The sequence below is a fragment of the Oncorhynchus tshawytscha genome, linkage group LG08, assembly GCF_018296145.1.
Source record: "Oncorhynchus tshawytscha isolate Ot180627B linkage group LG08, Otsh_v2.0, whole genome shotgun sequence".
Lineage (NCBI taxonomy): Eukaryota > Metazoa > Chordata > Actinopteri > Salmoniformes > Salmonidae > Oncorhynchus > Oncorhynchus tshawytscha.
In genome coordinates, this window is record NC_056436.1 from 26,028,451 (window position 1) to 26,100,539 (window position 72,089).

General features: G+C 43.7%; 1 protein-coding gene across 3 annotated transcripts; it reads left to right on the plus strand.

Moving 5' to 3' along the window:
• The first annotated feature begins 10,878 nt into the window (after positions 1 to 10,878).
• Positions 10,879 to 43,569, plus strand: LOC112246785 (protein jagged-2-like). 3 transcript variants are annotated; one of them, XM_024415324.2, is made up of 25 exons: positions 10,879 to 11,174; positions 11,773 to 12,093; positions 20,713 to 20,773; positions 27,519 to 27,773; positions 27,912 to 27,972; positions 30,525 to 30,655; positions 31,038 to 31,157; positions 31,859 to 31,972; positions 32,064 to 32,177; positions 33,296 to 33,409; positions 33,821 to 33,867; positions 34,001 to 34,174; positions 34,289 to 34,439; positions 34,661 to 34,825; positions 35,013 to 35,126; positions 35,218 to 35,445; positions 35,600 to 35,716; positions 35,810 to 35,837; positions 36,544 to 36,629; positions 36,988 to 37,101; positions 37,261 to 37,376; positions 37,466 to 37,723; positions 37,878 to 38,009; positions 42,250 to 42,409; positions 42,527 to 43,568. In XM_024415324.2, the coding sequence occupies exons 1-25, from the start codon at positions 11,109 to 11,111 to the stop codon at positions 43,015 to 43,017; spliced, it is 3,738 nt and encodes a 1,245-aa protein (XP_024271092.1). In that variant the 5' UTR covers positions 10,879 to 11,108; the 3' UTR covers positions 43,018 to 43,568. The 3 variants fall into 3 exon arrangements, with proteins under 3 accessions (XP_024271092.1, XP_024271093.1, XP_024271094.1); XM_024415325.2 differs by lacking the exon at positions 33,296 to 33,409; XM_024415326.2 differs by lacking the exons at positions 10,879 to 11,174; positions 11,773 to 12,093; positions 20,713 to 20,773 and adding an exon at positions 21,780 to 22,567 and having other exon boundaries at positions 42,527 to 43,569.
• Positions 43,570 to 72,089: the final 28,520 nt, after the last annotated feature.

Below are 72,089 nucleotides of genomic sequence, written 5' to 3' on the forward strand. Positions count from 1 at the left end.
CCTATCTGTGCAGACTTTAGTGGACAGATATTTATGTTGCTTTGTCTTTGTTCCGCGTTAGAGCAGGCCAGAAATGTAAAGGGGACTTTATATTGTTATATATTTCTTGATCCCTCAGACATTCAGCTCCACAAAACAAGTTTTCAACAGTTGGTCATGAAGGGTAGGTTTTGAGGACACTCTCCCCAGGTTTCCTTAGCAACTTAGACAGATACTTGTCTGTATAACAAACAGCACTGCACATGGATTGTCAGGATAGCTGTAGTTGTGCATACCATAAGTGTTACTTAACGTTGTAATTTACCATAACTCACAAATCCTACAAGAGGAGTAAAGTTGTGTAACTTTGTCAAACAACAAGTTTATCAGGACCACCAGTGTTTCCCATGGTTCTTTATCATGTGTGATAAGAGCCATTATAAAGGGCTGAACAGGGGAGATCCAAGGAGAGGAGACGGGTGTAAGGGAAAGGAGAGGGGTATGGGGAGAGTATAGGGGTGTGGGAAGAAGAGAGGAGACACAAGGCAGCTGTCTGCACCTGCTTCCCTGGCCGGAAGGGAGGAAACATAAAGCATGGCGCTGGAGGAGATGGTTGCCGTTTTACCGGCTCCTAACCAATTGTGCTATTTTGTGTGTTTTTTCGCATTGTTTGTAACTTATTTTGTACATAATGTTTCTGCCACCGTCTCTTATGACCAAAATAGCTTCTGGATATCAGAACAGCGATTACTCACCTCCAACTTGACAAAGATCTTTTCTTTAACGAGTCGGAGGCGAAGGATTTACTCCAGATACCCGACCAGGCCCAAATCCCTGCCATTTGCATGAAGAGAAGACGTTGATACAGGGGACGCTGGTCCAGGTACCTTGTGAGAATTCATCGGCGAGTGGGTAACCCGCCTCTACCATCCATCCTATTGGCCAACCTGCAATCATTGGAGAATAAACTGGATGAGCTCCGATCAAGACTATCCTACCAACGGGACATTAAAAACTGTAATATTTTATGTTTCACTGAGTTGTGGCTGAACGACGACATGGATAATATACAGTTGTCTGTTTTTTCCGTGCATCAGCCAGATAGAACAGCTGCCTCCGTTAAGACAAGGAGTGTCGGTCTGTGTCTATTTGTCAAGAACTGCTGGTGCGCAAAATCAAATATTAATGAAGTCTCAAGGTTTTGCTCGCCTAAGGTAGAGTTTCTCATGATAAGCTGTAGATCACACTATTTACCAAGAGAGTTTCCATCTGTATTTTTCGTAGCTGCCTATTTACCACCACAAACCGATGCTGGCTGTCACACCCTAATCTGTTTCACCTGTCTTTGTGCTTGTCTCCACCCCCCAAGTGTCGCCCATCTGCCCCATTATCCCCAGTGCATTTATACCTGTGTTCTCTGTTTGTCTGTTGCCAGTTTGTCTTGTCTCGTCAAGCATACCAGCGGTTGTCCCTGTACTCCTGTTTCTTGTTAGTTCCTGTTTTCTAGTTCTCCCAGTTTTTGACCATTCTGCTTGCCCTGACCCTGAGTCTGCCTGCCGTTCTGTACCTCTTGACACTGCCCTGTATTACTGACCCTTGCCTGCCCTGATCCTGAGCCTGCCGTTCTGTACCTTGCGGACTCTGCCCTGGATTACTGATCTCTGCTTGCCCTTGACCTGTCGTTTGCCTGCCCCCTGTTTCGTGAATAAACATTTGTTATTTTGAACTGTCTTCATCTGGGTCTTATCCTGAGGTCTGATAGCTGGCACTAAGACCGCACACAACCAGCCGTATAGAGGTATAAGCAAACAAGAAAATGCTCATCCAGAGGCGGTGCTTCTAGTGGCAGGGGACTTTAATGCAGGGAAACTTAACTCTGTTTGACCTAATTTCAACCAGCATGTGCAACAAGAGGAAAAAACTCTAAACCACCTTTTCTCCACAAACAGAAATGCGTACAAAGCTCTCCCTCGACCTCCATTTGGCAAATCTGACCATTATTCTATACCCCTGATTCCTGCTTACAAGCAAAAACTAAAGCAGGAGGTACCAGTGACTCGCTCCGTATGGAAGTGGCCAGATGACTAACATGCTAAGATACAGGAATGTTTTGCTAGCACAGACTGGAATATGTTCCGGGACTCATCTGATGGAAATTAGGAGTATACCATATCAGGCACTGGCTTCATCAATAAGTGCATTTAAGACATTGTCCGCACAGTGACTGTATGTACTAGAGGTCGACAGATTATGATTTTTCAACGCAGATACCGATACCGATTATTGGAGGACCAAAAAAGCCGATACCGATTAATCGGACGATTTAAAAAAAAATGTTTTTTTATTTGTAATAATGACAATTACAACAATACTGAATTAACACTTATTTTAACTTAATATAATACATCAATAAAATCAATTTAGCCTCAAGTAGATAATGAAACATGTTCAATTTGATTTAAATAATGCAAAAACAAAGTGTTGGAGAAGAACGTAAAAGTGCAATATGAGCTATGTAAGAAAGCTAACGTTTCAGTTCCTTGCTCAGAACATGAGAACATATGAAAGCTGGTGGTTCCTTTTAACATGAGTCTTCAATATTCCCAGGTAAGAAGTTTTGGGTTGTAGTTAATATAGGACTATTTCCCTCTATACCGTTTGTATTTCATTAACCTTTGACTATTGGATGTTCTTATAGGCACTTTAGTATTGCCAGTGTAACAGTATAGCTTCCGTCCCTCTTCTCGCTCCTCCCTGGGCTCAAACCAGCAACACAATGACAACAGCCACCACATCGAAGCAGCATTTACCCATGCAGAGCAAGGGAAACAACCACCCCAAGGCTCAGAGCGAGTGAAGTTTGAAACGCTATTAGCGCGCGCTAACTAGCCAGCCATTTCACTTGGTCACACCAGCCGCATCTCGGGAGTTGATAGGTTTGAAGTTATAAACAGCGCAATGTTTGACGCACAACGAAGAGCTGTGCGTTTGCTGTTGGCAAAACGCACGAAAGTACTGTTTGAATTCATGTTTACGCGCCTGCCTGCCACCGCTCAGTCTGATACTTAGATACTTGTATGCTTGTATGCTCAGTCAGATTATATGCAACACAGGACACGCTAGATAATATCTAGTAATATCATCAACCATGTGTAGTTATCTAGTGATTATGATTGATTGTTTTTTATAAGATAAATGTAATGCTAGCTAGCAACTTACCTTGGCTTACTGCATTTGTGTAACAGGCAGTCTCCTTGTGGAGTGTAACGAGAGAGAGGCAGGTCGTTATTGCGTTGGACTAGTTAACTGTAAGGTTGCAAGTTTGTATCCCCCGTGCTGACAAGGTGAAAATCTGTCTTTCTGCCCCTGAATGAGGCAGTAAACCCACCGTCATTGAAAATAAGAATGTGTTCTTAACTGACTTGCCTAGTTAAATAAAGATTAAATAAAGGTGTAAAAAAAAATGGCAAATCGGCGCCCAAAAATAATTTCCGATTGTTATGAAAACTTGAAATCGGCTCTAATTAATCGTCCATTCTGATTAATCGGCCGACCTCTAGTATGTACATACCCCAACCAGAAGCCATGAATTACAGGCAACATCCGCACTAAGCTAAAGGGTAGAGCTACCGCTTTCAAGGAGTGGGACTGTAACCCGGACGCTTATAAAAAGTCCTGCTAGGCCCTCAGTCGAACCATCAAACAGGCAAAGAGCAAATACATGACTAAGATTGAATCATACTACACTGGCTCCGACGCTTGTCAAATGTGGCAGGGCTTGCAAACTATTATGGAATACAAAGGGAAGCCCAGCCGCGAGCTTCCCAGTGACACAAGCCTACAGGATGAGCAAAATTACTTCTATGCACGCTTTGAGGCAAGCAACACTGAAGCATGCATGAGAGCACCAGCTGTTCTGGACGACCGTGTGATCATGCTCGCCGTAGCTGATGTTAGTAAGACCTTGTAACAGGTCCAGAAGGCTGCAGGGCCAGACGGATTACCAGGACGTGTATTCCTAGCATGCGCTGACCAACTGGGAAGTGTCTTCACTGACATTTTCAACCTGTCCCTGGCAGAGTCTGTAATACTTATATGTTTGAAGCAGACTACCATAGTCCCTGTGCTCAAAAATCCCAACCTGCCTAATGACTACCGTCCCGTAGCAATCACGTGTTTATCCATGAAGTGCTTTGAAAGGCTGGTCATGGCTCACATCAACACCATTATCCCAGAAACCCTACACCCACTCCAATTTGCATACCGCCCCAACAAATCCACAGATGATGTAATCTCTATTGCACTCAACATTGCCTGACACACCGATCTCGACAAACCATTTCTGTATGGGCCTCGCTTTGTGCACAGGGGTATTGTCATGCTGAAACATGAAAGGGCAGGTAGCATTCACTTGGCATCCGCCAAACACAGATTAGTCCATCGGGCTGCCAGATGGTGAGGCAATATTCATCACTCCAGAGAGCGTGTTTCAACTGCTTCAGAGTCCAATGACGGCGGGATTTGCATCACTCCAGCCAATGTTTGGCATTACGTATGGTGATCTTAGACTTGTGTGCGGCTGCTCGGCCATGGAAACCCATTTCATGAAGTGGGTTTTTCCACCGAGGACAGACAATTTTTACGCGCTACACACTTCAGCACTCGGTGGTCCCACTCTGGTCATTTATGAACATTTGAACATCTTGGCCATGTTCTGTTATAATCTCCACCCGGCACAGCCAGAAGAGGACTGGCCACCCCACATAGCCTGGTTCCTCTCTAGGTTTCTTCCTAGGTTTTGGCCTTTCTAGGGAGTTTTTCCTAGCCACCGTGCTTCTACACCTGCATTGCTTGCTGTTTGGGGTTTTAGGCTGGGTTTCTGTACAGCACTTTGAGATATCAGCTGATGTACGAAGGGCTATATAAATAAATTTGATTTGATTTGATTTGATTTGATTTGTGAGCTTGTGTGGTCTGCCACTTCGCGGCTGAGCCGTTATTGCTCCTATACGTTTCCACTTCACAATAACAGCATTTACAGTTGACTGGGCAGCTCTAGCAGTGCAGACGTTTGATGCTGACACGTTGTAAAGGTGGCATCCTATGGCGGTGCCACACTGAAAGTCACTGAACTCTTCTGTATGGACCATTCTACTGTCAATGTTTGTCTATGGAGATTGCATGTCTGTGTGCTTGATTGTATACACCTGTCAGCAATGGGTGTGGCTGAAATAGACGAATCCACTAATTTGAAGATGTGTCCACTTACTTTTGGCCATGTAGTGCAAATGGAGTTCACTATGCTTTGGTCCTATTATTGCTCACACAATTTCTGTTTGGTGCAACATTTTAAAACATTGTAACTGGGAATCAAAATTGCATGCCCATACTCCAATATTTCACAATAATGCCTTGCAGTCTGGAGGGCAGCCTTTTGCATCCCCCCAATTGTCCAAATGTGGAATCTGTACCCTTAAAGATATCATGGGCAGTAATGGTTTGAGAACATTCCAAGATTTGAAAGACATACTGTACACATCCCCAGGCAACTCCTTTTTAAATATTTACAACAGCTACTCTGTATGCTGGCCTATGGAGTCCCTTGATGGGATTTATAAATACATTATCTGAGCTCCCAAAAGGACTGATCTCTATAATATAAAAACAACTTTTGGAAAGCTCATATTCTGAGCTAGCCATTAAACAAGTATGGTCCACAGATCTAAGTGAATCTGAACAACCCTTTAACTGGAACAGAATATGGAAAAATCTTACCTTGGCATCCTGTAATCCGATCCATCAATTAAAACATTTTAAGTTTGTTCACATGCTGTATTTAACACCAATACATTTTTTTATGATGAAACTGGCCCCAACTCCCAACTGTTCAGTGTCCCCTAAATCAGGTAGGCACATTCCATCATATGATGTGGGAGTGCCCTGCAATTAAATGCATGAAGGAAATATTGAATGCGTTGCATCTGCTATGTTACTTAACGATGATAGCTCCTTGAATCTCTCAAATACTACTGGCAGGCAGCGCTACTGCGAAAAGGATGTTGACTCTTAGGTTGAAATCACCCCACTCTCTCTCAATCCGCCAATGATTACAGTTACTATATGAAGTTATAACATTAGAATTATCAACAGCGAGAATGAATAGTGCTAGTCAAGGAACAATTGAGGCCTGGACAAATATACTCTCACCTAAAGCCCAACACATACATACAGTGGGGAGAACATGTATTTGATAGACTGACGATTTTACAGGTTTTCCTACTTACAAAGCATGTAGAGGTCTGTAATTTTTATCATAGGTACACTTCAACTGTGAGAGACGGAATCTAAAACAAAAATCCAGAAAATCACATTGTATGATTTTTAAGTAATTAATTTGCATTTTATTGCATGACATAAGTATTTCATACATCAGAAAAGCAGAACTTAATATTTGGTACAGAAACCTTTGTTTGCAATTACAGAAATCATACATTTCCTGTAGTTCTTGACCAGGTTTGCACACACTGCAGCAGGGATTTTGGCCCACTCCACCATACAGACCTTCTCCAGATCCTTCAGGTTTCGTGGCTGTTGCTGGGCAATACGGACTTTCAGCTCCCTCCAAAGATTTTCTATTGGGTTCAGGTCTGGAGACTGGCTAGGCCACTCCAGGACCTTGAGATGCTTCTTACGGAGCCACTCCTTAGTTGCCCTGGCTGTGTGTTTCGGGTCGTTGTCATGCTGGAGGACCCAGCCACGACCCATCTTCAATGCTCTTACTGAGGGAAGGAGGTTGTTGGCCAAGATATGGCGATACATGGCCCCATCCATCCTCCCCTCAATACGGTGCAGTTGTCCTGTCCCCTTTGCAGAAAAGCATCCCCAAAGAATGATGTTTCCATCACCATGCTTCACGGTTGGGATGGTGTTCTTGGGGTTGTACTCATCCTTCTTTTTCCTCCAAACACGGCGAGTGGAGTTTAGACCAAAAAGCTATATTTTTGTCTCATCAGACCACATGACCTTCTCCCATTCCTCCTCTGGATCATCCAGATGGTCATTGGCAAACTTCCGACGTGCCTGGACATGCGCTGGCTTGAGCAGGGGGACCTTGCGTGCGCTGCAGGATTTTAATCCATGACGGCGTAGTGTGTTACTAATGGTTTTCTTTGAGACTGTGGTCCCAGCTCTCTTCAGGTCATTGATCAGGTCCTGCCGTGTAGTTCTGGGCTGATCCCTCACCTTCCTCATGATCATTGATGCCCCACGAGGTGAGATCTTGCATGGAGCCCCAGACCGAGGGTGATTGACCGTCATCTTGAACTTCTTCCATTTTCTAATAATTGCACCAACAGTTGTTGCTTTCTCACCAAGCTGCTTATGGTGGAAAATAAGTATTTGGTCAATAACAAAAGTTTATCTCAATACTTTGTTATATACCCTTTGTTGGCAATGACAGAGGTCAAACGTTTTCTGTAAGTCTTCACAAGGTTTTCACACACTGTTGCTGGTATTTTGGCCCATTCCTCCATGCAGATCTCCTCTAGAGCAGTGATGTTTTGGGGCTGTTGCTGGGCAACACGGACTTTCAACTCCCTCCAAAGATTTTCTATGGGGTTGAGATCTGGAGACTGGCTAGGCCACTCCAGGACCTTGAAATGCTACTTACGAAGCCACTCCTTCGTTGCCCGGGCGGTGTGTTTGGGATCATTGTCATGCTGAAAGACCCAGCCATGTTTTATCTTCAATGCCCTTGCTGATGGAAGGAGGTTTACACTCAAAATCTCACGATACATGGCCCCATTCATTCTTTCCTTTACATGGATCAGTCGCCCTGGTCCCTTTGCAGAAAAACAGCCCCAAAGCATGATGTTTCCACCCCCATGCTTCACAGTAGGTATGGTGTTCTTTGGATGCAACTCAGCATTCTTTGTCCTCCAAACACGACGAGTTGAGTTTTTACCAAAAAGTTATATTCTGACCATATTACATCTGACCATATGACATTCTCCCAATCTTCTTCTGGATCATCCAAATGCTCTCTAGCAAACTTCAGACGGGCCTGGACATGTACTGGCTTAAGCAGGGGGACACGCCTGGCACTGCAGGATTTGAGTCCCTGGCGGCGTAGTGTGTTACTGATGGTAGGCTTTGTTACTTTGGTCCTAGCTCTCTGCAGGTCATTCACTAGGTCCCCCCGTGTGGTTCTGGGATTTTTGCTCACCGTTCTTGTGATCATTTTGACCCCACAGGGTGAGATCTTGCGTGGAGCCCCAGATCGAGGGAGATTATCAGTGGTCTTGTATGTCTTCCATTTCCTAATAATTGCTCCCACAGTTGATTTCTTCAAACCAAGCTGCTTACCTATTGCAGATTCAGTCTTCCCAGCCTGGTGCAGGTCTACAATTTTGTTTCTGGTGTCCTTTGACAGCTCTTTGGTCTTGGCCATAGTGGAGTTTGGAGTGTGACTGTTTGAAGTTGTAGACAGCTGTCTTTTATACTGATAACAAGTTCAAACAGGTGGCATTAATACAGGTAACGAGTGGAGGACAGAGGAGCCTCTTAAAGAAGAAGTTACAGGTCTGTGAGAGCGAGAAATCTTGCTTGTTTGTAGGTGACCAAATACTTATTTTCCACCATAATTTGCAAATAAATTCCTAAAAAATCCTACAATGTGATTTTCTGGATTTTTTCTCTCATTTTGTCTGTCATAGTTGAAGTGTACCTATGATGAAAGTTACAGGCCTCTCTCGTCTTTTGCACAATTGGTGGCTGACTAAATACTTTTTTGCCCCACTGTACATACATACATACATGCATGCATGCATGCATACATACATACATACATACATACATGCATACATACATACATACATACATGCATACATACATACATACATACATACATACATACATACATACATGCATGCATGCATGCATACATACATACATACATACATACATACATACATACATGCATGCATGCATACATACATACATACATACATACATACATACATGCATGCATGCATACATACATACATACATACATACATACATACATACATACATACATACATACATACATACATACATGCATGCATGCATGCATGCATACATACATACATACATACATACATACATGCATGCATGCATACATACATACATACATACATACATGCATGCATGCATGCATACATACATACATACATACATACATACATACATACATACATACATACATACATACATACATACATACATACATACATACATACATACATACATACATACATACATGCATGCATGCATGCATGCATACATACAAAAAATGACTTTTTCCACATTGTGTTACGTTTACAGCCTTATTCTAAAATGGATCAAATTGCCCCCCCTCCCCTAATTAATCTACATACAATAATGACAAAGCAAAAACAGGTTTTAAGACATTTTGCAAGACTCCAGCCACTCAAGTCATAGACTGTTCTCTCTGCTACCGCATGGCAAGCGGTACCGGAGCGCCAAGTATAGGTCCAAAAGGCTACTTAACAGCTTCTCCCCCCCAAGCCAAAAGACTGCTGAACAATGAATCAAATGGCTACCCGGACTATTTCCTATGTCCCCCCCTTTCTTTTTTACATTGCTGCTACTCGCTGTTTATTATCTATGCATAGTCACTACCCCTACCTACTGTACATGTGCATATCACTTTAATTACCTCGACTCACCTTTCCCCCACACATTGACTCAGTACCGGTACTCCCTGAATATAGCCTCGTTATTGTAATTTTATTGTGTTATTTTTTAACTTTCATTTATTTAGTAAATATTTTCTTAACTCTTAGTTTCTTAAAGATGCATTGTTGGTTAAGAGCTTGGAAGTAAGCATTTCACAGTAAGGTTGTATTTGGTGCATGTGCATTTGGTGCATGTGACAAATAAAATGTGATTTGATTTGAAAGGGGAGAAAGCAAATTAATCTTTGTTGCCTTTTATTTAAGTCATTGCACATCAAGAATGCATGCAGAGTATGTGCGAACGGGGGTCAAAAATGCTCTTCCTGGCTATTCTTTGGCAAGCTTGAACTATTTCATTAAGAGATAATTGAGAAATGTACCTAAGGCACATAATAGAGTTCATGGGTACCTAATGGAAATTTGAATGAGTAATATTTTTGGTGGGTTATTTCCAGTCTCTATTTTCAAGTGTGTACAGGATTTGTCATTAATTGTACAACAATACTATAAGTGTCTTCTGAGTCCCAAGTGTGTGTATGGTCTTACTCTTGACTTATCTTCAGTCTACTTAGTGTGTCCTAATAATAAGACATAATCAAGAATATTAATTCATTGTGGGTATAGAGCTAAACCCAGTGGTCCTGCAACATAAACAGTAGAGGGGGCTGATAGATATGTGTTTCTCTACTTACATGCAAGAGAAGATGCCTTCTCAGGTGTCCTGTATCTGTATCTTGGACCACTCTCCACATACTTTGGACATCAATGTCTTGTAATTGTAAATACTGACAATTGATTCAAGCCACATATCATGCCAGGCTATTTTTGCAACAATCATCCATTGCACCGTAACTTCAACCTTTATTCTGTAGTAACATAAGAAAGCATTGTTTGTAAGAAATAGTCAGGTATAAAACTGTGGACTGATCTTGAAAAGGAAAAACATACAAATATATGTTTAGACAAACTATGTTTTCTTATCAAAATCGTACCAAACTCAGGCGTAATTTGCATGGCATTCCGCCCCCCGCCTCTATGGTTGGCTCGTGGCTGTTCCTCAACTGTTTAAGCCAAGAGTTTGCAAATGGTTTGTTTAGCTGTCAATCAAAGAGGCATACCCGGGCTTGGCTTCAACAGTGAAACCAAGAGTGAAACCGACCGCTTGCCTTGCTGTCGAGTGATTCGACCGTGTTTCTGGTCTGGACCAGCAGTGCGCTGCCTCCGCTGTCCTTAGTAGTACGCATCTTATGTTTCTGCTTCATTCGGAGAGATAGTAGGGGGATAGATCACGCTTTCTCATTGTGCATGCCAGGAGAAGAGCATACAAAAACGGCAGATTCTTAGAAATAAAGACATTTTCCTAATGGTATCATACACTAATCAAACGGAGACATGTGGAATTGTATGGGGATTTCGAAGTGTCTGTCAATAGTGTGTCTTCTGATGGTGTGGACTGAGGTAAGAACTTTTTTCTTTTTATATTGACAGATCAAACGAATTGATCCGCAGTTGTGCGAGTGTATCATGCACACAACGAGGTCTCATTCAGTTTGTGAATTTAATTTTTAGAATTCCATTCCTAATGAAATTACGTAGTTAAATCATGTGATCTTGGAATTCTACTTTGGAGCTTCCCTATGGATGAATTCGTTTTGCATTCTTCTTGGATCAAGGCAATCAGCGCAATGTATAGACAGTGTGTTATTACATGCCTGTGTTATAGGCTAATCTAGGTATCTATTTCCGTGGGTAAAAATCGGATGTTTAAAAAAACATACATTTGTTGTATAAAGCAGCATTAATCATATCTAATAATTATAAATGAAAAACAAACAATTGCCCAAATCCTCTGTCATTACTATAAATATAATGTGCAAGTAGGTCTAACACCACTAGCATCACTTAAAATGATGTGTAGAAAAGCATTCAGACTGAAACATCTAAACATTTTGAAAAAAATAAAAGTTCAGGTGTAGAACATGCATAACCTTCTGTAGCCTACTTAAAAATGGTACGCGCTTCGTGTATTTATTTTATATTCAAATGCTATTCGTAGGTGTCCCAGTCTTCGGGCTCTTTTGAGCTGCAGTTGACTGCTGTACAGAACGCTAACGGTCAGTTGTCGGACGGGGACTGCTGCGACGGAGAAAGGAACGCGCAGGATCTCCACTGTAGCATGGATGAGTGTGATACGTACTTCAGAGTGTGTCTAAAGGAATACCAAACGGAGGTCACGACCTCAGGCTTGTGCATCTATGGAACTGGATCTACTAACGTTATCGGTGGGAATACTTTTCAATTTAAGAGCACCAAAAACAACCAAAACCGAATCAACGACAGTGGAAAGATTGTCATCCCATTCCAGTTCGCTTGGCCGGTAAGTTGACGACAAGTCATTATTACATCTGTTGATCCACTGCATATGTCCTGCTTTTATTCATTTACTTATTAATAGTCAAATATAGTCACTAGTCAAGTCCAAACCGGATGAGGTTGTAAGTGTGCCATCTTCATTGCCAGTGGCCACTTGGCAACTTTGGAGAACACCTCAGTTTATGAGACTTGTCTGTAAATAATAACGTATAAAACGTTTTCTCATGGCATACATGGTTTCTGGCTTAGTGCATTCCACAAAAACTCATTTTTTTGTGTGCCTATTTTACACAGCACAAATGTCAAGAACACATACAATTTTACTCATATCTTTTCAAATTACATCTATTATATTTGCTTTTGCTTTGATTCCATAAAACACTGGCTACTGTGCCTTTCTCCTAACGTCTGAAAATCGAAATTGCTGACAAAGTACAATTGTGCACATGGTGGTTGCAATCATTCATTTGTACATCATCATAGTAACATAGTACTAATCTGCAATTCCTATATTTGGCTGCTTCTACCAAACAAAGATAGGCCTACAGTCCAGCACATAGACATGGAAGCTCTCAAGTCATCAAGAGTGATATTGAACAAATACCTCTCCCCATGAACAACATCTCGCTGCACATTTTGGACCAGATATGTGAGGATTGTTGTGTGGTTGGTTGGCTGTGTGACCTATCCATTCATCAGTCCTTGTGGTCAGCTGTCAGGGGAGGGAAAGATGGAAGTAGTAACTGGGGCCCTGGGCAGATACGGTTACCACTAAGTTGTGTGTGACATAGGGAGTGGATATCGGTGTCACCACTATACTCAAATAAGTGAGATCCTAGAAGATCCCTATAGATCTGTGCTAGGGGATGCCTTTACTTCTGGCCTCTCAGGTTCACTGAGTCGGGTCAGTATTATCCTCAATGTAGACTGGACAAAAGAGAGGATTGTAGTGCCGAGATAACCCTTTCAAGTTTTCCATTGTTGTGATGGGCCAGTCAAGGGCATATTAGTGGATGTGCTTTTCAATGTCCAGACATTGATCTCGAAATTGTTTTTAAAAGTCCAGAAGATGGTAAATAATGTTTTCTCCCATTAATAACTGTAACTGTTGGTTTATTGTAGCAGCATGTCTAGTGTTGTGTACTTTTAGTGTTGGGCCTGAAACCATCAGGGTGTGCTAAGCTGGCCAGCAACCTCACACTCCTAACACTACATGACAGCTGCAGTTTAAATTTGATTTGAGGCTTGCTGTCAGTTGCTAGGAGACCCCTAATAGTCTTAGTATACCCCCTCTTTCCACATGTATTTTTACATGAAAAAGAAAAGCTACCCAGTTTGCTTTCAAAGCAAATTACAGACCTCTGTAGTAAACAACATATACAGCATACTGGTATGTTGTTGACTGATAACCCTAATAGAGTTCATATTATCAAGGCATGCCTTGTAGCCTATGACAGTATGGTCAGAATTTCTGGGCCACTAGCTCCTGACATGAATTAAAGAGAAAAATGTATTTTTTCTGCCACTCGATCATTTCCTCATGGTTAACCTCTCACCCTGTGTGTGTTTTTAGTGAAATCTTTCTCATGAAATGGAGGGGGGAGGGATGCCGGTAAAGAGAGAAAGGCTGCCTCTTCTCTTTCCTCTGTGAGAATTCAGTCACGACTCATGAGGGAGAGATATTTTTAGGATCCGGCTCAGTCACTTAAGACTCTGTGTTTGACTCCACAAGAAAAACATCAATTTAATTTGCTCCCTGCTCCTCCTAATTCTCTTATTTGTAGTATATTTAGAGGCAGTCTGTCCTTCCATCCCCCCATGGGAGTAAATCATAGGAATGAGGGGCAGTTACTCTCCATTTTTGTGGTTGTTTCCGTGCCCCTCTAACCCTGGCCATATTTTTCCACAACCGTTGGTTAAACGGTTATATGATACCAGCCCTGTCAACAAAGTCACTTCTTGTGATAGGGTTTAGTTTGAATGACCATGGTGGCTGAAACGAATCTCGTCAGAGGTCTGATGTCAGTCAGAGGCCATACAGTATTGGGGTGTTGTTGTTGGGTTGACGTGCTTCACAGCATCTAATCCTCTGTCCCTGCCTCCTACCCCTCCTCTCTGTCTCTAGGTCACTTTAATAAGCCTAAAAGCATTGGTAGCGCTTCTCTAGTTGGGAGAGGCAGGGCTACATTACGTGAGTGTGTGTGAGGTAAGGAAAGGTGAGGGATAGTGTTGTTTAAAGCCCTGTGCTCCTTTAATTGTGGTCAGGAAAGGTCTGCTCATCTTTCTGCTGCCGCCATGACCCGACTCGAGTGACTTCCTCTGGTTCCACTTTAGATGACCTGATTTTGCCTGTAGCCCAGCCGTGTAAAATGTCTGATTACTGGCTGCATGTTTAATGTTTTGGAGACACTGTTATGAGGTTGGGATGAGGGATAGCACATTGATGAATTTCTTATTTGTTTGTGTGTTTTATTCTGTGGATAGGTGTGCATGCGTGCCTGTTTTCATGTGTGTGTGTGCGTGCGTGCTTGTATGGATGCTTGGGTGTGTGTGCTTGCTTCCCCTTCCGCGTGTTTGTGTGTTTGCACTTTTGCACCCATTTGCGTGTGCATGTGTGTGATAAATGCTAATGGAATGCATGTATTGCAGCCAGGTGCTGCTGAGCTCAGTGCAGCTGTGATTAAAGCATGTTATTTCACAGCCAGTAAGTTTCATTTCCACTTGCCCTCAGTACCTGTTCACATGGCTGTTGGAGCTCTGCTGGAGCCAGCCAGCCCACCAGGCCAGGAGGACTACAGCAAAGCCTCCTTCCCTCCCTCTGCTGCTTTGTGTTCAGGGCTAATTAAATCCTAGACTTTATGTATATCATTAGCTGAGACCTCCCTTTACACACCACATCTCTCTATCCCAATACCTCAGCAGATGCCCACTGTAACAGCATTGTATTGGCATTTTGTATGCATGTCTGTCTTATACTTTGGTGGTGAAATATTCTGATAATTTGTCATCAGGTTGTATTTTTGATCGTGAAATGGTTAGGTCATAATTGACTATAGTGGGGTCTTTTCAAGAAATGAGTACCTTTTGCATCCCTTTGATATTTTAAGTACAAATTGTGCACCAATATTGCATTTTAAAAGCCTGTCATATTAAATGAAGTGCCCTTTAATTTAGACCATATTGAGAATTCAATAAATCAGATTTTTCATAGGATTAAAGACTTAGTGCTAAATGCTGAAATTCAGCATGTTGACTTATCCCTCCATCAACCCTGGGTCACCTCTAGGAAGATTTTAACCCCCTTAACCCCAACATTTCTCCAAGTTTCACCATCATTGTAAAGCCCTGGTTATTTTGTTGCTTTGATAAAGTTATTTCTGAAGATTATTATTTATTTAATTTGATAAGTTATCAATTTATATCTGTCCCTCATTTTAAGGTCAACCCTGTTACCTGAACTGAATTCTCATTTTAATATGGTGAAACTATTCCTTTTTATGTTTTTTTTATTTTTACAAAAGAAACATTGAACATCTAATAGTCAAATCATAGTGTTAAAGCAAGTGAGCTGCTTCTACTCTTTTTGGCCATTTTCTGGTGTTTTGTGGTGGAAAACTGAGTGGGTCTGGCATAACACGTCAACACTCTTACCCATAGACAGACAGGATAGAAATGTTTGAACAATGTCACTCCCTGTTGCACACAAGCTTCCATTCCTCCTGTCACAAGGGGATTTATGGCTGATTTAAGATGAAATTGTCAACCATGTTACTTGATTTGGCACTTGATAGGCACTTACTACTTTGTATGTAAAAACATTTATGAAATGGGAAAACATGTTTTTTTTAATGAAGTTGAACATGTGCTCTTTATGACAGAATGTAAAAACTTTACAAAGTTCCACTTCTCAAAAGGCATCGAATTGGTGGAATTACCCAGTTGAGTGGTTCAGTGAGCTTGTCTGTGTGTCACAGGAACTCAGGAATGCTGTTGTAACTCTGCTCTCTCCTCTGGGGTGAAGGGGGTGAGGGTTCATCCACATTAGGGTTTCTCAATTGTTGGTAGCCTAGTTAGTTACTCAATCCTTGTTGTTGCAGGGAACCTCTGTAAAGTCAGGATCTAACTCCAATTTATCATCCAGCAGTTATCAGGCTGTTTGTGTGTGTGTGTGTGTGTGTGCTTATTTTCTACAGATTTTATATTGTGTTATTGACTGTACGTTTGCTTATTATGTGTAACTCTGTGTTGTTGTTTTTGTCACACTGCTTTGCCTTATCTTGGGCAGGTCGCAGTTGTAAATGAGAACTTGTTCTCAAATGGCCTACCTGGTTAAATAAAGGTTAAATATATATATATTTTTTAATTGCTTGAGAGCCTCACAGTTTGCCAGTCTAGTGGGTGCACATTAATACATGTGTAAGAATACATGGTTTGATAGTGATTCCAATGTGATTGGGGTCTTAAACCCAGCTGAGTTTGCTCTGCTGTGCTGAGTGATTGGGGTTTTCCCAACCTGGGTTATCAGTTTTCCAAGCCCTTGGAGAACAGGAGGCTTCCCTTTTGTCACTGAGCCTTTCAGGCCAAACAATGAGTTTATACCTATGTTTTTATCTGCATTTATGGTGTTATAAAAACAACTGGAGGGATGGAGAAAGAAGATGGTGTTGGGTTTCCTGTCTGAAGTGATGGGCTGTTGGCAGAGGAGGCTGATTTATGGCTGCATTGATGTCCTGGGAAAACTAAAGACAATGCTGCTCTATAGAGAGGGATGGCAGAGGGTGTGTCAGGCTGTCTTTATCAGGATATCATCAAGGGCACTCACTACTTGGTGCATATATGTAGAATTTGAGCATGCTGCCATTCTCCAAAAGTTGTCATTGCTTGTAATCTTGGTGTCAGAATAATCTGAGATGTTAATCATGAAAAGTGTTAACCACTGAGGATAAAAAAATGTTTTGTTTTTCTTGTTACTAAATTGGAAAAGATGATGCAAGACCTACTGTACCATGTGGAAAGCTCAATTATGTGACTGAAGGAAACCCTGAGAAATAGAGTTTCAACAGCTTGGCTAATAAAAATATACTGGGTCATTTAGCATATTTTTATTTGATTTGTTTTGATGTAATTTGTAGAATGAGGATCCTGTGTAGGAGATGCCTTATTTAGAGTGGGGCTTTTTTGTTAATAACGTGCTAAATTAGCCAGCCTCACTGTACCCTACTGGGACCCACATGTTTTATTCATTTCAATATCCTAACAGGTGTGAGATGACAGGTGTTGCTGTTTTTCCCCCTCTCATCTCAATATTTTACTAAAGTTGTTAATTGGGTGTTAGAATGATGTCAGGCATACTTTCTGTGAGACCCTATTGCTATTAGTGTTAAAGGTCCAATGCAGCGGTTTTTATCTCAATATCAATTCATTCATGAGAAACAATTAAGTACCTTACTGTGATTGTTTTCAATTAAAAGGGTCAAAAATAAACAAAGGGCAGTTTCTCAAGCAATACTTTTGCTAGGACTATTTGGAAGTGGTCTGAGTGTGGAGGGGAAAACTGAACGTTTCCTGTTGTTTTCAAAAAGGTTTGGAACCCTTTCTTATTGGTCTATTAACTAATTTATGCCAAAGCTCCATCCCACCTTAACAGGCAGAAATTTCAGGCTGTCTTTTAAAACAGGTCTTAAACTAAAATGTCATTATCATAATTTTCCCATCTTCACAGTTTTATTCCAACCTCATAGTGTGAAAATATACACTGAGTTTACAAACCATTAGGAACAACTGCTCTTTCCTGTATCAGGCTGTATCACAACTGGCCGTGATTGGGAGTCCCATAGGTCGGCGCTCAATTGGCCCAGCGTCGTCCGTGTTTGGCCGGTGTAGGCCATCATTGTAAATAAGAATTTGTTCTTAACTGACTTGCCTAGTTAAATAAATAAATAAATAATTCCATGACAGACTGACCAGGTGAATCCAGTTGAAAGCTATGATCCCTTATTGATGTCATCTGTTAAACCGACTTCAATCAGTGTAGACGAATTGGAGGAGACAGGTTAAAGAATCATTTTTAAGCCTTGAGACAATTGAAACATGGATTATGTACATTCAGAAGGTGGATGGGCAAGACAAAATATTTAAGTGCCTTTGAACGGGGTATGGTAGTAGGTGCCAGGTGCACTGGTTTGAGTGTGTCAAGAACTATAACACTGCCTGGTTTTTCACGCTCAACATTTTCCTGTGTGTATCAAGAATGGTCCATCAACCAAAGGACATCAAACCAACTTCGCACAATTGTGGGAAGCATTGGAGTCAACATAGGCCAGCATCCCTGTGGAACGCTTTTGACACCTTGTAGTCCATGCCCCAAGGAATTGAAGCTGTTCTGAGGGCAAAAGGGGGTGCAATTGAATATTAGGAAGGTCTTCCTAATATTTTGTACACTCAGTGTATATTAAACACAGGTAAATCACATTTTTGACTGCACTGGGCCTTTAAAAGATAATGCTGAGTTGAGTCATCTTCTTGATTTTAATGTAGAAAACCCCTAGTTAAAGCAGTACTACTGTATCTGTAGTGGGTTGAGACACAGGCGATGGAAGGGGTACAGTAATTTATTCATTGAACAGGTGAAGACAGTGAGGAGTGGGCTCAAATCCCTCTGACTCATGTAAAATGGTCTGGAAGGTGTCAAGTGACAACTACTGTGACTGCTGCCCTGGCCTGGTCCATCAGGTTGCACTACAGTCAGACATGCACCCCACAGCCGCACACTTTGCACGAGCCTCTCCCAGCCTCCAGTCTCTCCTCAATGACACATACACACAGGAAGCCCACCAGTGAGTCAGAGCCCAGAGAGACTACTGGCTGATTGGAAGTCAGTCTTTGAGACATTTATGATTTAAGGAAGATTGAATAAGATATCACACTGTTATTATCACTCCATATCATAGATGACGCCTTGGGCTCCCCAGCCTCATAAATCATAGCCAGTCATATTTGACTGACAGGGCAGGAAGGAGAATGGGAGGCAGTAGTCTGATCACTCAAAGGCCAGTAGTAGTGGGGAGACACGAGAGGACAGCAGAGGGGCAGGGAGGCAGCCTCTCACTGTGCTATGCCCTCCACTGAGCTTTTCATGAAGAATGCTCATTGTGTGATGTAAAAATATGTATTGTAGATTTAATACTCCATCTACTTTTATCACATCACACACTGAGGTGATGAACTTGTTTATGTGACTCAGATCTGGACCTTTGAGTTATCTGTGGCTGTATAAAAGAGATGTCTGTGGCCAGATTGTCTCCTCCTCCTATCTGTCTCCTGGGGGACTGACTGAGGGCCCATTACTGGGACAGCTGATGATGCAATGGAAGGTTTACTTTTGGGGGAAGGTGAAGATAAAGCCAACTGTATGTCCTTGGACCTTTAAAGAGTTAATTATTTGCATTCGGAAAGGGCCAGAGTTAGTGGCATGTGTTTTCGGATCAATCTGGAGAGAGGCCATACTAGCTAGATTAATGCAGACTTCAGTTACGTACAGGGTTTGTTTAAATAGAAGTGATAAAGGGGGACTGTGGTATAAGTCACTACTGGGGGATGGGAGATCAAAGAACGAGACTTCTCTGCCTTCCATATACTCAGCAGTTTAGCATTATTAGAAGTCATATTTGTGAAATATACAGTTTCCTCCAACAGCTTTGAGCATCCAAGAATCCAAATTACAGAAATGTTTAGCTCCTTTTTCACCCCTTCTCTCTAATCTGACCAGTACTGTGTAATCTACCTCGCCGACCTTCTTTTGGTGGAATGGGCTGTACTGGCCACAATCACCTGACAGAAAGCCAGCTCCTTTCTGGCTTTGGTGTACTGGTACCCAAATAACTCCCCAGGAATTTCAGTTTAAGAAACCTGCTGCTGTTAGATTTGGAATTGTTTCAGTATTTGTGTGCCACTTCAGGGGAATGATATCACTGTACAGTAAGTACAGCAGCGAGACTTGAGCTAACAGCTTAATCACCTGTTTTGTATTAGAATGTGTTCAGTGCCGGTGGTTCAACTTCAATTTGTTATCCCTACAGTAGTATTTGCACTTGTTAACTTCCCTCGGGCTTATATCCAGCTAATCAGTGACAGCAGTGTGGGAACCAAGAGCTATTTTCTCACCAGCAGCATCCACATTCACTCACAAACGGTGTATCTGTGTATTTGTGTATCTGTGTGTGTGTGTGTGTGTGTGTGTGTGTGTGTGTGTGTGTCAGGAGGCTGGTGGGAAGAGCTATAGGAGGACAGGCTCATTGTAATGGCTGGAATGGAATAAATGGAATGGAGTCAAACACGTTGTTTCCATGGGTTTGATAGTTTTGGTACTATTCCTCCTATAGCTCCTCCCACCAGACTTTTCTGGTGTGTGTGTGTTATCATCATGTGTTCCTTGTGTAATGCATTCCACATTCTGTGTGTGTGTGTGTTTGTTTGTCAGTGTGTGTGTGTGTTTGTCAGTGTGTGTGTGTCAGTGTGTGTGTCTGTCAGTGTGTGTGTGTGTGTGTGTGTCTGTCAGTGTGTGGGACTGGGGAGTAAGAATTCTTACAACCCCCTAATGATCCCGTCTGTGTCTCTCTTCCAGCGGGCGTACACTCTGATTGTGGAAGCGTGGGACTGGGACAATGGTACACACAGCAGCAGTGGTATGTACAGTATACTTCACCTTTCCAGGTATTTACTACCACATGAAAGGAGAGCCAGCCAGGCCTCAGTGTCTCCCATCAAATAAGTCATTAGGTGAGGGGTGAAGGATGTGTGTAGTGTTTATTTAGAAGTGACAGGGGTATTTACCTTGACATAAAAATACGGGGAGGTCCATGGCAGCATCTCAGAACCAAGGTTACAGGTGATGTCAAAAAGGAGATTTGCGTGATTTATGTGATTTATCTACTCTAATTTAGACTAAGGACCTTTCCTCACTCATTAGTAGCTGTAGTGATTGAGGAAAAAAATCTATACAGTTACATATCGCAAAATAATTTTTGACAATATTATATCGATACTTTATCTGCAAGTATCGGTTTGAAAATGTTTTGAAAAATATATTTTAAAAAATTTGCGAGGTAGTGTCAGCAAGTCGGCTGTACGTGCGCCAAAACTCTGGGATTTTTCATCCTATAGCTTGGCCTCAATCTTCTTTTTAAATAGCGAACCAAAATGTTTTCAACACTTTTATTTCCATGACTGATTAAAACTAATTTTCTCATGCTTTTTCTAGTGTCTCTTTAGCAGACATACCTATCGTGAGCATGTTTGGAACATCAAATCGCAATAAAATCGCAGTATTGAATATGTGACGACCCTCCCACTCTGTCTGCCGTATTCTGTCTTTGTTCTTGTTTCCTTATTAGGATGCCGGTGGGCGGAGTTGGGAGGGTCGTCAGCTTCATGGGAAACACCTGGGCCAGGTGTCTCCCAGGATAAATAGACCTCTTCCACATTCATGGAGGAGACTCTCTCCATGCAGACACCTTTGTAGATTGTGTTGTGGTTCTTGGTGGTCTTTTGTTTGTTTGCTTTGGCACCTTTCAACACCCTGCATTATCACATTCATGCATGCAAAACACTCACTTACACTACTGATTACTGATTACACACACCATTGTATATTTTCCTTAGTTGCTTTAGTTAATAAATATATATTTTGTTACTCCTTATCTCCATGTTGTCTCCCTTTGTTACGGGCTTTGAGCCGGTTCGTGACAAATAGCAATACAAAAATAATTGTGAGAATTGTGAGAATCTCAATACATATCGTATCAGCACCTATCGTGATAATATCGTGAGGTTCCCGGCAATTCTCAGCCCTAGTCACTGCAGGGATGGGGCTTGTGAAGATGTGTGTCTCTGTGAGAAGAGCTTCATTAAAGGTGACTAATTGTCTCAAGGGGGAACAGGGAGCTCCTTTCCTCGTCAGGCCCAGTTTGGACGCGGGGTGCCTATAGTCACTGCTATTTGGAACACAGCTGTATCCTGTTTTTACTTGCTTCTCTCATTTCAGTCCTGTTTGGCTTTGTTTTGGAAGCTCTTCTCAGAGGAAGAAAGGTTACTTGTGGAATGTGGAATGTAATCTATGTCACTCAAGTCAAGTGTGTTAGATTTAGGGCAACATTGAACCTCAGGCGAGATCAATGGCTGACCTAACCTGACAAGGTTGTTGTGTTTTTCTCTCCGGTGAACAGGCGATACACACCAATCCAAGCTTCTATAACAAGCTGTCCTGTTTTCACTGCTGCATAACTCTTAGAGAGTCAGCTCTATATATTCCCAGGAACAACACAGCTTCATACAAAGCAGCTTCTTAGCAGCACAAGAGGAAGAAAAGTCCCCAAATACAAAGCCCAGACTCCAGATGATTGAAATGGACTGTCAAGTTGAGCTGCCATATACCAACCACAGCAAACAGATCCATACAACAACTACAGTGGCAAGAAAAAGTATGTGAACCCTTTGGAATTTCCTGGATTTCTGCATAAATTGGTCATAACATTTGTTCTGATTTTCATCTAAGTCCCAACAATAGACTTGCTTAAACTAATAACACACAACAATTAGATGTTTTCATGTCTTTATTGAACACACTGTGTAAACATTCACAGTGCAGGGTGGATAAAGTATGTGAACCCTTGGATTTATAACTGGTTGACCCTCCTTTGGCAGCAATAACCTCAACCAAACGTTTTCTATAGTTGTGGATCAGAGCTGCACAACAGTTAGGAGGAATTTTAGACAATTCCTCTTTACAAAACTGTTTCAGTTCAGCAATATTCTTGGGATGTCTGGTGTGAACCTCTCTCAAGGTCATGCCACAGCTTCTCAAATCGGGTTTAGGTCAGGACTCTGACTGGGCCACTCAAGAAGGCGTATTTTCTTCTGTTGAAGTCATTCTTTTGTTGATTTACTTCTGTTTCCGGTCGTTGTCCTGTTGCATCACCCAATTTCTGTTGAGCTTCAATTGGCGGACAGAGAGCCTTACATTCTCCTGCAAAATATCTTGATAAACTTGGAAATTCATTTTTCCGTCGATGATAGCAAGCTGTCCAGACCCTAAGGCAGCAAAGCAGCCCCAAACCATGATGCTTCCTCCACCATACTTTACAGCTGGGATGATGTTTTGATGTTGGTGTGCTTTGCCTTGTTTTCTCCACACATAGTGTTGTGTGTTCCTTCCAAACAACTCAACTGTAGTTTCATTTGTCCACAGAATATTTTGCCAGTAGCGCTGTGGAACATCCAGGTGCTCTTTTGCGAACTTCAGATGTGCAGCAATGTTTTTTTTAGACAGCAGTGGCTTCTTCTGTGCTGTCCTCCCATCCAATAAACCATTCTTGTTTATTGTTTTACATATCGTAGACTCGTCAACAGAGATGTTAGCATGTTCCAGAGATTTCTGTAAGTCTTTAGCTAACACTCAAAGATTCTTCTTAACCTCATTGAGGATTCTGCGCTGTGCTCTTGCAGTCATCTTTTGCAGGACGACCACTCCTAGGGAGAGTAGCAACAATGCTGAACTTTCTCCATTTATAGACATTTGGTCTTACCGTGGACTGATGAACATCAAGGATTTTAGACATACTTTTGTAACCCATTCCAGCTTTATGCAAGTCAACAATTCTTCTGAGATATCTTTTGTTCGAGGCATGGTTCACATCAGGCAATGCTTCTTGTGAATAGAAAACTCAAAAATGTTGTGAGTTTTTATAGGGCAGGGCAGCTCTAACCAACATCTCAAATCTCATCTCATTGATTGGACACCAGGTTACGTAACTCCAGACTCCAATTAGCTTTTGGAGAAGTCATTAGCCTAGGGGTTCCCATAATTTTTCCAGCCTACACTGTGAATGTTTAAATGATGTATTCAATATAGACAAGAAAAATACAATAATGTGTGTGTTATTAATTGAAACACACTGTATTTGTCTATTGTTGGGACTTAGATGGATATCAGATCAAATTTGATTACCAATTTATGCAGATATCCAGGTAATTCCAAAGGGTTCACATACTTTTTTTTGCCACCGTATAGCTCACCTCTCTGTCTCAGTGTTTGACCCCATCTCAGGTCAGTATGTCAGCTGTAACCCCTCCACTTTTAACTTGGCTAACTTTTAGAGGTGGTAAGTGATAGTAAAAAAACCTCTGTCCCTCTTAAAGTCACAAGGATGTATAACACATGTTTAACCTGTTGATCTACACAGTCATTCTCTGAGATGCTGTACATTCCTATGCACCAAGCTGCCTGGCCGTTCATATTGCCAGTGTGATGGTTAGCATGGCGAGGTTAGTTCCCGCCTGGCTGGCCTGAGGGACTGACTCACTGGGAGACTGTTTGTGCTCCATGTCCATGTCTCTATATAAAGCCTATGAGCACATCACCTAGTTAAGCCATTCATTATGGACCACAGCCCTTTTTCTTTCCACTGATGTCTTTCTGCTAATTACTGTCCCAGCAGTTGCTGTGCTACTGCATTTCACTTCAATATCCCAGCCTGGACACTCTGACTGGACAGCCTGAACTGCTGCTTCAGCCTGGTCTCATAGACTAGATGTAACATAGTGCATGTAAATCAGGGACACTCAAATTGTATGATATGTCACTTTTGCTATGGTTACATAAGACAAAGTTACTTAAGGCAAAAAACTAAAGTAGGGTGGTTGGTCGGGATGGATGGGTAGACGTATAACGTGACCGAAGGTTGCGTGTTTGAATCTCCTCACGGACAACATTAGCATTTAAGCTAATAAGCAACTTTGCAACTACTTACTACTTTTTAGCTCCTTTGCAACTACTTAGCATGTTAGCAAGCCCTTCTCCTAAGCGTAAAGTTAACAATTTTGTCTAACTCCTAACCTTAACCCTAACCCTAACTCCTAGCCTGGCTAACGTTTGTGTTAGCTACCCGGCTAAAGTTAGCCACACCAAATTTGAATTCGTAACATATCATACGTTTTGCAAATTTGTAACATATTATAAGAATTGCAATTTGTAACAAATCCTACCCACTGCTATTCGTAACATATCGTATGAAATGAATGATGGACATCCACAAATTAATACATTCCATACGAAATGTAGCATATCATACTAATTGGAGTGTACTGGATTTACCTTTGCTATGTTACGTCTACCCATGAGTCCAGGTTGGCTCCTCATACAGTATAGCCTTGACACAATGATAGGCAGCCTATTACAGGGCGGCTCTGGACTGCTGCTGAGTAAGCTTGGACTGTTGCTAATGTAGCCCGCACAATTGCTGTGAGCTGAGTGAGCACTGTATTGGTTTGGAACAACAATTAATATGTAGACCTGAGTAATGGGTTGGATGGCAGTGGAATATGGCAGTGGGTTGGACTGGGCAGTGGGTTAGATATGGCAGTGGGTTGGATAGGGCATGGAGTTAGATAGGGCAGGGGGGCAGTTGGTTGAATAGGGAAGTGGGGGCATGGGGTTGGATAGGGCAGGGGGACATGAGGTTGGATAGGGCAGTGGGGGTTGGATAGTGCAGGGGGACATGGGGTTGGATAGGGCAGGGGGAATGGGGTTGGATAGGGCAGTGGGGGCAGGGGGCATGGGGTTGTATAGGGCAGGAGGGCGTGGAGTTAGATAGGGCAAGGGGTGCAGTAGGTTGAATAGGGCAGTGGGGGCATGGGGTTGGATAGGGCAGGGGGACATGAGGTTGGATAGGGCAGTGGGGGTTGGATAGTGCAGGGGGACATGGGGTTGGATAGGGCAGGGGGAATGGGGTTGGATAGGGCAGTGGGGGCAGGGGGCATGGGGTTGTATAGGGCAGGAGGGCGTGGAGTTAGATAGGGCAAGGGGTGCAGTAGGTTGAATAGGGCAGTGGGGGCAGGGGGTTAGATAGGGCAGTGGAATGAATAGGGTAGTGGGGGCAGGGGGTTGTATAGGGCTCAGAAAAATAGTCTCTGGTAGGGCTGTTTATCCTCCAGGATGCCCCAGCGACTGGTTCTGTGTTTAAACACTAAACAGACAGGCTGCACCATTGTTTCTCTCTTAGGTGGTAGCATGGTTATTAGTGTTAGTGTTTCTTAACACACAGTTTAACATTATAATCAGAGAACAATAGAGGGGATGGAGAAATCAAATGAATATGAAGGGATTAGAGGAAATTGTGAGATCACTGAGCTGCTATCAGGAGGAGTATTGTGGAGTATTTTTTAAATCAGTCAATGAGTGATCTAATATTACTTGACTACTAATGTTGTGTCCATATCCAAGTTTAGCATGCTGAAAACAGCCTGACAATAGACATTGGCTTATGACAACAATGCCACTAGTCACGCGCGACTAAATGATGTGGCTGTTTGAAAGCACAGAAAATGATGTCGCTCTTGACTTAGTCAACTGCTTGGTGTTGAAGCCTCCTCATTGTTTGTGTAAGCCCGTGTTGTAGTCACCACACACACACCCCTCCGCCTGCTCTCCCTAGTAACAGCGGCCTCTCTCTGAGTGTCTCCTTCAGCACTGAGAGAGACAATGATTGGTTTGTATTTTTATATCTAATTGTTGGAAATGAGCAGAGTGAGTGCTTGAGTTTAAATTAACTCGCAGTTAAATTGAGAAAATCAGGACAGCAAGTAAAAACATTTTCTGTGTTTTTTAACTCCTTTATAATGGGTAACAGTTGGAAGTAAACTGGACTGTACAGTAAATAGGATAGACATTTTAAGAAATAATAAAATAGTAACACCTGGACAACTGAAGGTAGGTTATACAGAATCCTTCTCATGAAAAGGCCTAGATTTCCTCCTGGCTACCTGTCCAATAACAGGCCACCATCCAACTAGGGGAGAGGGCCTGTTGTTTGGCCCCTCCTCAGTGCTCAGTCCTGGGCTGTGTCTGTGGCTGCAGCAGCCAAGCCAGTTGGGTCATGGTGTTTCTGTTCCTTGAGAAAAAGCCAAAGGCCCTTTCCTATGTCGCCCTTCCTCGTCTGTTCCCGTCTCTTATTATTTCCGCCCTGGCTCCGGAGGAGAGGGGAGAGAGAGAGGGAGTGCCACAAAAAGCATTTCACAAAGCAGGAAAACTGAAAAAGGATTTGGTTATCAAACTCCTGCAGCCCTGGCCCTACACCCTGTATTTGTGTTTGGTTTATTGTCCTTATTTTTTCTTTCATGCTCTTGGAAACAGAGTGGTGTTTGACTTTGGGTTGCCCTCTCTGATCTCCAGCTGCAGATAAACACCAGTGTTCTCTCAGATGACTTTCTCCTGCTTCTCGACACTACTAGAACTTGTACTGGGGCATACTGGTTCTAACATTGAATAAGTGGCTAGTTAGCCTGAACTACCTCTTTGACTGTTTAGTTGTATGCATGTCAAGTGTCCATTATATAATGGTGAAGAAATGTCTTGGTTTTTGTTTGTTGATGCAGGTGAGGATCTGTTAATTGAGCGGAGTGTCCGTAAAGGAATGATCAACCCTGGCGATGACAGGCAGACTATCCAACACAACGGTCCTACAGCCAACTTTGAGTATAACATCCGTGTGCGCTGTGACGAGAACTACTATGGCAACAAGTGCAACAAGCAGTGCCGGCCACGCAATGATGACTATGGCCACTACGTGTGTGACCAGTTTGGGAACAGAGGCTGTTTGGAGGGCTGGATGGGGCCTTACTGTACAGCTGGTGAGTAGGGGAGCAGGCTGACACAATCCATGTACAAGACACTTCAGAGTCAAAATACACACATTGAAACTAATGTTTAGATATCGCTCTGATGATACTAGAAATTAATGGGTGAATCCTTTTGTCTTTGTTTCACAGCTATCTGCAAGCAGGGGTGTAACCTGCTGCAAGGATTCTGCAATGCCCCAGGAGAATGCATGTGAGTCTGGGTTAACTTTCTTCTTTAGACCATCGTGTCTATGTTAACAAGATACTGAAATATTACTCCCTTTTCAATTGAAATCCCTTTGACTGAGAATTGTGTCTGGGTGTATTGGCTGGTTAATGGGCAGTAGCTCTTTTTGTGTTCAATGAGGATGATAATGATGACACGGGGGGTTGATCGCATACCAGAGCTCGACCCCCACATTCCCCCCTCCCTGTCCCCCCTCTCTATGGAACGTACAGTGTATTAGCCCCCCCCCACCAGTCTGATTCAGGAGCCATTGTTCTTTTTCCTGTCCCAGACCTGGCCTGTAGCTGTAGCCTGTTTTTCACACAGCGTTTCCTCCCCTCCTCCAGCGGTGTGTCAGGGCCCCTCTGCCCATTTCTACTCTGCAGCCCCATTCGCCTCTTCCTATCCTGGGCCTGTTTTGGCTGTCATACCCCTCATGGGAGTATGGACTCCATCCAGCAGCCTTAGTCACGTACATGTTATTCTGCACGGCTGAACCAACCAAGTATTCCATGTCAAATCCTCTTGCAAGACCACCTTCTTGTGCAACTCTCTGAGGTGCATTCTGTAACACACCTATGGATCTGTTCAATAGGGATAGCCGTGAGTGAGACGGGATAGATTTAGTTCTCATCTCATAAAAGAATGAATTTTCATGGCTGGAAGACAAGAAAAGACTGGAATGTGCCTCGACATGTGATTTGAAGCTCAGGAGGAGGCTGTGTGTATCCCGACCGTGAACAAACAACACGCCTTCTCCTGGAGTAACATTCCATGCCTGGTGCCTGCGAAGGAAAACAAAAAATGTGTTGGTGGTACAGTATCTGGTTTCCTTACACACAGAGCATTCACAACCTACCCCCTTACAAAAAAAATGTAAACTAAAAATGGTTTTCGGACACATGTAACATTTCACATTTTAATGTCAACTAGGGCTGTCAAACAATTCAAAATGAAATTGAGTGTATCAAAGGATTTGCTGTGATTAATCACAATTTAATTTATCCATGTCAAAATCGTCCAAATCCACAATTGCTCAAATTGACCTGTAATTTTAGATTTTTTTATACAATTACAAGAATATTGCCGTTTTGATATTGTGACCTCTAAATATTCACACTCTAAATAATATGGTTTCACAGCTCAAGATGTGAAAACAGCTATTTCACATGTGAAAATGTGATTTCATGTGTTAAAATGCGATTTTCACATAGTTTTTAAAGTTTTTTTAAGGGACCTCAATCTGCATGCAACAGACTGTTCATTTCGCAGAGTCTTTCTGTAAATAATTCTTAGAGGCAGAGAGCGCGAAAGAGAGCAAGATAGAAAGCTACTGCGGCTGCAGGTGATGTGCAGGCAGGTCGAGCCCCTGAGCCTGACCGTGATAGGGATCTGGAGCACAGGTTGGTGGCAACTTAATTGGGGAGGACGGTCTCGTGGTAATGGCTGCAGCGGCCATTATTACGAGCCGTCCTCCCCTCATCATCCTCCTGTGATCTGGATGGTGTGGCTTCAAAGGGCTATTTCCACAGTGTGGGTCTGACAGAGTTGGGCCTGTCTGTGCTGGGCTGGGCTGGGGATATTTACAGTGTTGCTGGCTGGGCTGAAAGAGTCCTCCATTGTGGGGCTGTGGTGAGGTGTTTGTTTGGTGATGGTAATGCCACCTTGGCCTTGTGGCCACCTTGGTCTCTCCCTGTTTCTACTGTGGACAGGGCCTCTCAATGCTGCTAATGCTGCTAATGAACCTTTACACTTAACCTCAGCATGTTAACATACAGTTTGCTATACAGTAGCACACCACTGCACACTTCAATACTTTTATACCTGTACATTAGTAGACTACAATACAAAGTTGTACTGCACTGTGTGTTGTGTTTGACTGCAGTGCCGCTTACTAGCGAAAATGTTAGCACACAGCAGTACACTCACTCACTCCAGTACAGTATATCAACTAGTAGTGTAGGGTTTGGTTGGCATCTATTTACAGGAGAGTGGTCTTTAAATAACCCAGGGTGAGAAGTGACAGCACAGGTGGGGCAAGGTTACCGCTGGCCTTGGAATAACAGAGCGCAGCTATAAACCAACAGATTAGCTAACCGTTCGCCGGCTGCCTCCGCTCGCAAAGCTGCTTGCCTAGGGGCTTCAGGAGGCCCCCACTCCTAGACTTCATCTATCCCCGTCCCTGTCCCACACGCCATGGGAACAGGCTTGACCCCATCACTGCCCTGGAATGTCCCTGGTGCTCTGTCTAAAGATTAGGAGCCCCAGAAGGGAAGGGGTGTCACTGGTCACCTTGATGAAGACGTTGTGTCTGTCTGGCTCCTGATCGAGATCACCTTGACTTTTACATGGACACATAGGTCTGTCATGTGGTTGACGTACTGTAGAAGGCCTTGTCCTATTACATGAGTCCTGGCTTATTTATGAGCCATCTCTTCATGGGACTGATGTTTTTAAAGTATTTCACATACAGTATGACCACACAATGGGTCCATTCCCTATGTGTCTCTAATGGATGTCTCTGATATGTCTTGCAGGTGTAAATACGGTTGGCAGGGTCCGTTCTGTGACGACTGCCTGCCCTACCCAGGCTGTGTCCATGGGACCTGCGTCAAGCCCTGGCTGTGCAGCTGTGAGAAGAACTGGGGAGGCCTGCTGTGTGACAAAGGTGAGACAATAGAGCAAACCAGACTACACCTGGCCCACTGTACTATTAACACATCCTCTACAGCGACCTTTGACCTCCCTGTAGTGTCACACAACACAAGGTCACCTCTGAGTTCCCCTCAGCATCAGGTGGTCAACAGAGGTCACTGAAGAGTGACTGCTAGAAACAGGAGATCACTTCAGAGTAACAAGATGGAGAGGTGGATGGAGAGGCTACATTTAGCAATATGTAACAGTGTGCTTTCATGTCTGATCCTATGAAGTCGTGTGATGACAATTGATTTAATCTGTAACATATAATTGACCATCCTAATCCTTTAGATGTGTTCATATGAGACCATTAAAGTGTGTAAATGTAATCATTCCTGTATGATTCTCTCCAGATTTGAACTACTGTGGGACGAACAAGCCGTGTAAGAACGGAGGAACGTGTATGAACTCAGAGCCAGATGAATACAACTGTGCCTGTTCTGACAGCTACTCGGGCAAGAACTGTGAGATAGGTGAGTCAGTCAAGAAATTCCATTCTGTTTGTGCCAATGAGCACGCTTACATGCACACAATAATACGATTATTGTGGATAATCAGATTAATATAATAGTTCATTTAAAATGTTCACATGCAAGTAGAACAATTTCCCTAATAATTATGTTTTTATGGACACATCTGAAATCAGGCTACTGATGGGACTTTAGATAAATTGCAGAAAATCAATAATAATAAATATTCTACCACAGTGACCATGTTATTTTTGCGAAACCTTTTTGATTCTGAGTTCGGACCAATAAAGTTTGTATGTGAATACTTTTTCTAAGATGCATACTTTCAGTTTTTCTGAACTCACTTCACTTGTAATAAGAGGGAGGCTCGCTCGGATGGTGCTAGCACATGCGCAGATCAAACACACAGCTGGAACGCTGATGAAGGTTTTCTAATCATTTGAAACATTGCTCTGAAAACCAGGTGTTTTAATCGGCGTATGCTTATTTCGATTTTGACCTTACGCTGATCAAGATAAGCAGAGTGAGGTGTTTACATTACTATTTCCATACTCGGCCTACTGCCACAAGTGTTAGTGTGTATGTAAACGTACCCAATATTTAATAGTTGATCATTTGCTTGTGTATTTTGTTGTGCTATTTATGTAATCCGTCACTCTGACTCGTGGCACATTTGCCTCCCCATGTCATCCTGTTATCTTCAGTGGAACACTCATGTGTGTCCAACCCCTGTGCCAACGGGGGCACCTGCCATGAGATCCCGTCTGGGTTTGAGTGCCACTGTCCTGCAGGCTGGTCAGGGCCCACCTGCGCTAAAGGTGAGTGAGTCACGATCTTGCCCCTCCCAAGGTGTGTGTGTGCCCCCATGTTTTTACAAAGCTGAACCCTTACATTGTGTGTGTGTTCCAGACATGGACGAGTGTGCGTCTAACCCCTGTGCTCAGGGTGGGACCTGCATCGACATGGAGAACGGATTTGAGTGCCTCTGCCCCCCACAGTGGGCTGGGAAGACCTGCCAGATAGGTAAGCCTGGGAAGGAGAGGTGGCGGGGGGTCTGTAGTTTATCATTCACACTAGAGAATTCTGAGGGCACAGTCTCTGCCTGGGAAACTGGAGCAAAGCATGTCCAAATGACTAAAGATGAATATTATGTCCTGGGGAGCATAACTTGAGACTATTTGCATGCTAAATTAATTTGTGTTTGATTTGAATTGAATGTGATGTGATGTGACTTGAAGTGTTATTGAATCTCGCCTTGTTCGATCTTATGCCAGGAATCTCCGTGCTCGTCCAGTATCTGTTTTTTTTGTGTCTCACCCTGTTGAGCCAGTCCTATTACTATGGTGTGGATACTAATTTAAAATGGATGCATGCATGTCCATGGAGAAAGCTGGATATTATGTGCAACCTGAGCCAGGTTTCTTGAGTAAAACTATAAATAACACCTAGCCTGGCAACTGCTAACCTTGGGGCCTGATGTAGGCTGACAGTGGGTTATCTTTGGCTATAGACTGGGATAAAAGGGGTATGTATACTAGTCTCCACCAAGAGTAGGGCCTCACCCCAAAACCACTATTTAGCTCCCTGGAGTATCAAAGGAAAGGAAACACTTTATAACCTGTAAACATGCTCAGGGAGGAACCCAAGCTCCGGGTCTTGTGTTACGTGGTCCGCTATTCTCAGTGCGCAGGTGGTTCCCCTTTCAGTGAGCGGGCGGTACCTGAGAGAGGGGTGTCGGATGTCCGCAGCCCAACAGGTGCTCCTCACCTCTGGGGAAAAGCGGTTGTGTTCTGGTCTGTCCAGGGAGAGGGTGTTAGTGACCATTGCCTTGTGAACTGACCTCTGGGAAGCTCTGGATGTCAGAGAATAGATCAGTTCAGAAATAGGGTAGGCAACTGAAATAAATGTTTAGGGTAGGAGGCAGAGCCAGCTAAATAGATGGCAAAGAAATGGCAAAGATGGCAAAGAATTTAAATTTCATTTAATAGATTTTAGAAAGTTTTCTAAAGACAGGTTTAAGGTTAGAATTCTTATCAGGGGCTTTAGTTTCTGTGTAGCCTTGCACTGTAGAGATCTGCTTGGTGGTGGGGCTTGGAGGCTGGTTCTTAGATCTCTCTCATCTCTCTGTTTTCACTCCGCAGACGCTAATGAGTGTATGGGGAACCCATGCCTCAATGCTTACTCTTGCAAAAACTTGATTGGTGGATATCACTGTGCCTGCTTTCGAGGATGGGCCGGCCAGAACTGTGACATCAGTCAGTATCTGTTAATCATTTGCCTCTGTCCCCTTTGCCTGCAGCTAGCTCTGACACTTACCTGGGCCACTGGCCTACTGTTCTGTTCCTATCGCAGGCTTTCTGCTTTATTATGGCCCAAACACTTTTCGAGATCCATGGATAGTGTTTTTACATTACTATGAGAAGCACATCCTGTAGATATCGTTGACGGTTGTGTAGTTGACCTCACTGGCTTTCACGGCATGCACTAACCAACAGCATCATGTCTTCCTGCACCTTGAGAAAAATCTTATTTTGAGTTTCTTTGAAGCATTAACCAAGTTGCACATTCTATGTTTTGTTTGTGTATCACATGCATGCAACACCTGCATGTTCCCCTGTCCTATCTGTAGACCTGCATTAGTAAGTTCTCTCTTTTACACTCTGCAGATGTCAACAGCTGCCATGGACTGTGTCAGAATGGAGCGACTTGCAAGGTAGGAAATTGTATTCAATAAGGCAATCTAGCCACCATGTTTGATGCCCTCCTTTCATATTACATCTATGGTTAGCATTATTCTGGGTACAGGAGCCTCTGAGTGACAACTTGTTCCCTTACGCTTTGTACAGGAGGGGCGCAGAGGCTACGTGTGTGCCTGCTCACCGGGGTTTGTGGGCCGGCACTGTGAGGTCCAGAGGAACAGCTGTGTCAGCGGCCCGTGTAGAAACGGGGGCAGGTGCCACACCCTGCTGGACGGCTTCATGTGTGAGTGCCCACATGCATACACTGGCACTACCTGTGAGGTGAGCTATGGTCCAGTCCAGACCTTTGACAAATCTGATCTTGTCTTTTATACATAACAATGATCTATTTATCCATCCATTCATCTACTCATCTTTCCATCTGTGCATTCGTAGGTGCAGAGTAACCCGTGCAGCCCTAACCCTTGCCAGAACAAGGCCCAGTGCCACAGTCTGATGGAAGACTTCTACTGTGCCTGTCCTGATGACTATGAGGGCAAGACCTGCTCTGAGCTCAAGGACCACTGCAAGACCAATCCCTGTGAAGGTACAAACCAATCTATAAACCTATTGATGTCATCTCAACTAAAATAATTCAAATCCCTGTAAAAGTACTAACCAGGCAGTAATCTTTCTAGCCTAAACTGAAACCTGATCTTAAGCTGCTTATTCCTCAGGTCAACCTCAAGACCAACCCTCATTTCAACCCAATCCTCTCAGGTGTATCTCACTAACAGTCTCTTGTTGTTCCTTCTGTTTTGATCCCAGTGATTGACAGTTGTACTGTCGCTGTGGCCACCAACGACACACAGGAAGGGGTGTGGTACATCTCGTCCAATGTGTGCGGCCCCCACGGACGCTGCATCAGTCAACCTGCTGGGAACTTCACCTGTTCCTGTGAACCGGGCTTCACTGGAACATACTGTCACGAGAGTGAGTAGACACACACACCATCATCATCACACATCATTGACTTTATCATCATAATCATCACCATCATCATACCATGAGACTAAACATCCCATTCCTTACTGTAACACACCACTGATTTCATCAGTCTCATTATTGTCTTCCTCATCATTCCCATCCTCATTCATAGTCTCTCCCCTCTCCCTCCCAGATGTAAACGACTGTGTGTCGTCTCCCTGTAAGAACGGAGGAACTTGCATCGACGGGATCAGCTCTTTCCAGTGCTTTTGCCCTGACGGCTGGGAGGGCATGCTGTGTGTCATGGGTATGTGTGTGTGTGTGTCCCTGGGTGGTTTTACTCTATCTCTCCATGGTGTGTGTGTTTCTCTAACTGATCCGTGGTGGTGGTGTTCCAGATGTGAATGAGTGCAGTAGGAACCCCTGTAAGAACGGAGGTCGCTGTGTGGACCTGGTCAATGACTTCTACTGCCAATGCCAGGACAACTGGAAGGGCAAGACCTGCCACTCACGTGAGAGCCAGTGTGACTCCAGTACCTGTAGTAATGGGGGGACGTGCTTTGACCACGGGGACACCTTTCGCTGTACCTGTTTGTCAGGGTGGGGCGGCAGCACCTGCAACACAGGTAAGAATCTATTATTGCTTGGTTTTAGCTATGTCATTCAGGGGAAAGTCCAAAAGATCTCTGGTCCATATACGCTCCATAGGAGTAATTTTGTTGTAGTTGCTGAAACATGAATATAGGTTCTAAACTCATCCTATTTGATTTCTCTTGTCAGGCAAGAACAGCACGTGTGACCCTAACCCATGTGAGAACAGCGGGACCTGTGTCGGAGGGGGTGATGCCTACACCTGCATCTGCAAGGATGGCTGGGAGGGGCCCACATGTGCTCAGAGTAAAGCACAATTTACTGAATTATTTTCAGGTTATAATCATAAACTAAAACATAGGTCTGATTTTTATTCTGTGTCATCCCCTCTCTTCACAGATACTAATGACTGCAACCCTACCCCCTGGTAAGATGAACATATTGAATAAACCAAAATACTTGTAATATCTTATAAGGCTATCCCATCTCTTCACAGACCCACACGCACTGATATCAAAGCATAATCTCTCAGTGTTCTGGTTTCAAAACAGGAACAAATTACTCCCACACACCGCTCATCTCGCAAATTTAATTTAACGCTTAGAGATTTCCTGTTAAAGTTTGTTCCGTGGAGGTGTATGTGTGAAAGGGGAAGTGTGTGTATCCCTGACACCTCTACAGAACAGTGCAGGGCCTGACAGCTGGGTATTCCAGGATCCGTTAGATCAGAGGGACTGAGTGGACAAAGGCTCCCGCCACCACAATGAATGACAGGAGGATGAGCACAGTGGGTGGGGGGACGCCCCTCACCCCTCACCCAATTCTTCACTACTTACCCCTGAGCATGGGGTGGTGTAGGCAATGGGGGGGAGCAGCATATAGGGCCAGCACAGTATGGGGTCATTTTGGGATTTGCATCTGAAGATGGACATTGATAAGGGATCAGCTTTAGTGACCACAGTCTCTGTCTCTAGTCTCCTACCTTGGGATTCTGCTGCTGGGATCGAGACCTGAGATTGTGAAGGCTTTCTACTCTTTGTAGTCTCTGAGTCTTCAGCCTGTTGTATGCTGCTGCACGTGTGCCAATGGCATGGGCTGATGTATTGCTGTGTGGTTCTGTTTCCTTCCTCCAGCTATAACAGTGGTGTCTGTGTGGATGGTGTGAACTGGTTCCGCTGTGAGTGTGCCCCAGGATTCGCCGGACCAGACTGCCGGATCAGTGAGTCCCTGGGAACCAGAGGGGTGCGGTGGGGTCAGATTGGAGGGTTCAGGGGTGAAAGGTGACGGTGGAATTTTGAGCTGATTGTTTGTGAGGGACAGATTAGGAAGCCTATCTTAACCTCCAACCTCTCTTGTGAGGACAGGTCAGCTGTATTCTGCAAACAGGTCAGTTCAGTCTGACATTCTCAGACACAATCCTCTTTCTTTTTCCCCTTTTCAGAGAGGGTCTATTTTTCACGTGGGGATGCCAGATATGAGAACCAACCAGCCCCTACCCTGTTGTGATGATATTATAGCTAGTTGCCTTGCAGTAGACTAGAGATATGTGTGTAGTAATGTTCTTGTTTCCCCATCAGACATAGATGAGTGCCAGACGTCTCCCTGTGCCTATGGTTCTACCTGTGTGGATGAGATCAACAGCTTCCGCTGTGTGTGTCCCCTGGGCTGGGCTGGGCCTCGCTGCCAAGAGTGTGAGTACACTGCAGCAATAGAGAAAATGCCTTAATTACTGTATCCATGGAGTAGGGGAACTTTCTTCCATTGAACCCATGTGTGGTAGGAAGAGTTTCTAAGGACTGAGCCTGATATTGCCTTAGTCCTAAACCTGCTCCTCTCTCTCCCCTCTGCAGTCATAGGGATCGGGAAGGCCTGTCGTTACTCCGGCCTGCAGTTCCCTCATGGCAGTCAATGGGAGGAGGAGTGTAATACCTGCCAGTGTGTCAACGGCAGTGTGCGCTGTTCTAAGGTGAGACTTGCATGGTTTTGTTACACACAGTGAAGGTGTGTGTGTGAGCTGCCTTTCTGACCTCTGTTTGTGTATGTGTGTGTGTATAGGTGCAGTGTGGCCGACGGCCCTGTCTGCTTCATAGAGTTGCTTCCGGTCCAGACAGCATTGCCCCCTGTCCTAGAGGACAGGAGTGTGTAGAGCACAAATTCCTCACCTGCTTCGCCCCGCCATGCCACCAGTGGGGCGTGTGTTCTACCCCTGACCCCCCACTGGCCCTCCACACTCAGTGTGAACCCAACTGTGGTTATTTGGACAACAGCTGTGCCCGCATCACCCTCATCTTCAATAGAGACAAAGTTCCACAGGTAACATTAAATAAGATATACGATTCTACGATTATTGACATAGTTTTACTAGACCTGAATCTCCGACCACATCCTCTGCCAGAGAATTAAAGTGTGTGTGTGTGTGTGTGTGTGTGTGTGTGTGTGTGTGTGTGTGTGTGTGTGCTGATCAAAGGGTACCATTGTGGAGAACATCTGTTTGGAGCTGAGGTACCTTCCCATCACCCAGACCCTGGCTAAGGAACGTACGCTCCTCATTCTCTGTGACCTGTCCTACTTCAACAGTGATGCCGTGGAGGTTGCCATGGTGAGTGCCTCACCTCAGCCCCCCACCTCAAGACTATGAACTGTTGCCATCTGCCAATGATCCCCTCTTACCTCCTCCTCACCTCTGTCACCCGCCAGAACAGGCACTCTCTCCTCTCTTTCAGTTAGCCACGAGGGCCTTGACCCATTTTGTTCTCTCTTTCACTTTATTAAATCACATACTTAATTTGTCATTATAAATGGGTTCCAGAGTACACTTGTAAAATTGGAAGCTTTTATTTTCCTCTTTGTAAGTGTGGAGAGCATTTTGAAGCACGCCGCCCTTCGCCTGAACATCTGGATGACATTTAGCTTTACTTTGGAACACCTTACTGTTTCTCTCTCTCTCGGACTGGTGTGGCCACCCAGGCTCTCCTCTCCAGTAAGACACGTGAAATCAGGCTCTACACGGCACTAAGCCCTTAATGGAGGGTGTTGTGTCTGATGTCCTCATAGCTTAGTACTGAGTTTAATAATAGACCCTCTAAAGGCTTACAGTGATGTTAGTTGTGCTTTGTTAGACCATTATGGAATAGTCTAAACTCAACATGTTCGTGATGTCGTTTTATTTCAACCTAAATTGAGTCTTGTGTTCTGGATCTGAGTTTGGCAGAGTAGTCCCATCCAGCTGACACTATGTATCTGTATCAGTACAGAGGTTTTATGGAGACCCAGAAACGGTGTGTTCTCAGTAAGAGGCCACAAATCAAAGTGTATTTGTCACGTGCGCCGAATACAACAGGCGTAGTAGACCTTACAGTGAAATGCTTACTTACAGGCTCTAACCAATAGTGTAAAAAAGGTATTCAAATCAAATCAAATTTTATTTGTCACATACACATGGTTAGCAGATGTTAATGCGAGTGTAGCGAAATGCTTATGCTTCTAGTTCCAACAATGCAGTAATAACCAACGAGTAATCTAACCTAACAATTCCACAACTACTACCTTACACACAAGTGTAAAGGGATAAAGAATATGTACATTAAGAGAATACGTACATTAAGAGTGATGGTACAGAAAGGCATAGGCAAGATGCAGTAGATGGTATAGAGTACAGTATATACATATGAGATGAGTAATGTAGGGTATGTAAACAAAGTGGCATGGTTTAAAGTGGCTAGTGATACATGTATTACATAAAGATGCAGTAGATGATATAGAGTACAGTATATACATATACAGTGGGGCAAAAAAGTATTTAGTCAGCCACCAATTGTGCATGTTCTCCCACATCTTAAAAAGATGAGAGAGGCCTGTAATTTTCATCATAGGTACACTTCAACTATGACAGACAAAATGAGGAAAAAAAATCCAGAAAATCACATGTAAGGATTTTTAATTTATTTATTTGCAAATTATGGTGGAAAATAAGGTTGTTGTTGATGTGGACACCAAGGAACTTGAAGCTCTCATCCTGCTCCACTACAGCCCCGTCGATGAGAATGGGGGCGTGCTCTGTCCTCTTGGTTACGTTGAGGGATAGGCTGTTATTCTGGCACCACCCGGCCAGGTCTCTGACCTCCTCCCTATAGGCTGTCTCGTCGTTGTCGGTGATTAGGCCTACCACTGTTGTGTCGTCTGCGAACTTAATGATGGTGTTGGAGTCGTGCCTGGCCATGCAGTCGTGGGTGAACAGGGAGTACAGGAAGGGACTGAGCACGCACCCCTGGGGAGCTCCAGTGTTGAGGATCAGCATGACAGATGTGTTGCTACCTACCCTCACCACCTGGGAGCAGCCCGTCAGGAAGTCCAGGATCCAGTTGCAGAGGGAGGTATTTACTCCCAGGATCCTTAGCTTAGTAATGAGCTTTGAGGGTACTATGGCGTTGAACGCTGAGCTGTAGTCAATGAATAGCATTCTCACGTAAGTGTTCCTTTTGTCCAGTTGGGAAAGGTCTGTGGATCTGTTTGGGCGGTATGCAAATTGGAGTGGGTCTAGGGTTTCTGGGATAATGGTGTTGTGAGCCATGACCAACCTTTCAAAGCACTTCATAGCTATGGACGTGAGTGCTACGGGTCTGTAGTCATTTAGGCAGGTTGCCTTTGTGTTCTTGGACACGGGGACTATGGTGGTCTGCTTGAAACATGTTGGTTTTACAGACTCAATCAGGGACATGTTGAAAATGTCAGTGAAGACACTTGCCAGTTGGTGAGCACATGCCCGGAGCACAGGTCCTGGTAATCCGTCTGGCCCCGCAGCCTTGTGTATGTTGACCTGTTTAAAGGTCTTACTCATGTCGGCTACAGAGTGCGTGATCACACAGTCACCCGGAAAAGCTGATGCTCTCATGCATGCCTCAGTGTTGCTTGCCTTGAAGCGAGCATAGAAGTGATTTAGCTCGTCTGGTAGGCTCGTGTCACTGGGCAGCTCGCGGCTGTGCTTCCCTTTGTAGTCTGTAATAGTTTGCAAACCCTGCCACATAGATGAGCGTCGGAGCCGGTGTAGTATGATTCAATCTTAGCGCTGTGTTGATGCTTTGCCTGTTTGATGGTTTGTGGCAGGGCATAGCATAGTAGGATTTCTTGTAAGCTTCCGGGTTAGAGTCACGCACCTTGAAAGAGGCAGCTCTACCCTTTAGCTCAGTGCGAATGTTGCCTGTAATCAATGGCTTCTGGTTGGGGTATGTACGTACAGTCACTGTGGGGACGACGTCCTCGATGCACTTATTGATGAAGCTGATGACTGATGACTGATGTGGTGTACTCCTCAATGCCATCGGAAGAATCCTGGAACATGTTCCAGTCTGTGATAGCAAAACAGTCCTGTAGTTTAGCATCTGCTTCATCTGACCACTTTTTTTATAGACTGAGTCACTGGTGCTTCCTGCTTTAACTTTTGCTTGTGAGCAGGTATCAGGAGGATAGAGTTGAGGTCGGATTTACCAAATGGAGGGCGAGGGAGAGCCTTGTACGCGTCTCTGTGTGTGGAGTACAGGTGATCTAGAATTTGTTTCCCTCTGGTTGCACATTTAACATGTTGATAGAAATTTGGTAGAACGGATTTGAGCTTCCCTGCATTAAAGTGTCCGGCCACTAGGAGTGCCGTCTCTGGGTGAGTGGTTTCCTGTTTGCTTATTTCCTTATACAGCTGGCTGAGTGCGGTATTAGTGCCAGCATCTGTCTGTGGTGATAAATAAACAGCCACGAAAAGTATAGCTGAAAACTCTCTAGGCAAGTAGTGTGTCCTGCAATTTATCACAATATACTCTACTTCAGGTGAGCAAAATCTCGAGACTTCGTGCACCAGCTGTTGTTTACAAATATGCACAGACCGCCCCCCCTCGTCTTACCAGAGTGTGCGTGTGCTGTTCTATCTTGCCGGTGCAGCGTATATCCTGCTAACTGAATATCCATGTCTTCATTCAGCCACGATTCCGTGAAACATAAGATATTACAGTTTTTGATGTCCCGTTGGTAGGATATTCACGATCGTACCTTGTCTAATTTATTGTCCAATGATTGCACGTTGGCGAGTAGTATTGACGGTAACGGCAGCTTTCCCACTCGCCTTCTCCGGGTCCTCACGAGGCATTCGGCTCTTTGTCCTCTGTACCTGCGTCGCTTCCTCTTGCAAATAACGGGGATGTCGGCCCTGTCGGGTGTTTCGAGAATGTCCTGTGCGTCCTGCTTGTTGTAGAAAAAAATCTTAGTCTAATCCGAGGTGAGTGATCGCTGTCCTGATATCCAGAAGCTCTTTTTTGCCGTAAGATACGGTTGCAGAAACATTATGTACAAAATAAGTTACAAATAACGCCAAAAACCCCCACATAATAGCACAATTGGTTGGGTGCTCGTAAAACTGCTGCCATTTCTTCCGGCACCATTTTGGTTTAGTCCTCTCTGAAGCCTAGAGGCTGTTAGATGTCAGAATGGGGTGAGGGGCTGTATGTGTGTTTGTGTGTGTTTGAATGAGCAGCTGCTTTCCCAGAGAGAAGAAAGAGGAGTCTTGCTGACTGACTGACTCTCTTATCATTCTTCACACTGACTGGCTGGCTGGCCTGGGAGCCACAGCTGGCCTGTTCTCCATTGTTCATCCTAATTAAAGTGCACAGCATCCAGCTAATCTCCCTCTGCTCCCCCTGGACTCTCTGGTCCACTTATTAGGCAATTAACTAGACCTGCTTTTTGCTCTACAGGGGCGCATGTGAGAAGTTAGGACTAGGAGTAAATCTAGGAGTGAATCTCTCTCACCTATTGTGTTGACACACCATTTATCCTACTCTCTCCCTCTCCTCCAGTCTTATGATCAGGATGGTCAGGAGCGGGATGGAAACCGTGATCCGATTCAGGAGGCTGCCAGTGCCATCATTGGTGCCCTGTCCAAACGACACAACAGCACTGTCATGCTGGCTGTGGTGGAGGTCAAAGTGGAGACGCAGGTCAAGCCCCAGTCTGTGGGTGAGTGACTGGACTCGACTTGGTTTAACTTTTGCATGTTTTGATACTGTGCTTGGATTAGGTAGCATTACAGTACATGTATAGTAAAGTATAATTTTATGGTCTTTCTGTCTCCAGACCACCTGGTGCCAGTGCTGTGCGTGGTGTTCAGTGTGCTGTGGATCTTCTGCATCGTGGTGTGTGTGTGGTGGACCCGTAAGAGGAAAAAAGAGCGTGAGAGAGAGTCTGCAGTGGAGGACAGCACTGTCAATAACCTTCTGGAGCCGCTGAGGGTCATCTTGCCACAGCGCATAGACAACCTAGACAAAGACATTCAGTACGAATGCAAGAAACTCATGAGCCCTCCAGACCGGACGTGTGACGGGGCTGAGGGAGAGGAGGAAGAGGAGCTGAGGAGGGGAGGGATGAAGCTAGACAAGTGCTCCACACAAAAGTGCTCATTGGCAGGAGTGCAGGACAGAGTGATGTGCAAAGGGGGGGTGATCTGTACGATGCGTAGCGCCCCTGTGAAAACCCCCCACCGGACAGTGCACAGTCCCAAAGACAACCGGTGTAAAAACCTCAGCGCTGCCAACTTCAGTGAGAATGTCAAAGATCATTATGTATGAGCACGGCTAGAGGTGGGACTTCTCAAACTAAAGATGATGTCTCTATGTAATAGAAAAAGACAAGCACCAATAGTAAAGATTTAAGACATGTTTTGCATTTCATTTGACTTTATTCTCTGTCTGCAACATGGAGCCTTCTTATTTACTTAAAACATTGCAAATTCACATTTCAGTAACCAAAAGAGACCTTCATTTTTTCCTTTCTTTTTTGGTTTACAAATTGTTGATTTTTTTAAAGGAGAGACCTTTTTTCACATTGTGTCACTGAGAAGATTGTGTATCATGTGACTTTGGCGAGAGCACTGCCATTGGAGGCAGGCGTTGCACTACTACATTACTACTAGTGCATTTAGTTCTTATCTGCCTTAACCCGCACTGTGGGCATTTACTTTGTTCTCTTGGTATAATAATGTCATTTGTATAAGTAAAATGATGTAAAAGGATATATATATATATATATACACATACACACTACCGGTCAAAAGTTTTAGAACATCTACTCATTCAAGGGTTTTTCTTTATTTTTTACTATTTTCTACATTGTAGAATAATAGTGATGACATCAAAACTATGAAATAACACATATGGAATCATGTAGTAACCAAAAAAGTGTTAAACAAATCAAAATATATTTTATATTTGAGATTCTTCAAATAGCCACCCTTTGCCTTGATGACAGCTTTGCACACACTTGGCATTCTCTCATCCAGCTTCATGAGGTAGTCACCTGGAATGAATTTCAATTAACAAGTGTGCATTCTTAAAAGTTAATTTGTGGAATTGAATGTGTTTGAGGCAATCAGTTGTGTTGTGACAAGGTAGGGGTGGTATACATAAGATAGCCCTATTTGGTGAAAGACCAAGTCCATATTATGGCAAGAACAGCTCAAATAAGCAAAGAGAAACGGCAGTCCATCATTACTTTAAGACATGAAGGTCAGTCAACACGGAACATTTCAAGAACTTTGAAAGTTTCTTCAAGTGCATTCGCAAAAACCATCAAGCGCTATGATGAAACTGGCTCTCATGAGGACCGCCACAGGAATGGAAGACCCAGAGTTACCTCTGCTGCAGAGGATAAGTTCATTAGAGTTACCAGCCTCAGGAATTGCAGCCCAAATAAATGCTTCACAGAGTTCGAGTAACAGACACATCTCAACATCAACTGTTCAGAGGAGACTGTGAATCAGGCCTTCATGGTTGAATTGCTGCAAAGAAACAACTACTAAATGACACTGATAAGAAGAAGATACTTGCTTGGGCCAAGAAACACGAGCAATGGACATTAGACCGGTGGAAATTTGTCCTTTGGTCTGGAGTCCAAATTGGAGATTTTTGATTCCAACCGTCTTGTCTTTGTGAGACTCGATGTGGGTGAACGGATAATATCCGCATGTGTATTTCCCACCATAAAGCATGGAGGAGGAGGTGTCGTGGTGTGTGGGTGCTTTGCTTGACACTGTCTGTGATTTATTTAGAATTCAAGGCACACTTTACCAGCATAGCTACCATAGCATTCTGCAGCGAAACACCATCCCATCTGGTTAGGCCTTAAACACACTATCATGTGTTTTTCAACAGGACAATGACCCAACACAATTCCAGGCTGTGTAAGGGCTATTTGACCAGAAGGAGAGCGATGGAGTGCTGCATCAGATGACCTCAAACAAATTGAGATGGTTTGTGATGAGTCGGACCGCAGAGTGAAGGAAAAGCAGCCAACAAGTGTTCAGCATATGTGGGAACTTCTACTTCAAGACAGTTGGAAAAGCATTCCAGGTGAAGCTGGTTGAGAGAATGTTGAACACCAAGAGTGTTCAACACTGTCATCAAGGCAAAGGGTGGCTATTTGAAGAATCTCAAATATATTTTTGATTTGTTTAACACTTTTTTGGTTACTATATGATTCCATATGTGTTGTTTCATATTTTGATGATAACAAAAAACTCTTGAATGAGTAGGTGTTGTAAATATTTTGACCGGTAGTGCATATATATATATATATATATATATATATATATATATATATATATATATATATAAGACCTTTGGAAAGCTATAAGCAGTATAACACCTGACATCAGCATTAGTTTAGAAACATAAACATATTTTCCATGACATGTCAATGCTTCTAAAGACCTTATGTATATCCCTATAACATGCCTTTTGCTCTATCACTTCCTGCAGGGCTATGCTTTATTATTTCACTATTTGCTTTGGTAGAAAGTTCCTTCAGCCATTCTTTTATTATTTCATCTCATTCAAAGAATTGATCCAGAACTTAACAATTCATATAAAGGGAAAAGATGTCCTTTCACAACTCTTCATATTACCATAAAAGTGTTTCTTTGAACAATGTATATATGTAAATATAAACATGCCTGTGAATATTTGAATTTAGTAACTTAAGTAATCCTTTTTATTATAGTTATTCTAAAGAATAAGGTTGTTTATGTTTTGTTAGTTTTTTATTATGTCATTCCGTTTTATTAGTGTCTGTTGACACAGGCCAGGTTTTATACAGATTTATGGACAATATCCAGGGTCCCACATAATCACAAAAGCATTGACAGAAACACATTATTCTAAGTGCTTGTTTGTTTTGCTTTCTGATTTGATTATGTTCCAACACTTAAAATTGTCAGTAAGCACAGATGTTAGTTCTAGTTCTAGGCTTGTCCTTGTCTGCTGCTTAAGTCAGAGCTATCGATTGGGAGTTTCCCTTGTGAATGCTGGCTCACCGTCTCCCATTAGCTATGCTACTGTATGTGAATGTTAGAATGTCCTATTATAATGCAGGGGTCAGAAGAGGCTTGTGGGAGGAGATATAGGAGGACGGGCTCATTGTAATGGCTGGATTGGAATTAATGGAACGGGATCAAACATATGGAAACCATGTTTGACTCGGTCCCATTATTCCATTCGAGCCATTACAATGACCCCGTCCTCCTATAGCTCCTCCCACCAGCCTCCTCTGGCATCGGGTGTACTAGTGAATGGATGGTTTGTGTTGATCTGATACAGAAGCAGTGCTAGCGTGCTCTTAATCATCGTGATTTGCGTCAGAATCAGGAGTAACTACAAATATCAAGGCCATTAAATTCATGATCAGAGCAATCCAGTGGTTTAATCTTTGTCTGGGCAGGATCACTCAGTTATCCAGCCCTACAGTGGTGCATTGGGTTTCTGCTTTCAATACTGGTCTAATGAAGGGAACAAGTTTTATTATTGTTGTTGTGGTTGTTGTCCAGTGTTTGTATTGTATTCTGCTTCTGCACTAAGAAAGAGGAAGTTAATCTGTTGAGCATTACCTCATTGGTGGTAGTGAAAATTATTTGTGTTGTTCTTTAAAGTTTAATATTGTAATTCTCTGACAAGAATTGTGTTTTCTATTTTTTGATGATGCAAAAAGAAAATAATTCAAATCATTACCCATATCCAGTCAGCAGAATCCCACTAGCCCCAGAGAATGGGCTGAATGTGCAGAACATTGTAATTATTTTGTACAAAAGAGCTGTTGCGTCTTGGTTTGTTAGTGGAATTTTTGTTTGTTTTTAGAACAATCCAATTATTTATTAAAGTATTTTATACCAATATCTTTGTTTTGTACTGTTTATAGCATTGGAATTTGAACTTCTGTTTCAGTTTTTCAATTTTATCACAATTAGCCTGTCACGGATTCCTCCGGAACAATCATTACGCACGCACACCTGTCCCCTATCCCCACTGATTAGTATTTGTAAATATGTGCCCTTTGGTTTCCATTGGGCTGTCGATTATTGTTACAATGTCCATTGCTACGTGTGAGAACCTGTGCTGTGTGTTTTGGGCTTTGTGTTAATCATTGTGCGCTTGTTATTTATTCGAGGTACTCCTCGCTCTTTTTTGGGGGTTTCAACCCTTTGTTTTGTGTATGTGTTTGTTTGGTCTTCGTCCCCGTGCCTTTACACGGCATGCCGTCATTTTGGGTGTAATAAAAAACTCTATTATGCATTCCTGCTTCTGTCTCCCGATCCTTCTTGCCAACGTGACAAGCTCTAGCACTGGAAAACAAATTGAAATGTGTTGAAATGTAGTTTACGAAAGTTCAATCAGGAAGGCTGGTCTGAATGGCTTGTTACATTTAATTAATCTAGTAAACACAATATAATTCACATCGCTTGTCTTACCTCATCAGCATTGCAGGTATTTACTGTATATGGTAGTGTTTATAATGTTACCTTGTCAGCATAGCAGGTATTTACATGGTAGTGCCATAATCTTACCCCGCCAGCATAGGGTCACGTCTCTCCTTTTACTTTACTATTAGCAAGCGTGCGGAATGTCATTCATCTATTAACTTCAGCCTATGAGCATGGCACACTAAGGCAATTCCACCATGCTTGATGATTAACCTATGGGCTCACTCGTGAAATAATCACTTTCTTTTCTTTCAACTAATGGGCATAAATCTATTGGAGTATCCATATGTCAACTTAAACCTTGTGTCTCTCACTTGCTGTTTTGCAGCGACAGTCTTCTAACAACTTTCCACCTTTCCACCACCACCAACTGAAGGCCCCACCACCACCAGCTGCCCCACATAGAGCAATCTGTCATCAGCATCTGGCTCAGAGGAGCATACCTCAGAGACGAGGTCTACCCAAAACTATTCAATAAAAATCCATATTTCATTATGTCTCTGTTGTCATTCAGTTAAGCCTGTACTCAACTGAATTTGATTTGACGTATTTTCACTTTATCAATGGAGCTGAATCTGCTGTTTCTATAGGATTCATCTTTCTGTAGCTGATTGGCTATCTATCTACAGACGCCCATTCAGAACCGCCAATAAGTAAGTCCCTTGCATGCAGACTCCCATTCAGAACCACCGATAAGGTAAGTCCCTTGCGTGCAATCATCTGCCCTAATGCTTTACATTAGTAACATATTAACTACATGCTGGCAGTAATGCAGCTGCATAGGGACTCTGCAATGCTCCATGGTTTGATATGTTCTGTTCTGTGATCGTAAACCCATCAGTCGTCTGGGAAGGATGGGAAACATGTCTGGAATCCAGGATCAGATATCAGTTAAGTCACATGTGTGTACAGCACAGGATTTACTTACCTACTTGGTAGTACAATAAAGGAGAGAGAGAGGAGAGGGGGAGGAGAGAAGGAGCCAATGGCACCCATTACAGTATATGTCACTGTACAGTATGTGTTCCTAGCATTCATTATGTAAGTCAACACCAGATTCCACGAGATACTGGCTTCGGTCAAGGGTATCTGTCCAAGACAAGTTACCCTCATCCACTCCACATAGTATCACACTGTTTTAGCTGTGATTGCAACCCCAAGAATGGCACCGAAGGAGATGTCTGCCGTTATACGATCCCGTAACCAATTGTCCTATTGTGTATGTTTTATAACCGTAAAGCGGTCTTATAACCATAAAGCGCTTCTAGATATCAGGACAGCGATTACTTACCCCGTACTGGAGGAACACTTTTTCTTCAACGAGTCGGACAGGAAGGATTTACTTCAGATGCCCGACAAGGCCCTCATCCCAGTAATTCGCAGGAGAAAGAGACAGGTATCGGGGACGAAGGTCCTGGTACCTTGAAAGGAATCGTCGCCGAGAGGGTAATCTACCTTTACCATCGGTCCTATTAGCCAATGTACAATCAATCGATAATAAAATAGACGAACTACGATAACGTACATCCTACCAACGGGACATTAAAAACTGTAATATCTTATGTTTCACCGAGTCGTGGCTGAACGACAACACAAATAACATACAGCTGTGGGGTTTAAGCTTTTTTGGCAGGATAGAACAGCGGCCTCTGGTACTGTAAGACAAGGGGTGGCAGTCTATGTATATTTGTAAACAACAGCTGGTGCACAAAATCTAAGGAAGTCTCAAGGTTTTGCTTGCCTGATGTAGAGTATCTCATGATAAGCTGTAGACCACACTATTTACCAAGAGAGTTTTCATCTGTATTTTTAGTAGCTGTCTAAACCAATGCTGGTATTAAGTCCGCACTCAATGAGCTGTATATGGCCATAAGCAAACGGGAAAATTCTCATCCAGAGGCGGCACTCCTAGTGGCCGTGGACTTAAATGCAGGGAAACTCAAATCTGTTTTACTCAATTTCTACCAGCATGTTAAATGTGCAACCAGAGGGAAAAAACTCTAGACCACCTTTAATCCACACACAGAGACGTGTACAAAGCTCTCCCTCGCCCTCCATTTGGCAAATCTGACCATAATTATATCCTCCTGACTCCTGCTTACAAGCAAACCTAAAGCAGGAAGCATCAGTGACTCAGTCAATAAAAAGTGGTCAGATGATGCAGATGCTAAGTTACAGGACTGTTTTGCCAGCACAGACTGGAATATCTTCCGGGATTCTTCCAATGGCATTGAGGAGTACACCACATCAGTCACTGGCTTCATCAATAAGTGCACGTTGTGACCGTATGTTCCCCATTCAGAAGCCATGGATTACAGGCAACATCCGCACTGAGATAAAGGGTAGAGCTGTCACTTTCAATGTGTGGGACTCTGACCCAGAAGCATATAAGAAATCCCACTATGCCCTCAGACAAACCATCAAACATGCATGTTTATTGATGAAGCCAGAAATCCCACTATGCCCTCAGACAAACCATCAAACATGCATGTATGATGGTTTGTCTGAGGGCATAGTGGGATTTCTTATATGCTTATATGATTTCTTATATGAGTCCCACACATTGAAAGCGAAAGGGTCGAGCTTAATGACAAGTTTGGATGGTACTTTGGTGTTAAATGCTGAGCTGTAATCGATGAACAGCATTCTTACATAGGTATTCCTCTTGTCCAGATGGGTTAGGGCAGTGTGCAGTGTGATGGCGATTGCATCGTCTGTGTACCTATTGGGGCGGTAAGCAAATTGGAGTGGGTCTAGGGTGTCAGGTAGAGTGGAGGTGATATGGTTCTTGACTAGTCTCTCAAAGCACTTCATGATGACGGATGTGAGTGCTACAGGGCGGTAGTCATTTGGTGGCCCTCTTGAAGCATGTGGGAACAGCAGACTGGGATAAGGATTGATTGAATATGTCTGTAAACACAACAGCCAGCTGGTCTGCGCATGCTCTGAGGACGCGGCCGGGAATGCCGTCTGGGCCTGCAGCCTTACGAGGGTTAACACGTTTAAATGTTTTACTCATGTTGACTACAGTGAAGGAGAGTCCACAGGTTTTGGTAGCGGGCCGTGTCAGTGACACTGTATTGTCCTCAAAGCGAGCAACAAAGTTGTTTAGTCTGTCTGGGAGCAAGACATTGTGGTCCGCGATGGGGCTGGTTTTTCTCTTGTGGTCCGTGATTGACTGTAGACCCTGCCACATACCTCTAGTGTCTGAGCCGTTAAATTGCGCCTCCACTTTGTCTCTATACTGATGCTTAGCTTGCTTGATTGAGGAGGGAATAGCTATACTGTTTGTATTCGGTCATGTTTCCGGCCACCTTGCCCTTATTAAAAGCAGTGGTTCGGGTTTTGGTTCAGTTTGCGCGAATGCTGCCATCAATCCACGGTTTCTGGTTGGGGAATGTTTTAATAGACGCTGTGGGTACAACATCACCGATGCACTTGCTATTAAACTCTAATCGACCTGGCCCGGGTATCTTGGAAGGACATTGACCTCATCCCGTCAGTTGAGGATGCCTGGTCATTCTTTAAAAGTAACTTCCTCACCATTTTAGATAAGCATGCTCCGTTCAAAAAATGCAGAACTAAGAACAGATATAGCCCTTGGTTCACTGCAGACCTGACTGCCATCGACCAGCACAAAAACATCCTGTGGCAGACTGCAATAGCATCGAATAGTCCCCGCGATATGCAACTGTTCAGGGAAGTCAGGAACCAATACACTCAGTCAGTCAGGAAAGCTAAGGCCAGCTTCTTCAGGCAGAAGTTTGCATCCTGTAGCTCCAACTCCAAAAAGTTCTGGGACACTGTGAAGTCCTTGGAGAACAAGAGCACCTCCTCCCAGCTGCCCACTGCACTGAGGCTAGGTAACACGGTCACCACCGATAAACCCATGATTATCGAAAACTTCAACAAGCATTTCTCAACGGCTGGCCATGCCTTCCGCCTGGCTACTCCAAACTCGGCCAACAGCTCCGCCTCCCCCCGCAGCTACTCGCCCAAGCCTCTCCAGGTTCTCCTTTACCCAAATCCAGATAGCAGATGTTCTGAAAGAGCTGCAAAACCTGGACCCGTACAAATCAGCTGGGCTTGACAATCTGGACCCTCTATTTCTGAAACTATCCGCCGCCATTGTCGCAACACCTATTACCAGCCTGTTCAACCTCTCTTTCATATCGTCTGAGATCCCCAAGGATTGGAAAGCTGCCGCAGTCATCCCCCTCTTCAAAGGGGGAGACACCCTGGACCCAAACTTTTACAGACCTATATCCATCCTGCCCTGCCTATCTAAGGTCTTCAAAAGCCAAGTCAACAAACAGGTCACTGACCATCTCGAATCCCACCGTACCTTCTCCATTGTGCAATCTGGTTTCCGAGCCGTCACGGGTGCACCTCAGCCACGCTCAAGGTACTAAACGATATCATAACCGCCATCGATAAAAGACAGTACTGTGCAGCCATCTTCATCGACCTTGCCAAGGCTTTCGACTCTGTCAATCACCATATTCTTATCGGCAGACTCAGTAGCCTCGGTTTTTCGGATGACTGCCTTGCCTGGTTCACCAATTACTTTGCAGACAGAGTTCAGTGTGTCAAATCGGAGGGCATGCTGTCCGGTCCTCTGGCAGTCTCTATGGGGGTGCCACAGGGTTCAATCCTGGGGCCGACTCTTTTCTCAGTATACAGTGCCTTGCGAAAGTATTCGGCCCCCTTGAACTTTGCGACCTTTTGCCACATTTCAGCCTTCAAACATAAAGATATAAAACTGTATTTTTTTGTGAAGAATCAACAACAAGTGGGACACAATCATGAAGTGGAACGACATTTATTGGATATTTCAAACTTTTTTAACAAATCAAAAACTGAAAAATTGGGCGTGCAAAATTATTCAGCCCCTTTACTTTCAGTGCAGCAAACTCTCTCCAGAAGTTCAGTGAGGATCTCTGAATGATCCAATGTTGACCTAAATGACTAATGATGATAAATACAATCCACCTGTGTGTAATCAAGTCTCCGTATAAATGCACCTGCACTGTGATAGTCTCAGAGGTCCGTTAAAAGCGCAGAGAGCATCATGAAGAACAAGGAACACACCAGGCAGGTCCGAGATACTGTTGTGAAGAAGTTTAAAGCCGGATTTGGATACAAAAAGATTTCCCAAGCTTTAAACATCCCAAGGAGCACTGTGCAAGCGATAATATTGAAATGGAAGGAGTATCAGACCACTGCAAATCTACCAAGACCTGGCCGTCCCTCTAAACTTTCAGCTCATACAAGGAGAAGACTGATCAGAGATGCAGCCAAGAGGCCCATGATCACTCTGGATGAACTGCAGAGATCTACAGCTGAGGTGGGAGACTCTGTCCATAGGACAACAATCAGTCGTATATTGCACAAATCTGGCCTTTATGGAAGAGTGGCAAGAAGAAAGCCATTTCTTAAAGATATCCATGTTGAGGTTAAAGTTTGCCACAAGCCACCTGGGAGACACACCAAACATGTGGAAGAAGGTGCTCTGGTCAGATGAAACCAAAATTGAACTTTTTGGCAACAATGCAAAACGTTATGTTTGGCGTAAAAGCAACACAGCTCATCACCCTGAACAACCATCCCCACTGTCAAACATGGTGGTGGCAGCATCATGGTTTGGGCCTGCTTTTCTTCAGCAGGGACAGGGCAGATGGTTAAAATTGATGGGAAGATGGATGGAGCCAAATACAGGACCATTCTGGAAGAAAACCTGATGGAGTCTGCAAAAGACCTGAGACTGGGACGGAGATTTGTCTTCCAACAAGACAATGATCCAAAACATAAAGCAAAATCTACAATGGAATGGTTCAAAAATCAACATATCCGGGTGTTAGAATGGCCAAGTCAAAGTCCAGACCTGAATCCAATCGAGAATCTGTGGAAAGAACTGAAAACTGCTGTTCACAAATGCTCTCCATCCAACCTCACTGAGCTCGAGCTGTTTTGCAAGGAGGAATGGGGAAAAATTTCAGTCTCTCGATGTGCAAAACTGATAGAGACATACCCCAAGCGACTTACAGCTGTAATCGCAGCAAAAGGTGGCGCTACAAAGTATTAACTTAAGGGGGCTGAATAATTTTGCACGCCCAATTTTTCAGTTTTTGATTTGATAAAAAAGTTTGAAATATCCAATAAATGTCATTCCACTTCATGATTGTGTCCCACTTGTTGTTGATTCTTCACAAAAAAATACAGTTTTATATCTTTATGTTTGAAGCCTGAAATGTGGCAAAAGGTCGCAAAGTTCAAGGGGGCCGAATACTTTCGCAAGGCACTGTATATAAATGATGTTGCTCTTGCTGCGGGCGAATCCCTGATCCACCTCTACGCAGACGACACCATTCGATATACTTCCGGCCCGTCCTTGGACACTGTGCTATCTAACCTCCAAACGAGCTTCAATGCCATACAACACTCCTTCCGTGGCCTCCAACTGCTCTTAAACGCTAGTAAAACCAAATGCATGCTTTTCAACCGTTCGCTGCCTGCACCCGCACGCCTGACCAGCATCACCACCCTGGATGGTTCCGACCTTGAATATGTGGACATCTATAAGTACCTATGTGTCTGGCTAGACTGTAAACTCTCCTTCCAGAGTCATATCAAACATCTCCAATCGAAAATCAAATCAAGAGTCGGTTTTCTATTCCGCAACAAAGCCTTCTTCACTCACGCCGCCAAACTTACCCTAGTAAAACTGACTATCCTACCGATCCACGACTTCGGCGATGTCATCTACAAAATTGCTTCCAACACTCTACTCAGCAAACTGGATGCAGTTTATCACAGTGCCATCCGTTTTGTCACTAAAGCACCTTATACCACCCACCACTGTGACTTGTATGCTCTAGTCGGCGGGCCCTCGCTACATATTCGTCGCCAGACCCACTGGCTCCAGGTCATCTACAAGTCCATGCTAGGTAAAGCTCCGCCTTATCTCAGTTCACTGGTCACGATGGCAACACCCACCCGTAGCACGCGCTCCAGCAGGTGTATCTCACTGATCATCCCTAAAGCCAACACCTCATTTGGCCGCCTTTCGTTCCAGTTCTCTGCTGCCTGTGACTGGAACGAATTGCAAAAATCGCTGAAGTTGGAGACTTTTATCTCCCTCACCAACTTCAAACATCTGCTATCTGAGCAGCTAACCGATCGCTGCAGCTGTACATAGTCTATCGGTAAATAGCCCACCCATTTTTACCTACCTCATCCCCATACTGTTTTTATTTATTTACTTTTCTGCTCTTTTGCACACCAATATCTCTACCTGCACATGACCATCTGATCATTTATCACTCCAGTGTTAATCTGCAAAATTGTAATTATTCACCTACCTCATGCCTTTTGCACACATTGTATACAGACTCACCTTTTTTTCTCTACTGTGTTATTGACTTGTTAATTGTTTACTCCATGTGTAACTCTGTGTTGTCTGTTCACACTGCTATGCTTTATCTTGGCCAGGTCGCAGTTGCAAATGAGAACTTGTTCTCAACTAGCCTACCTGGTTAAATAAAGGTGAAATAAAAAATAAAATAAAAAATAAATAAAACTCACTCACTGAATCAGCGTTTCCGTCAATGTTGTTGTTCGCCGCAATGCAGAACATATCCCAGTCCTCGTGATGGAAGCAATCTTGAAGCGTGGAATCCGATTGGTCTGACCAGCGTTGAACAGACCTGAACGCGGGAGCTTCCTGTTTTAGTTTCTGTCTATAGGCTGGGAGCAACAAAATGGAGTCGTGGTCAGCTTTTCCAAAGTTAGAATAACAATGGTCTAGGGTTTTAGGAGCCGGTTGTGTGAGAGAAGAATATGTGAACTGACAGACAAATTTGCATTTAACGCAAAGTGGTGCCAGGAAAATGACCTCTCAGCCAACGTCAACTAAATGAAAGAGCTGATTGTGGACTTCAGGTGGCAGCAAAGGGAGCACGACCCCATCCACATCGACGGGTCCACAGTGGAGAAGGTGAAAAGCTTTAAGTTTCACTGTGTATACATCACTGACAATCCGAAATGGTCCACCCTCGCAGACAGTGTGGTAAAGAAGGCACAACAGAGCCTCTTTAACCTCAGGAGGCTGTAGAACTTCTGTTTGGCCACTAAGACCTTCACAAAGTTTTACAGAAGCACCATTGAGAGCATCCTGTCGGGCTGTAGCACCTCCGAACGCAGGGCTCTCCAGAGGGTGGTGCGGTCAGCCCAACGCATCACCGGGAGTACACTGCCTGCGCTTCAGGACATCTACAGCACCCGGTGTCACAGGAATGTCATGAAGATCATCAAAGACCTCAGCCACCCGAGCCATGGGCCCGTTCACACCGCTATCATCCAGAAGGCGAGGTAGGTACAGGTGCATCAAATCTTGGACCGAGAGACTTAAAAACAGCTTCGATCTCAAGGCCACCAGACTGTTAAATAGCCATCAGTACCCTGCCCTGAACATAGTCACTGTCTCTAGCCGGCTACCACTTCGTTACTCATCCCTGTACATTAGAGGCTGCTGCCCTATGTACATTGACATGGAACACTGGTCACTTTAATAATGGAACACTGGTCACTTCAATAATGTTTACATACTGTTTTACCCATTTCATTTTTATTCATGTTTATTTATTCAACTATTTCTGTACATACAGTATACTATTCTATTCTACGTATTCTTCGGATATACTATAAATTCTATCCACATGCTGTCCGGAATGGCTATACGTCCCATCACATGTACTGTATATAGATCTAGACTCCGACATTGCTTGTCCAAATATTTCTATATTTCTTATTTCCATTATTTTACTTTTAGATTAGTGTGTATTGTTGTGTATTGTTAGATATTATTGCACAGTTGGAGCTAGGAACACAAGCTACACCCGCAATAACATCTGCTAAATATGTGTATGCAACCAATCAAATTTGAATTGATAATTTCTCTATGTCATTCCAATTCCGGTGTATGTGATGATTATCTGACTTTTCAAATGTGAAGACTGCAGCTGAGCTACATCCTTTCTCACAAAAACAGAGCATCAGATGACTGGCCTGTAATTGTGTTCTGATGTCAGTTACTTCAATCATTATCACAAAGCTGTAGCCAAAATGTGATGGATTATCTGGTCTGTTCAAAGTTTAACCAGCCTCCTAACCTCCTCACAGTGTCACTCTGTTGGATAATCTGTTCAGGAGGATGATGCATCTGGTGGAAAAAGGACTGCCCATTCCAGGATCTCCTAGGATCCCATGAGTGAGGGGTATCCACATGAGGTAAACAAAGTGGTGGTGAGTCAGTGGAACAGTAGTGTGTCCAAAATGACACCCTCTTCTCGAAATGGCACCCTCTTCCCTATGAATAGCAAACCCAGGTCTGTAATAGAATGATCCAGGGTAATGTAGTGACCACAGCAGGTAAACACATGGGACTGGGTCAGTAATAGACTAACCCAGGGTAGCGTAGTGAGGGCTAGCCCAGTGCCAGTGTATCTCATGCAGCACCAGAGTAGCCAAGGTATTCTCTCATCTGCTAACCTGCTGTTGCTGCTTTTAGTCTGACCCAGATACACGGACGTGAACCCACCCAGGCCTTAATGACTTTACCCGACGATACTCCTCGTAGTAGTCCCGCTCTACACAACTATTTTTGCCCAGATCATTGGCACAGATCACAGTCAGACACAGGAAGACCAGACTTCCTGGTCAGGCACGGGATGATGAAACAGAGCTGCTACTGTTGGACAAGGTCCTCTCACTGTCAATCCTAATAAACACAGTCTCAAATAACATCACCTTATTACCACAAAACGACTGGTTATTGCTTAATGAACTGATCACTACGTTTTTATTGGAGGGATTTCTCAATGGCACCACCAGATTTAGCCTTGGGAAGAGTGATAATGGTAGGAATTCAAAGTGGAGGGAGGATCCTGGATAGCGTGTACGTAGAGAGAAAAATATGTAGGCCTGATTCTCAAGGATAGTGGGAAAGGGAAAGAGGCTGGGTTTAGTGAGATTCCTCCTCATCTCAGAGGGAGCTGCTGCCACACCTTGGTCTGTGCTTGCAGCAGGTCCACGACTCCTCCCGTTATGGCCCAGGGAGGGTTTGAGTTGAATCCACAGGTTCAAACAGAGATGAAAGGCGTTGTTAGGATGGTGTCAATATGACCGCCTGCCAAGTAAGCCCTACTTAGTGCAATCCCAGATGTTCCTGACACTGAATATTCTCCCGTGAAATGCAACGAGGGAGCTTCTGCCAGACCTTTCACATCAAAGTCTGGGGAGGAGGACTCAAAACGATGAGCACTGTCCTCCTGCAGCTCCAGGCTTTTCATGCTGAGAAAAACCTCTGTGATTTAGTACAGTAATAAGAGGGTAGGGTCCTACATCAGAATAGTTGACGTTGATTCATTTGTCCTGTGAGTATGCATTTTTAGGCAGGAGGAAAAGTAACAGTACATTACGGTACATAAGGCACCCCCCGCATCCCCCTCATAATAATGTAATTATCTATGTCAGAGATGTCAGTCAGTCCCTCGTCCTGTTAGAAAAACATCTGTATTAAACAACACAACATCTACCTGGTGAAGCAGCCAGTCACTTCTCTATAACAAAGCCCAGTCTGAGAGCAGTGCTAGGGTTTAGAATTTCTTCATTGGAAAACATGCAGCTCTCACTGACTACTGTAAGTGATCAACTGGCTAGTTTACTTCAAGCACAGTAAACAGTGAGAAAAGTTCAATAAAAAAGTATGTTTTCAAAAAATCCTCCTGGTCCTGGTTCAGCAGACGGTGTTTATAATGCGGCCTACCAATCATACATGCACATTATGCCCTGGGCTACATCATTACAGACAAGCCCCAACCAATAGAGGAATGCCATAACTCAATATCTTTCTTCATCCCTCATTACAAATGGACTGGATCTTCTTTATGTAAACGTTTTACTGCGACTGGGAGAAGATATTTTAGGGTACTTTACCAAGGGGGAAAGTATAGCTATTATGTGTCATGACTGTCCTGATCAGGTCAGGTTACAGGAGACCACAACCCTACAGATTATATCTCAACCCCAACAGAGGAGGAGAGATCTAGGGGTCTGAAGATGTGGGGGTTTTATGACCCCTCACGCCCCTGGTAAATCTCAGGCCACAGACAAATTCCTTTGTCCTATTACTATGAAGAACCAGCCTCAGAACATTAAACATGAAATAAAGGGGCTTTGGAACAATGGTTTCCGTCAGCCACAATGGTGGTCACGACAATAGATGGAATATGAAAATGTATGTCATTTTTGTTTCGTTATTAAAGGTTAATAGATGACGTTATTACGAAAACATTGTAACGTGAAGAGTTTTCCTAGTATATGTTTGATGTTTATTCATTCTACGTTGTATGGAAAATATCCAAATCAAAGAGAAGGTTTTGGGAAAGATGAAATGTTAAGTTAGTTGTCTAAAATGGGGTTTGAGTCAAATCTAGACCTTGCCTCATTAACTTGGTACGCCCAGAGAACTGCCCTAAAGGCAGTTATGCCCACTTCTGACCCAAGGGTATAAAACCTGTGAGTATAGAATTTACAGAGAAGACTACTTGACCCAAGCTGCAGCCAAGGTCTAAAAAGTCAACGAACCAAGAACGCAACACAAGTTTGAAGACAAAGAAATCCTTTTCTACCCAAGCTATGGATGAGTAGCTGTGTCTAAGCGGGTGAATTCAAGCCGGACCCCCTTAGCATCCAATCCCAGTGAATCGTGGTATCTAAAAGGATTCATTCCTATGCTGTGAGCTCTGAGCTACAGAGCTGTCTGTCCTCAGAAGACCCCTTCCATAGCAAGGGTGAGGGAACAGACTCTTAAGCCAAAAAGACACTGACATCGGGAGGACGATCAGAGAGGTGCGCCGGAGAGGTGCGTCATCGAGCAGCCTGAACGTTACTCTGAATGGTCCACGCATAGAATCCTCGGAGATCATCCCCACGTAATTACATCATTTTATTCTGACCCATAAGTGCGGCAGTTTGGCGCAAGGCTAGGGTTAGAATAAGCATAGCTGACAAATTCACCCAAATGTATATTTCTCTTGTGTACTTTCTTTTTTCTCTCTCTCTTTGAAATCCACATTTTGGGTAACACGCGCCATATTGTGTTGGTCCGTTCTAATCAATAGCCTATAATGTGTTTTGTCTATATGTATCTTTTATCATAATTTTAGCTTTTTAGAAAATAAATATTCAACTAAGATTGGTGTGGTACGAACTCATTGGTGAGACCCGGGTTCGTGCAGATTCACGGGTTATACGTTCAGAACGAGATTGTAAGAGGTAACTGGTTAATTAGCGGCTGTTGTAAAAATCGATATTCTGATATTCTTTGAGTTAATTTGGGAAATAGAAACTCAATAAAAACTAGTTTTCCCATGGTGCCCCAGGTTAATGAGTTAATAATTGCTTGATTCAGTTAATCACACAATTAGAAACTTGTAATCATTCGATGAGCAACAGTCGTCAAATTAACTAATACAACGTCACGACATATGTGAATGTATAATATACTGATGCAGATGTGACACAAAGTGATATAAGTGTTTGAGCATTAATTATGTAAATGACAAACTCATATATGTTTTACAGTGTTTTGTCAGTACATTTATACATTTAGCTGTTAACATTTTAGTAAGAATTAGGGTAACAATATTGTATCCATTTCCTAAAAAGCCCAGCAATGTGTCATGGCACTAAACTGCTTCAGTCCAGACATAGCAAGCTTTTAGTCAGCGCCAGTTCAGTGAACGCTGCACAGACAGCCACCCAGTCGCACGAACGTGTTGACTTTCTGACCTCTCTCTCTCCTTCTCATTGTCTGTATCTGCCTCTCGCTCACCCTCCTCTCTCTCTCACAGAGATGGGATGGCCTTACATCATGCTAATTGCATGCACGATGGCCGGAGTGGCCAGTGCCTGAGGGGTTGGCTCAGGACCACCGGATTGACTGAGCTCTGTGTCACCAGTTGGCCGGAGGTTCAACAATAAGGCTTAATGCGTGATTAAGTCCCATATTGCCTGTCATTATGGGAGAGCTAGTCAAGCATGAGAATGGTGAGGCTCTTACAAACTGCACTCTGCTCTACAGCTCATCTTGTGTCTTTTTCTCTGGGCTTCTCTCGCTGTGCCTCTCTTTATCTCACTGCTCTGTCTCCCCCTCTTTCAACACATTACTTTCACTCTGCAGTAAGGTGTGGAATCCATATTGCTACTGTCAGAGTACATTTCTGTACATGCTGGACTATGTTAGAGAAGGGATTTAATCCAAACCCACAACCACAGGTAGCAGCTAAAAGGTCATAACTGACAGCATCAAAGGAAGAAGATATTTACTAAAGGGATGATACAAATCTGTTTTTTCTCTGAGTCAATTTTTAAAATCCACCCCCACATGTTGAGCATCTGGTTTGGTATTTTAATCAATGGTGTTCTGATCTGCCCATTTGTTTCTATAACCCAGAAAAGTCAGAGAATTCCTTAGGGAGAAAAACCAACACCATGACAGCATTAACATCTACTAAATCAAAAAGTGAACATAGCCAGAAGATCCATATAGACGACACAGTATATTCACAGTCATTATGACATGTTTTAGGTGGTTCAGAACAAGACTCATGCTCATACAGTTCATACAGGCATTTTTTTACATTAGGCCCACTGTGATACTTACAGAAGTTTTGTATCATTTAAATTAAGGAGTGGGCCATTAAGAAGGAACAATGCATTATGATTATTAAGTCAAACACAGTGTATATAGCTGCTGCAGTATCAGGGTATGACATATGTCACGCCCTGACCTTAGAGAGCCTGTTTATTTCTCTATTTGGTTAGGTCAGGGTGTGATTTGGGTGGGCATTCTAGTTTTCTATTTCTTTGTTGGCCGGGTATGGTTCCCAATCAGAGGCAGCTGTCTATCGTTGTCTCTGATTGGGAATCATACTTAGGCAGCCTGTTTTGCACCTGAGTTTGTGGGATCTTGTTTTTGCACAGTTGCTGTTTTGCACACAGCTGTTTTGCTCTGCAGAACTTTACGTTCGTTTATATTTTGTTGTTCATTTTAAATAAAGAAGATGTACACTTTCCACGCTGCGCTTTGGTCTCATTCCGACGACGGACGTAACAACATAATTGATAAGCTCAATAAGCTAAGGACCCTGGGACCTAACACCTCCCTCTGCAACTGGATCCTGGACTTCCTGACAGGCCACCCCAGGTGGTAAGTGTAGGTAACAACACATCCGCCACACTGATACTCAACACGGGGCCCCCTCAGGGGTGCATGCTCAGTCCCCTCCTGTACTCCCTATTCACTCATGACTACACGGTCAGGCACGACTCCAACACCATCATTAAGTTTGCCGATGACACAACAGTGGTAGGCCTGATCACAGACAATGATCGAGACAGCCTATGGGAGACAGCCTATGGGAAGGAGGTCAGAGACCTGGCCGTGTGATGTTAGGACAACAACCTCTCCTGCAACATCATCAAGACAAAAGAGATGATTGTGGAATATACGAAAAGGAGGACTGAGCAAGCCCCCATTCTCATCGACGGGGCTATAGTAGAGCAGGTTGAGAGCTTCAAGTTCCTTGGTGTCCACATCACCAACAAACTAACATGGTCCAAGTTCACCAAGACAGTCGTGAAGAGGGCACAACAAAACCTATTCCCACTCAGGAGACTGAAAAGATTTGGCATGGGTCCTCAGATCCTCAGAAGGTTCTACAGCTGCACCATTGAGAGCATCCTGACCGGTTGCATCACTGCCTAGTATGGTAACTACTCGGCCTCCGACCACAAGGCACTACAGAGGGTAGTGCGTATGGCCCAGTACATCACTGGGGCCAAACTTCCTGCCATCCAGGACGTCTATACCATGTGGTGTCAGAGGAAGGCCCTAAAAATTGTAAAAGACTCCAGCCACAATAATCATAGACTTTTTTCTCTGCTACCGCACTGCAAGCAGGACCAGAGCGCCAAGTCTAGGTCCAAGAGGCTTCTGAACAGCTTCTACCCCCAAGCCATAAGACTACTGAACATCTAATCAAATGGCTACCCAGACTATTTGCATTGCCCACCCCCTCTTTTACGCCACTACTGTCTGTTATTATCTATACATAGTCACTTTAATAACTCTACCTACATGTACATATTACCTCAATTACCTTGACTAACTGGTGCCCCCACACATCAACTCTGTACAGGTACCCCTTGCATATAGTCTCACAATGGTTATTTTACTGCTGCTCTTTAATTACTTGTTCCTTTTATTTCTTATTCTTATTTTCTAAACTGCATTGTTGGTTAGGGGCTTGTAAGTAAGCATTTCACTGTAAGGTCTACACCTGTTGTATTCTGCGCATGTGACTAATAAAATGTGATTTGATTTGAGTTGCTGGATAATTGCGGGAACTGGAACATGCTATTGTAGATGTCGATCCAGAGCATTCCTAACATGCTCAACGGGTGAATTGTTTGGTGAGTATGCAGACCATGGAAGAACTCTGACCTTTTCAGCTTCCAGGAATTGTGAACAGATCCTTGTGACATGGGGCCATGTATTATCATGCTGTGAAACATGAGCTGATGCTGTCAGGGTATGCAGACAGGAGATTGGAGCTGGTTGGTATTGAGTGCCTGTCTCTCCTGTACATCCGGGTCTCTCCACTCTTGGTGATTACCCAGCTCAGCTTGTCCCTGCCAACACAAACCCATCTCTTCTCATCTCCAGCCTGGGCCTAAAGAATTTGCCATTACTTAAAAGAGAGGAGGACATCATTTGAGAAACTATAAGATGCTATTGAACCATTAATACATGGAGGGGTAAATTCTCCTTCGTTTCCCTCTCACACATTACTGTCAATGCTAAGCCGCTTTCTGCCTAAACATTCATCTACAGTACGTACCTACCTGTGCTTGTCTAGGCAAACAGGAGAGTCCGGGCCAATCGTATATAGATAGATAGTTTGCGTTGATGGATGAAATACTTTTGCATTGTGTACTACAATTCTGTGGTGTGTCATGGAATCAAAGTCGTTGTATCAGGGGCCTTTATCTTTCAACAGTGGAAATAATGAGACACTGTGGATCTCACACACACACTCACAAACTTGTACAGATGCACCATTGAGAGCATTCTGTTGGGCTGTATCACCGCCTTGCACAGCAACTGAACCTCTGCCTTATCTCAGCTCACTGGTCACCATAACAATACCCACCCATAGTATGCGCTCCAGCAGAAATATCTCACTGGTCATCCCCAAAGCCAACACCTAATTTGCCCGCCTTTCCTTCCAGTTCTCTGCTGCCAATGACTGGAACGAATTGCAAAAATCCCTGAAGTTGGAGACTTATGTCTACCTCACTAACTTTAAGCATCAGCTATCGGAGCAGTTTACCGATCGCTGCAGCTGTACATTGCCCATCTGTAAATAGCCCATTCAACTACCTACCTCATCCCCACATTGTTTAATTTACTTTTTTGCACACCAGTATTTCTAGTTGCACATCATCATCTGCACATCTACACTCGTGTTAATTTGCTAAATTGTAATACCTTCACTACTCTGGCCTATTTATTGCCATACCTCCTTACTCCATTTGCACACACTGTATAAAGATTTTTGTATTGTGTTATTAACTGTACATTTGTTTATCCTATGTGTAACTCTGTGTTGTTTTAGTCGCACTGCTTTGCTTTATCTTGGCCAGGTCGTAGTTGTAAATGAGAACTTGTTCTCAACTGGCCTACCTGGTTAAATAAAGGTGAAATAAAATACATTTTAAAAAACATCCTCAAACGCAGGGCTCTCCAGTGGGTGGTGCGGTTAGCACAACGCATCACCCGGGGCACAGTGCCTGCTCTCCAGGACATCTACAGTACCCGGTGTCACAGGAAGGCCAAAATAATTATCAAGGACCTCAGCCACCCGAGCCAACGGTCTGTTCACCGCGCTACCATCTAGAAGGCAAACCGGGAGTACAGGAGGGGGCTGAGCACGCACCCTAGTGGGGCCCCTTTTTTGAGGATCAGTGTAGTGGAGGTGTTGTTGCCTACCTTCACCACCTGGGGGCAGCCCATCAGGAAGTCCAAGACCCAGTTGCACAGGGCCCCAAGCTTAATGATGAACTTGGAGAGTACTATGGTTGAAGGCTGAGCTGTAGTCAATCAACAGCATTCTTATATCCTCTTTCCCAGATGGGATAGGGCAGTGTGCAGTGCGATGTTGATTGTATCATCTGTGGAACATTTGGGGCGGTATGCAAATTGCAGTGGGTCTAGGGTTTTGGGTAAGATGGAGGTGATATGATTCTTAACTAGCCTATCAAATCACTTGATGATGACAGAAGTGTGTGCTATGGGGTGATACTAATTTAGTTCAGTTTCCTTCGCTTTCTTGGGTACAGAAACAATGGTGGACATCTGAGGTACTCACCTCTCAGACTGTGACTTTACTGTACCCCACAAGGGACTCAGTACTTACATGTTGAGCTTTTTGAGTGTAGGATGGGTGGGAGGTGTGTTTTTGTGTGTGCATACCTTTGTTTGTTTCAGTTTATTGTAAAGCAGTAGCAGCTTGGGAAGGCTTTGGGTGTGGCATTGTAGGGGGTGTGGGTTTTGTAGAGTGGGAGAAGGGGTATAGCTCCAGATTGTCTGTGGGAGTGGCAGGCAAGGAGGCCAGGGCCAGACTCTCTCCCCCAATCAGACTCCCAGCCTTAGCAAAGGAGCCAGTCTCCTCAGCAAGGCCTTAAATAAACCACACACACATTTCACTGTCATTAGCGCACACTCACACACTCCCTTTCATCCCTCTTATTACCAACACACTCCAGCACTGAACCAACAGGGTAATGCAATAAATGCAGTGTGTCCCTGATTCTTTGTCAGCACCGCAACAGTATGGAGTGAGTCAACCCCACATCTCCACCCAGTGGCGACACATCTGCCACGTTGTATAATGATAGGAGACAGCCACAGGAATACGAAATAGTTTTTTAAATTTCACTACCCAAAACAGCGTACGTCATGAACATGACAGGGATGAAGCCCAAAACAAACATGTGTATATTTACTGCTCAAAAAAATAAAGGGAACACTTAAACAACACAATGTAACTCCAAGTCAATCACACTTCTGTGAAATCAAACTGTCCACTTAGGAAGCAACACTGATTGACAATAAATTTCACATGCTGTTGTGCAAATGGAATAGACAACAGGTGGAAATTATAGGCAATTAGCAAGACACCCCCAATAAAGGAGTGGTTCTGCAGGTGGTGACCAGACCACTTCTCAGTTCCTATGCTTCCTGGCTGATGTTTTGGTCACTTTTGAATGCTGGCGGTGCTTTCACTCTAGTGGTAGCATAAGACGGAGTCTACAACCCACACAAGTGGCTCAGGTAGTGCAGCTCATCCAGGATGGCACATCAATGCGAGCTGTGGCAAGAAGGTTTGCTGTGTCTATCAGCGTAGTGTCCAGAGCATGGAGGCGCTACCAGGAGACAGGCCAGTACATCCGGAGACGTGGAGGAGGCCGTAGGAGGGCAACAACCCAGCAGTAGGACCGCTACCTCCGCCTTTGTGCAAGGAGGAGCAGGAGGAGCACTGCCAGAGCCCTGCAAAATGACCTCCAGCAGGCCACAAATGTGCATGTGTCTGCGCAAACGGTCAAAAACAGACTCCACGAGGGTGATATGAGGGCCCGACGTCCACAGGTGGGGGTTGTGCTTACAGCCCAACACCGTGCAGGACGTTTGGCATTTGTCAGAGAACATCAAGATTGGCAAATTCGCCAATGGCACCCTGTGCTCTTCACAAATGAAAGCAGGTTCACACTGAGCACGTGACAGATGTGACAGAGTCTGGAGACGCCGTGGAGAACGTTCTGTCGCCTGCAACATCCTCCAGCATGACCGGTTTGGCGGTGGGTCAGTCATGGTGTGGGGTGGCATTTCTTTGGGGGGCCGCACAGCCCTCCATGTGCTCGCCAGAGGTAGCCTGACTGCCATTAGGTACCGAGATGAGATCCTCAGACCCCTTGCGAGACCATATGCTGGTGCGGTTGGCCCTGGGTTCCTCCTAATGCAAGACAATGCTAGACCTCATGTGGCTGGAGTGTGTCAGCAGTTCCTGCAAGAGGAAGGCATTGATGCTATGGACTGGCCTGCCTGTTCCCCAGACCTGAATCCAATTGAGCACATCTGGGACATCATGTCTCGCTCCATCCACCAACGCCACATTGCACCACAGACTGTCCAGGAGTTGGCGAATGCTTTAGTCCAGGTCTGGGAGGAGATCCCTCAGGAGACCATCAGCCACCTCATCAGGAGCATGCCCAGGCATTGTAGGGAGGTCATACAGGCACGTGGAGGCCACACACACTACTGAGCCTAATTTTGACTTGTTTTAAGGACATTACATCAAAGTTGGATCAGCCTGTAGTGTGGTAAATTTGATTTCCATTGATCATTTTTGTGTGATTTTGTTGTCAGCATATTCAACTATGTAAAGAGTTCATTCAGATCTAGGATGTGTTATTTTAGTGTTCCCTTTATTTTTTTGAGCAGTGTATATAACACAGGGCTGTAACCCAAACAAAGTGTGAGATGTTAGCCTCTAATAAATACACTGGACGAGACCTGTGATAACAATACACAGGACGAGATGCGTAAAAACAAGTGCACACTAACACGGTAAAACACGCAAGCCGACACAACAGAGCACATGTACTCACATGACCACCGGGCATGGAACAGAGGGCACATATATAAACATACTAAACAGTGGGAATGGGAACCAGGTGTGCGTAATGAGACAAGACAGTTCGGGGTTGATGGTAATGATCCAGTTCAGTGACGTAGACGTAGACCTCTAGGCCGGTGACGTAGACCTGGAGCTGGTGAACGAAATGAGCAGCAGTACCGGGGGAATCCGTGACACCCTCATTCAGGGGAGGTGGGGCACCTGTTTTGGGCCCCACATTTCTAGCAAAAAATATATATAAATATATATATATTTTTTAATTTGGGGGGGGGGCGTCTTGACTGTTATGCATTTTATATTGATACACTAGGTTTGAGTCATTAAAACACATTTTTCAACAACTCCACAAATTTCTTAAATACTATAGTTTTGGCAAGTCGGTTAGGACATCTACTTTGTGCATGAGACAAGTACATTTTCTAACAATTGTTTACAGACAGATTATTTCACTTATAATTCACTGTGTCACAATTTCAGTGGGTCAGAAGTTTACATACACTAAGTTGACTGTGCCTTTAAACAGCTTGGAAAATTCCAGAAAATGATGTCATGGATTTAGAAGCTTCTGATAGGCAAATTGACATCATTTGAGTCAATTGGAGGTGTACCTGTGGATGTATTTCAAGGCCTACCTTCAAACTCAGTGCCTCTTTGCTTGACATCATGGGAAACTCAAAAGAAATCAGCCAAGACCTCAGAAAAAAAATGGTAGACCTCCACGAGTCTGGTTCATCCTTGGGAACAATTTCCAAATGCCTGAAGGTACCACGTTCATCTGTACAAACAATAGTACGCAAGTATAAACACCATGGAACCACGCAGCCGTCATACCGCTCAGGAAGGAGATGTTCTCTGTCTCCTAGAGATGAACATACTTTGGTACGCAAAGTGCGACTCAATCCCAGAACAACAGCAAAGGACCGTGTGAAGATGCTGGAGGAAACGGGTACAAAAGTATCTATATCCACAGTAAAACGAGTCCTATATCAACATAACCTGAAAGGCCGCTCAGCAAGGAAGAAGCCACAGCTCAAAAACCGCCATAAAAAAGCCAGACTATGGTTTGCAACTGCCCTTGGGGACAAAAATGGAACTTTTTGGAGAAATGTCTTCTGGTCTGATGAAACAAAAATAGAACTGTTTGGCCATAATGACCATCGTTATGTTTGAAGGAAAAAGGGGGAGGCTTGCAATCCGAAGGACACCATCCCAAACATGAAGCGCAGGGGTGGCAGCATCATGTTGTGGGGGTGCTTTGCTGCAGGAGGGACTGGTGCACTTCACAAAAGAGATGGCATCATGAGAAGGAAAATTATGTGGATATATTGAAGCAACATCTCAAGACATCAGTCAGGAAGTTAAAGCTTGGTCGAAAATGTGTCTTCCAAATGGACAATGACCCTAAGCATACTTCCAAATTTGTGGCAAAATGGCTTAAGGACAACAAAGTCAAGGTAAAGCCCTGACCTCAATCCCATAGAAAATTTGTGGACAGAACTGAAAAAGCGTGTGCGAGCAAGGAGGCCTACAAACCTGACTCAGTTACACCAGCTCTGTCAGGAGGAATGGGTCAAAATTCACCCAACTTATTGTGGGAAGCTTGTGGAAGTCTACCCAAAACGTTTGACCCATGTTAAACAATTTAAAGGCAATGCTACCAAATACTAATTGTGTGTATGTAAACTTCTGACCCACTGGAAGTGTGATGAAAGAAATAAAAGTTGAAATAAATACTTCTCTCTACTATTATTCTGACATTTCACATTCTTAAAATAAAGTGGTGATCCCAACTGACATAAAATAGGGAATTTTTGCTGGAATTAAATGTCAAGAATGTTGAAAAACTGAGTTTAAATGTATTTGGCTAAGGTGTATGTATACTTCCGACTTCAACTCTATACATCATTGAATTAATAAAGCCGCACACAAACATGGTCTCGTTTTTGTTTTCTTGAGTAAGGCAGCTCAAAAATGCAGGTGTTTCAGCCCAGCTCAGTGCTTTCTGTGGTGGTGGGCAAAGCTAGCAGAAAATACGGAGCGTCGTGCCGTGATTGGCTCAGTGTTCTGTCACTCATGTTGAAACTATGTCACTTCAAAGTCTAAGGGGAGAACCTCGAGAATTCGAGCCCTTTGGGTATTGACATAGAGATACATTCGAAGTGTCCATCCAAGAAGGCCGCTCGTCGTTCCCTCTTCGTTCCCATCCGCCCGTCGTTCCCTTATACCATAGTTTGTACATCTCAATTGTCAGTAGAAACCACATTTGTTTAAACAAGTCAACCATATCAGCTATGTTTTTAAAACGGCAGTAAATGAGGCTGAATGAACTGTTTTGCTGCTAGACAAGGCTTCGCCAGGTGTAGCAGTGGTAAGATGTTGGGACTGCTGTTGTGACTCTGCTGTTGGGACAGCTTTATGTAGGCCCTAACAGTTTCTGGGCACCGTTTGTCACCGTTATAATGCAATTAATGTATTGTCTAGTTTTGTGTTGTGGTTTTGCTGCCATGCAAAAAAAATGGTATGTCCCACCAAGATGTACATGCTAAAATCGACACTGACCCCACCCTTAGGATCCGGTTCTCAGAGTTACAATGATGCTGTATAAGGGAGGGAGTCTGAGCCAGTTTGATCGGACTGTGTGATCAATGCAGTAACAGGGAAACTGTCATGATTGACCGATTATGATTATAGCCATGGAAAACTGGTCAGGTCACGTGGTCAGGAACAACTCACGACAACACAGTAGTATAGTGTCATGCTAACATTCTCTCACGCACTGGCATTGACATGTCTGCCCCTGGTTCTGGATCTGTCGATGATGACATGAATGGAAAAGGAGATTCTCTCCCACCCCCCGCCACAGCAGCCGTCTCTCTGCCCACGATCACCTTTCTGTGTGGGGGCAAAATTTAGCGCAGGCTTCGGTGGGGCTATCATTCCTGCAGTGTTTATGAAAGGCCCCCCCTGGCCCGGCACTGGGACTTGGCAGACGCCCGCCGATGTCTTCTGGGCTACTGCCAGGTGTCATTTGTTGCAATTATTTTAGGGTCCCCCCGTCATCAGTCATAGAGGGGCCTGTGGTTGGGAGGGAGTGGATTCATATGGGTTTTGGAGGCCTAAGATGGTGGTGCCTAGCCTACAGCTGGAGTTTTACAGCAGTAACCATCCTCTGATTTACATACAGTGGAAGCCCTATAACTCCCACTGTGATTCAGTCAACTTGTATAAGGCTGTCATTTCCAACCACATCACTGGGTCTAAATTTCAGATTCCTCTGATCTCTTTTGACTCTAAGTGGGAGATTCCGACCACGTTGAATATGTAAAGAGTAACTCAGAAGGTACTAGTCAGTAAAGGGCTTGATGAATGGATCAGTAAAGAGTGGCTTCGTCATTAACTGTAAACAAAGAGCAGTAGGTCTATCCAACAATTACAAGCTGTGCTTCAGTACGTCGGGAACCAGTAACATTTCCTCTCTCTTGTTGACCCACTTCCTACTGATAACAAACAACCACACAAAACTGGGTGTACTTACCTGTGTGTACGCATAGACACAGGAAGTAGGGGTGCTGATGGTGTTGCAGCAAACCCTGAAAAAAAAATATACAGTACCAGTCAAAAGTTTGGACACACCTACTCATTCCAGGGTTTTTCTTTATATTTACTATTTTCTACATTGTAGAATAATAGTGAAGACATCAAAACTATGAAATAACACATATGGAATCATGTAGTAACCAAAAAAGTGTTTAACAAATCAAAATATATTTTATATTTGAGATTCTTCAAAGCAGCCACCCTTTGCCTTGATGACAGCTTTGCACACTTCTGACAATCTCTCAAGCTTCATGAGGTAGTCACCTGGAATGTATTTTAATTAATATGTGTGGTTTGTCAAAAGTTAATTTGTGGAATTATTTTCTTTCGTAATGCGTTTGAGCCAATCAGTTGTGTTGTGACAATGTAGGGGTGGTATACATAAGATAGCCCTATTTGGTGAAAGACCAAGTCCATATTATGGCAAGAAAAGCTCAAATAAGCAAAGAGAAACGACAGTCCATCATTACTTTAAGACGTCCAGAAAATTTCAAGAACTTCGAAGGTTTCTTCAAAGGCAGTCGCAAAAACCATCAAGCACAATGATGAAACTGGCTCTCATAAGGACCACCAGAGGAAAGGAAGGCCCAGAGTTACCTGTGCTGCAGAGGATAAGTTCATTAGAGTAAACTGCACCTCCGATTGCAGCCCAAATAAATGCTTCACAGAGTTCAAGTAACAGACACTTCTCAACATCAATGGTTCAGTGGAGACTGTGTGAATCAGGCCTTCATGTTCAAATTGCTGCAAAGAAACTACCACTAAAGAACAACAATAAGAAGAAGAGACTTGCTTGGGCAAAGAAACACGAGCAATGGACATTAGACCGGTGGAAATCTGCACGTTGTAAGGATATCTTTTGTTTTTCAACAGGACAATGACCAAACACACCTCCAGGCTGTGTAAGAGCTATTTGACCAAGAAGGTGAGTGATTTAGTGCTGCATCAGATGACCTAGCCTCCACTATCACCTAACCGCATAAGAGGGAACACCTTCAAGACTTTTGGAAAAGCATTCCTCATGAAGCTGGTTGAGAGAATGACAAGAGTGTGCAAAGCTGTCATCACAGCAAAGGGTGGCTACTAATATCTTGATTTGCCTAACCTCTCTGGGATATGTGGGACACTAGCGCCCCCCTGGCCAAAAGCCAGTGAAAATGCAGACGCCAAATTCAAATAAATTACTATAAAAATCAAACTTTCATGAAATCACACATGTAAGATACCAAATTAAAGCTACACGTGTTGTGAATCCAGCCAACATGTCAGATTTCAAAAAGGCTTTTCGGCGAAAGCAAACGATGCTATTATCTGAGGGTAGCACCTCTGTAAACAAAGGGAGAAAGCATATTTCAACCCTGCAGGCGCGACACAAAACGCAGAAATAAAAATATAAATCATGCCTTACCTTTGACGAGCTTCTTTTGTTGGCACTCCAATATGTCCCATAAAAATCAGAGATGGTCCTTTT

What these genes read in the sequence shown, in the direction of transcription:
- LOC112246785 (XM_024415324.2), top strand. Translation starts at nt 11,109, where the DNA reads ATGTGGAATTGTATGGGGATTTCGAAGTGTCTGTCAATAGTGTGTCTT. An exon ending in TGGTACACACAGCAGCAGTG is followed by an intron (nt 20,774 to 27,518) that starts GTATGTACAGTA and finishes TTGTTGATGCAG; the next exon opens with GTGAGGATCTGTTAATTGAG. An exon ending in AGGGCCCACCTGCGCTAAAG is followed by an intron (nt 31,973 to 32,063) that starts GTGAGTGAGTCA and finishes TGTGTGTTCCAG; the next exon opens with ACATGGACGAGTGTGCGTCT.